At 42.3% G+C, this 72,089-nt stretch overlaps 2 protein-coding genes, 1 non-coding gene and 1 pseudogene across 3 annotated transcripts; 2 read left to right on the top strand and 2 right to left on the bottom strand.

Annotated features, from left to right (window-relative positions):
- The first annotated feature begins 841 nt into the window (after positions 1–841).
- LOC148297600 (uncharacterized) lies at positions 842–1,777 on the top strand (annotated as a pseudogene).
- A 33,443-nt stretch (positions 1,778–35,220) lies between these two features.
- LOC148297599 (uncharacterized) lies at positions 35,221–40,047 on the bottom strand. Its single transcript, XM_088247709.1, has 3 exons — positions 39,384–40,047; positions 35,941–39,287; positions 35,221–35,769 (listed from the first exon to the last, which is right to left on the bottom strand). Exons 1-3 carry the CDS (start codon positions 40,045–40,047, stop codon positions 35,221–35,223), a joined length of 4,560 nt encoding a protein of 1,519 aa, XP_088103835.1.
- An 8,065-nt stretch (positions 40,048–48,112) lies between these two features.
- On the top strand, positions 48,113–48,219 carry LOC148297598 (small nucleolar RNA R71). Its single transcript, XR_015833272.1, has one exon. It is a non-coding gene; the product is annotated as a small nucleolar RNA R71 (small nucleolar RNA).
- A 2,370-nt stretch (positions 48,220–50,589) lies between these two features.
- On the bottom strand, positions 50,590–51,567 carry LOC148297597 (uncharacterized). Its single transcript, XM_088247708.1, has one exon. The coding sequence runs from the start codon at positions 51,565–51,567 to the stop codon at positions 50,590–50,592; it is 978 nt and encodes a 325-aa protein (XP_088103834.1).
- Between the last annotated feature and the right edge of the window lie 20,522 nt (positions 51,568–72,089).

Raw genomic sequence — 72,089 nt, 5'->3', positions numbered from 1 at the left:
ATGTTTGGTTGACTATGGGTTCTTGGAAAATGACTGAGAATTGGAGATTTATTTTCTGGTTTTTTGTAACCTACGACAACGGTCGTTGGACCAAACTGTCATCTGTATTGTCGTTGTACGTCAGTAGTCTTGTAACTTCTGTCGTATGAAATTTGTACTGCATTTTGAAGAACAATTTTCTGGGTTTTGGTAGCCTAAAGACGATGGTTATTGGAGATACCATCTTCTGCATTACTATAACACGACGATCATTTTTGTAAATACCGTCGTCTGAAACTTTTCTTGCTTTTCTTAAAATTATTCTCTGCTATGTGAATACCGTCATTTGTCATTACTTGTCTTTTCACTTTATTATATATATGATTGTGTAGTGTGGGAGATGGATAAGTCATGGATGCATGCAAATAGAAGATCGAAGGCATATGAGTTAGGGGTGGAAGGATTTTTGAATTTTGCTGTAGAAAATCTTGGAAATACAACTCATATTCATTGTCCATGTGTTAAATGTGGGAATATTTGATTGTTTGGGGTTGGAATTATAAGGGACCACCTATATTTTAATGGAATTGACCAAAGCTATAAGATTTGGACATGGCACGGAGAACCTTGGGAATGGACTACTAATGCTAGTAGAAATGTGGAAGAAGATGACCAAAGTAGGTACAGTTTTGTTTATGAAGAATTAGAGATGGATGATAATGATTTAGGTGATATTGGATATGATCCTTATGAGTTTTCCAATGTGATTGGGGATGAAGATCAACCCTTGTACCCTGGTTGCAGTAAATACCCGAAGTTGTAAGCTTTGGTGAAGTTATATAATTTGAAAGCAAAACATGGGATGAGTGATGTATGTTTTACAGAATTATTGATACTTCAAGGAGATTTGCTTCCAGAAGGAAATACAATACCTTCCTCTATGTACTAGGCAAAAAAGACTTTGTCTGCTTTGGGGATGAGTTATGAGAAAATCCGCGCATGCCCCAAAGATTGCATCTTGTGTAGGAAGGATTATGAAGATTCAACTAATTGTCCTACTTGTGGTATCTCAAGGTGGAAGGAAGGCAAAGATTCAATCTTGAAAGAGGGTGTGCCAGCAACGGTGGTGTGGTATTTTCCTTCAATTCCAAGGTTTAAAAGGATGTTTCAATAATATAAGACAACTAAGAGTTTGACCTAGCATGCTGATAGAAAATCAATTAACGGTCATATGTCTCATCCAGTAGATTTCCTATCTTGGAAACTTATTGATGATAAATGGCCCAAGTTTGGTAAAGAGCCGAGAAACTTGAGATTGGCTCTCTCATATGATGGATTCAATCCCCACAGTTCTTTAAGTAGCAGATACAGTTGTTGGCCAGTTATCTTAGTTACATATAATCTCCCACCATGGCTTTGCATGAAATGAAAATTCATGATGTTGACCTTATTAATTTCCGGTCCTAAACAACCCAGAAATAATAATTTAAAATCTTTGTGGGATGGGATTAAAGGAGTGTATGATGCACACATAGGAGAATGCTTTACACTTAGAGGTGTATTACTGTGGACAATTAATGATTTTCTTGCCTATGAAAACTTATCTGGTTGTGTCGTTAAAAGATATAAAGCTTGTCCAATATGCGGCAATGATACACCTAGTCACAGGTTGAAAAATGGCCACAAAATTTGCTACATCGGGCATAGAAAATGGTTACCAACATATCATCCATATATCGGAGGCAGCGTGCAGCTTTTAATGGGAAACCTGAATATGGCACGCCTCCCGATCCATTAACCGGAGAAGAAGTGTTGTAGATGGTTGAAGGTATTAATTACAAATGGGGCTCAAAAAAAGGGGAAAGTATGGGTGAAAATGATGGTGACAAAGTTTGTTGGAAGAAGTCAAAATTCTTTGATCTCGAGTATTGGAAATACCTTCCTGTGAGACATGCCTTAGATGTTGTGTACATTAAGAAGAATGTTTGCGATAGTATCATTGGTACATTGTTGGAGATCTCTGGAAAAAATAAAGATGGGATTACTGCTCGGTTAGATTTATTGAACATGGGGGTCAAAACTGATTTGCAACCAGAGTATGGAGAAAGACATACTGGCTTGCCTCCAGAGCCTTGGAATTTTTCAAGAGCAGAGGAGAGCGGTTTGCAATTCTTTCTGTGGTATGAAGGTCCCTGAAGGTTATTCTTCAAATATAAAAAATCATGTATCTTTACAAGATTCAAGACTTCTTCTTCCAATAATTGCTTAAATCACATGATTGTTACATGATTGTCACAAGATTGTCACAAGATTCTTTCTATGCCTTAAATCACATGATTGTCATACCTTGATGCAATAATTGCTCCCTATGGCAATTCGTTTTGTTTTGGAGAAGCCTACAAGGGATGCAATAACTCGATTGTGCTTCTTTTTCAATGTTATATGTGCAAAGACGGTAGATGTTTCCAAGCTAGTTACTTTGTGTTTGCTTGAGAAATACTTTCCCCCTTCATTCTTTGATATCATGGTTCATCTAGTAATACATTTTGTTAGAGAAGTTCGTCTATGTGGGCCAGTTTATTTTAAATGGATGTATCCGTTCGAAAGATATATGAAAGTGCTAAAAGGGTATGTTCAGATTGTACTCATCTCGAAGGTTGCATTGTTGAGCGGTATATAGCTGAAAAAGCTGTAGAAGCTGTAGAGTTTTGCACCGAGTATTTATCTGATGTTACTACAGTTGGAGTGCCATCAAGACAGAACATGGGACTTTCAAAGCCATTATCATGTTACACAATGAGCTTAGTTGATCGGGACCTGTTGAACTAGGCACATCTATATGTCTTGGAGAATACGGAGGAAGTCCTACCTTATATTGAGTGTGAGTTTTATTCTTTAAGTAGCCGTTTTAAATTATTCCTTATGTTTATCTTATATACAAGGGACCGTAATGCTTGAATTTTTCGTGTCATGTAGGGAACATATGATCCACATCATGACCACTTATCCAAAATTTAGAAAGAGAACAAAGTGGCTACAAGATAAGTACAGTAGCACTTTCATTCAATGGCTACGCTTTCAGGTATATGTTATTGAATAACATATTGGACTTTAATTTTCTTCTTTCTATGTTAGATTGAATTAAGATATGATTAATTTGCAGAGTGAACTTAATGGGGAAGACAATAATGGCGTATCAGAAAATTTGAGGAGACTAGCAGCTGGTCCAAGCATGACAGTGCCATCATATATGAGCTATCTTATTAATGGTGTTAAATTTAACACCAAGGCACAAGAGATGATGTGCAAACTGTCCAAAATAATAGAGTTTATTTACTAGAGGGATACCCAATGTTGACACATTTGATGACCTAGTGGGTGAGTTTAGGAGTGAAAATAGTAGAGATGGGTACGAAGATAAATGGATTGATTGATTGTTGTAATGTATGACATTTGTTATGCAATTAATTGTATGACATTAATTAATGGCTCTGTAAGACATTAATTTTGTAATAAATTGTAATGTTTGACATTATTTTTATCACTTTTTCATTATGTAGGCTTTGGGCACCACAATTCTAGATTAAAAATACTAGGGTCAAGATGTAAAATACGACGATCCAGTTAACAAATTGCAAAAACAAAAGTCTAAATCATACCCAATGTCGTATTTTAACAAATGACGTGCAATGGACGATGCAAAAGACTGTACATAAATAAAAACCACCATTTGAAATCAAAAACACGTTTGTTAATTAAAATTGATATCTCAAAGGCAAGAAAAGAAAGGAATGCTACTATTTATGATTATTGTCGGCTGCGCAGATCTCACGGCCTCGGGTTCCGGGCCGAGGGGATGTGCGTTAACACGTGGCTTCCTGCTTTTGGATGCGGTGCGGTTGTGCGCGGGCGTGCCAGCGCGGTCTACCGTGCGTCGAGATGTTGAGGTGGATAAAATGGTCAAGTGGTGCGCCTGTTTGAACTCGTCTTCTAATCAAACGATTGTAGCCGAGAGAGGAACTGATCTTGGCTGCAAGGTTCACGGCCTGAGCTACAAGGCCGTTTAGGGGTGGTGCTGATGGTGGGTTTTGGGCGGTGCTCCGGCGCGCTGCTCAGTGAGCGGCGGTTGTATGATATATGGGGTGAATGAATGAGTAACAGAGATGGTGCTTCGGTGCCTTGAAAATCAAGGGTCGTATGATATATTGATGAATGGATTTTCCTTACAAACTAACACTACTCCTAGGAAAGCAAGTAAAGATATTGAAAGTGCATTACAGGAAAATATAATTTGCTCCGTGGGAGGCTTTTGTTTGATGTTTGAACCCTGTGAATGTAGCTTGAGCCTTGTAAATATAGGAAGAGTTCTTGGAGGAGTAATCGAGGCTAAAATTATGCATGGTGGAGCCTGATTAGAGCAAGTGGGTAGTCCAATCGACATTTGGGATCGTGAAGTATGGTGGTGTGACCCCATAAATCCCGGTGAATCTCGGCCGCCGCCCTGATCGTGGGTTCTGCGCTTCTGGCCGTGGAGACGCATTTATTGTTTCTGATAGTTGGTGACCCAATCTCTCAAACTGCAAGAATTCTTGTGAGAATGTCTGCATCTAATCACTCTGATTCCTGTCACCAAATCCTGACTTCAATCACTTCCCACCTTCCCTCGTGCATTAAATGCTTATTCGTGGTCAGTGGGTTTGCTACCATAAACAGAAGCATTGCTTCATTAAATGAAGCGTGGGACCCTGCTGCCACTTGATGATCTGACCTTAGTGCATTTGGCCGTGATTTTGTTCGGCTTCGGCCTTGGCCTATAATCAAGGCCGAGATGATCATGCCTTCACAACTTTTCCTTTGCTTTTTTAGGAAGGCCAGACATCTTGGCGAAACGCCGCGTTTTAGCCTCATGAGCAAGTGTTAGGGCCGAGAAAAGGGGCTCCTTCGGTCAGTTCTTGGCCGTGATTTATTAGGCACAAACATTGCCCCCACATCCCCGGATTCTTCGGTGTCGGTATGGGTAGGGGCCGAATGGATTCCAGGGGATGGACCCTTTGCATTCCTTCAGAAGTGATTGACAACTGTTGCATTAAATGCGCAGGCTAGTCGGCGTATTTAATGCCCAAGCGCATTCAATGCCCAAGCACATCGTGCAGGCCATCATTGCCCAGACTTACGTGAGGTGTCGCTTCGCCTCGTCAAATGAAACGACGGCCTCTGGGCTTCTGACACGTCATCGCGCTTTCAATTTGTGCGAGCCATCATTTTACCTCGCCAGCCGAAATGTCGGCCCCCAGGTCTCAGACGCACCCTCGCGTGCCCCGAGTGCGTTGTCAGGCCATTTCGTCTTTCGAGAATCACACCGCCTGTTCTGAATTCCAGTGCTAGTATAAAATCCCTGCCTTCGTTCATTTTTCTTTAAACGCCTCCTGCTCTGAAGCTCTCCACTTGCTTAGTGATTTCTGGGCCTCTTTCCTCCTCTACACCTTTTCCCCTTCATTTTAACCTGCTCCAGTGGCCCCCATTGTAGCCCTTCCAAAAACCGGGGAGCCATATCTGCTGAACCTCGCGACTTGGCTGTTTGGCCATAGTCAGATGGCTCTTCCTCCCCTGCTGCCCCCCATTTGCCCTTCGCCTCGGAAAGTCGACGTGAGCCAGAACCAAAGTGTGGCCGAGATTCTCTCCTAGCCCTGGAGGAAGATGACCTTCCTCCCTATGAGGCCGAGGAGAAATTGCAATGCGATTGATGAAGATGGGAGGGTCTGGTATGATGATTCCAACGTGGCCGTGGCCGTGTTTATTCGGCTGGGCACTCGGGTTGCACCCATGTCCAGAGTGACGCCCCTTCCCTCAGCCAGAATGACGGCCCTGGGTTCTCCTGGTCGTACTCGTGTCCTGAGTGCCGCCCCCAGTCTCAGGAAGAAACATCTACCTGTCCAGCGAGGGGACCATGAAGCTGATGTTCGTAGATTTAGGATGCAATCTTTCCTTATGCATATCTATATGTTGTAATCGGCCATGAGTTGGTCGTTCCTTTGTAAACGTGGACCCTTTTTAAAATAAATGAAGTATGATTCCTCTTTCCTTCTGTCTGAAAGCATGCCTTGTCTTTTATCTTCGTTTGTGTTGTTTACTTCCAGTTTTAAGAACCTCCCATAATGACGGGGTATACTTCTTTAAATACTGGCCGTTTATTGGTAGGTTGTGCCATTCTCCATTCCCTATCCTTTAATTGGAATGCGCCTCGGCCCAGGATTCGTTCGATAACAAACGGCCCCTCCCAGTTAGGTGAGAATTTGCCGAACCGAGGGTCCTTAGTTCCGATAGGAAGCACGGCTCGCCATACCAAGTCGCCTTCGGCGAAAGTCTTTTGCTTGACCTTTCGGTTATAGGCCCATGCTGCGATTTGCTTCTGTGCCTGCATTAGGTTATAAGCATCGAGTTTGGACTGCTCCAAGTCTTCTGACTCCTGAGCCATAGCTTGCGCATTGTCCTTCCTTTCTTTACCAGGCTGCTCGGTCACACGGAGAGACTGAACCTTTAACTCCATTGGAACGATGGCGTCATGACTGTAGGTTAAGGCATAAGGAGATGTGCCCGTGGCCGATCGCTTTGTGACCCGGTAAGCCCAAAGGGCTTCAGGGAGTAAGTCGTGCCATGCCCTTGGTTTTTCCTCAATCATCTTCTCAAGGATGCCCTTGATTACCTTATTGCTCGCCTCGGCCTGTCCGTTAGACTGGGGGTAGTAAGGTGTTGCGTGAACCAATTTGATCCCCATTTTTTCGGTGTACTCCCCGGTTTCGGCCGATGCGAAAACTGGGCCGTTGTCGGCCGTGATAGTTTCAGGTATACCAAACCCGTGGACGATGTGTTTCTCGAAGAATTTGACCACCTGCTCGTTCTGGTAAATTAAATAACACCGGGCTCGGAAACGTGTAGTCCTCTCATGGCTGCCGGAGGGGTCACGCAAATACCTTACTATAGGGTAGCGCCAATCGGCCTCGGCCGTGTTGATTTCGTCGGTGATCTCGGCTGATGACATTTGCGTTGTCATTCCCCGTTCAGCCAAAGCTGGCAAGGTGCGCCTCTCGATTCTTATCACACGATCGTGGTCACTATCCGGAATATTCACACCAGACGCCACTTGGGCCATCTCATTGGCCTCATGGTTTTCAGCGTGCGGTACGTGGACAAAGGAAATCCTGGAGAAATCGTCGGCCGTATTGAGGGCCACTACGTAATACATAGTTAAATTCTCGCTCGTGCACTGGTATTCCCCGGACAGTTGGTTAATTACCAGCTGAGAATCACCGTAGACCAAGACACGGGTCACCTTCATTTCTTTCAGAATTTCGAGGCCGATGATGAGTGCTTCGTATTCGGCCTGATTGTTGGTGCATTTGAAATCAAGCTGGAACGCAAATTGCCACCTTTGTCCTTGAGGGGATTCCATCACGACTCTGGCTCCGGACCTGGCCTTGGTACTGGAGCCGTCGAAGTACATGGTCCAGTAGTTCTTCTCCATGCGGGCCATGCCGATCTCGACCTCCAACTCCTCTTCTTGCCCCTGAGCCGGGTGGTGAGCCAAGAAGTCGGCCAATGCCTGACCCTTGACCGATTTTTGAGCCACATATTGGAAGGTGAATTCGGACAATGCCATCGTCCATTTCCCGATTCGGCCGTGTATGATCGGCCGAGTGAGCATATATTTGATGAGATCGGTCTTGGAGATGATCTGAACGACCGAAGGGAGCATATAATGGTGCAACTTGGTAGCCGCAAAATAGAGCGCTAAGCATAGTTTTTCGATTGGCGAATAGTTTAGTTCGGCCATGTTATGGGTACGGCTCAGGTAGTGCACTGCTTGCTCTTGTTCTGACTCGTTGTTTTGAGCCAGCAGACAGCCGATAGAGCTCTCCGAAGCCGAAATGTAAAGTCTCAAGGGTTTCCCTCTTTTCGGCGGCATAAGGACCGGTGGTTGAGATAAATATTTCTTGATATCGTCGAGGGCTGCTTGATGTTCTGCTCCCCATACGAACCGTTCCGTGTCTTTCAGTTTGAGCAGAGGGGTCAATGGCCGGATTTTCCCTGCCAAATTGGATATGAACCGCCTTAAAAAGTTGACCTTACCGAGGAAGGACTGGAGCTCCTTCTTGGTCCTTGGCGGAGGGGCCGCCATGATGGCCGTAGCTTTATTTTTATCTACCTCGATTCCTCGTTGGTGAACTAAGAAACCGAGGAAATTCCCAGCAGTGACGCCGAAAGCACACTTCTTCGGGTTCATCTTTAGGCCGTGCGCTCGCATTCGGTTGAAAGCCTGTCGGAGATGTTTTACGTGGTTGGCTTTGGATGGGGACTTTACAACCACGTCGTCGATGTAGACTTCAACGGTCCGGCCTATAAGGTCGTGGAAAATAAGGTTCATAGCTCGCTGGTATGTCGCGCCGGCATTCTTTAGGCCGAACGACATGACAACCCACTCATAGGTTCCGATTGCGCTCGGGCATCGGAACGCCGTTTTGTGGACATCTTCCTCGGCTATGAAAATTTGGTTGTAACCAGCATGGCTGTCCATGAAAGACAAGAGTTCGTGCTTTGCGGCTCCGTCTACCAGGAGATCTGACATAGGCATGGGGTACTCGTCCTTTGGGGTTGCAAGATTCAGATTTCTGTAATCGGTGCAAACCATCAAGGCCCCAGTCTTCTTCAAAACTAGTACGATGTTGGCCAACCACTCAACGTATCGGGCCGTTCAGATGAAGCCGGCTTTAAGGAGCCGTTCAATTTCTTCCTTGACTTCAAGTTGCACTTCGGTCGAGAACCGCCTCGGCGATTGTTGGAAAGGCCTAAACCCCTCCTTGATTTTTAATTCGTGCTCAACCAAACTTCTTGGCAACCTGGGCATCTCATGGTAATCCCAAGCAAAACAATCCTTATATTCATGGAGCAGGCCGATAATCTCGGCTGCTAACTCAGGGTCCAAAAGCTGGCTTACAAAAAGAGGTCGTGGCTCGGCCTCCGACCCTACATTGATTTCTAATAAAGGGTCCTGGACCTCAGGGTAGTCATCCTCCATCTCGGCGGGCGCCGTTTCTAGGTCGTCAAACGTCAAAGCGTCCGTCTCGTCTGATTCGTGGAGGAATTCGATCAGGTTGATTGGTGAGTTTGGCCGCAAGGATTCCTCCGCCCAATGTTCCAGCAGTCTTTCCAGCAGGTCGGTCACGGCCGCCGTTCCTTTTTCTTTAGTGGCTTTGTCTGTCATCTAAAGGCTGGTGAGGTCGATCAATAATTCACGCGCCGAATCTTGTCGGACATTCTCGGCGCCTAACTCCAGTACTTTCTGGGTTGTTGTCCTGGTCGGTCGGCCGCTTGCATCGTGGCCGGTGAGGACAACCCATCCAACGTCGTCGTCATAAATCCGCGCATGCACGGCGTTGATTTCGAAGGGTTTTTCGTCGGCCGGGTGTATGGACACCCTCTGGCCGTCCCAAAAGAAAAGTAGTTGGAAGAGGGAGGACGGTATGCATCCGGATTGGTGGATCCAGTCACGATCGAGCAATATATTGTAGTCCACACTGGATTCGACTACGTAGAAGGCTGCGACCCTTGTCTGGTCGGCCATGGTGATTTTTAACGGCAATACCCCGATGGTTTTAGATTTATCGCCGACAAAACTGCTCATGACCACGTCGCTGGGGATGAGGTCCTCCTTTGATTTGTCCAGCTTCCTCATCAGGGAATAGGGAAGGATATTGACCGTGGCCCCACAGTCGACGAATACCTTGGACACGGGTAGAGCCGAAATATACAACGGCTTGAGATGTCGATATTTGTTCGGCTCGTCTCTGGGTATTACCTCGTTAAAAGCTACGGCCAACAATTCTTCCTTTGTCTTTGGCCTCAAATCTAGCTGCTCCTCGGCCATGTCATTATCCAAGCCGTTAGTTTGCCCCCTTGGGGCTGAGAACTCAGACGGTAGTACCAGGACCATGTTCACGCTGGCCTCCCTCGGCTCCTGCTGGTCTTCCTTACCAGCTTCCTCCTCGGCCTCATAGCCGTTCCCGGAGAGGGTTTTCTCCTCAACCATCTCGAGGATCCCGTCGTATTCTTCATCGGATATTCCCAAGGTGGGGTCGTCTTCGGCCTCATGCCCGAAGAAAGGGTCGCCGGGGCCCTCGATCACAGGCCTCGCAGTCCCGGGGATGTCCTCTGTGGATGCTTCGATCTTGGGGGGGTCCGAGCTCTCGACCTTCTCCTCGAGGGCTCGTTTAGCCTTGGCCAACGTATCCCTAGCTATTAAGTAGTCGTTCGACGGCCAACCCGGGCCCTTTCCTCGGTCGTCAGACCAAAGATAGTGTCAGCCGGAGTCACGGTTAAATACTGGCGGAGATACTCCAAGTCGCCCTTGCTGAAGGGGGCCTTAGCCTCCAATCCTGCTAGGTCGGGCTGGTATCCTGGCATCCCTCTCGCTCTGGCTTCCCTGTTCGCCTGGTATACGGCCTTCGCATTTTTGAGGGCCAACTCCACGATTTCATGGTTCTCAGGGGTCATGCCATACAGGTCAGTGGCCGAATAGTCTTTATGGAATTCCATGAGGAAGGACAAACCGTTGGCCGAGAAAGGGGGATCCCTTCCGTGGTAGACGTCGATGATGCCCTCGTCTGATTTCTCCAGGAGCATGGCCTTTGGCTGGACCGAAACGGCTGTTGTTCTACGGGGGTTCTCGCCCTGCTTAGGGCGCCACGTCCTTGGAGGCTTGATGCTGGCCGTCCTTGTCGTAGAGGGGACAATCGGCGGTGATGATGGCCCGTCTGTAGTCGCTATTTTTTTTTGGCTCTTGGAACTCTCAGCCTGGGTCGTCTATATCCTAGCCTGCTGGACCTGCCTCTGCATCCTTCTCAGCTGGGTTTTTGTCAATGGTTCGGCCCTGCCCCCAGGTCGCGCATGGTACCAACGGTCGTCCCGCATGACCGGCGGTTTGAAAGTCTTTACTGGCCTAGGGGGGGCCTTGTCTTCGTGGCCCACCGAGATACTGGGGGTCTGTGCCCCCAGTCGGTCGAAAACAGCCCTGCTGGCATGCCGACGATCGTTCTGACCACCGAATTTCTTCGCGATCGGTTGAGATGGCTCGGTGGCCTTCCTCTTGTTCTCCTGTAGCCTGGGCTGACCGACCTCACACCTGCATCGCTTACAAAGCACTGGCTCTGATTCGGCCGACGGTTCCTTTTCCTTCGCCGGCCGACGAATTTCCCTATATTCAGCTCGGAGTTGGGCGTCGACCATGTTGACGACAGGCGGAGGGAATGGCTTGGAGTCAACCTGCATGGCCGCCTTCTCTTGGAACTGGAGCTTCTTTTTGTCTATCAACTTCTGGATGACGTCTCGCAGGACAACGCAGTTGTTGGTGTTGTGGGACCAAGAACTGTGGTATTTGCAAAACGTCTTCCCTTTGAACTCGTCGGGCTTCGGAATTTTATGGCCGAATGACAACTTGACCTTTTTTTTTCCGGCCAATAGCAGGTCAAAGATAGCTTCGGCTCTCGTTAAGTCAAAGTAGGCCTTCGTTTCCCGAGTTGCAAACTTGGCGTCGGGAATTTTTGTACGGCTATTGTCGGCCTTGATAAGTCCTTTGCAGACGAATGGTTTGTCTATGCTGACTTCGGCTGAACTCATCTCTACCTCGTCGCTCTCGGCCTTCGCGGAGCCGTCTGGTTCAGCGTAGCTGACAATGGGATTCCTGTAGTAAGTCCCTTTTGAAGCCGTCTTCTTCTACATCTCTTCCTTCAACAAGGATGCGTACCTGTCCCCCTTGTTGATCAAGTCATGCATATCTCGGAATTCGATCCCCTGGAATTTTTTCCGGTACTCGTACTCCAACCCCTCTTTCGGCCATCTTGACAAATTCCCTCTCTGGTAGGTTCGTGCGGCACCAGTTCCTGCATGTTTTGAACCGCTGCAAGTAGTCGCGAGGTGATTCGTCTGACGCCTAGCTCATCCTTGCTAGCTTGGCGACTGTTATTTCTCGATCGGTCTAATAGAAATGTTCGTGGAATATTCTTTCCATATTAGACCAATCCTTTACCGAATTCGGCGGAAGGTTTATGAACCATGAGAACGCCGCGCCGGTCAGGGTGTGAACAAATAAACGGAGCTTCTGTGCGTCTGAATTGGCCTCTCCACACTGGGCCGTGAAGCGGCCTATGTGTTCAATGGAGGAGGTCTGCCCATCCCCGGAGAACAGCATGAATTCTGGCAATCGATAGTTCCGGGGAAGAGGGGTTCGGTCAATTTCTGGCGGGTACGGCTTTGTATACGTTGGCGCCTCCGGTAGCCTCTGAGTGAGGCCGTCCTTGATCATTCGCCGGACATCTTCGAATCGGAGCCCTTGAGGGGGTGCTTCTTGCTGGGCCGCATACGGCCGCGAGACCTGCTGCACATCGTTCTGCGGCCTTATCTGCTGGGCCATTTGAACAAGGGGCTCGGCTAGTATGGCCGAGCTGGCTGGCGCCAGGTGAGCGCCATGGGTTTGGCCAGGGTGCGTGTATGCTACCGTCGGAATGGCCGAACCGTAATGAAGGTGGGAGCCCAACGGGAATAACGACGCCTGCAAAGGGGGTGAAATAGTCGGATTGCTCTGACCGTACTGTTGTGATGGAGCAGCGGTCGCGCTGCTTGGGCCAGGGTGGGTCTGGACGGCCGCAGTGTGAACTGGGCCGAGCTGCTGAACCGCGGAATGCGTGGGACTGGTTTGTCCCAAGGATACTGCCAAAGCGTGGAGTGGTCCGTACGCTGTTTCTGCCGGGTAGGTTGGTCCGGGGCTCGCCCATGTGGGCTGGGACTGCCCCCAGCTATTCGTCGGCGGCAGCGAATGCTGACCATAACCTGACGCTTGGGTTCGGCCAGAGATGCCAAGGCTGCTGCTTTTGCCGTAAGGCTCGATCCTTTCGCGCTCTTGGCTTCTTTGTCCGGCCCTAGGAGGTTTTGCGGGCGAGGTCGCCGGCATCCTCTCCTGGAAAAGCGTCCGTAGCTCCGAGGAAAATCTGTCCATTGCGGCCATAAAGGATGTCTCTATCCTGTGGGCCTGCCTAGACATGAGATCTTCCACCACGGCTTGCTCCTGTATGGACTCGGCTGTGCGATCCGTCGTCACTGGGACGCTGGCCGAGGTTCTGATCGCATGTTCGGTCTCGGTGACAGTGATTGGTGAGGTGGACTCAGGAGTCTCAGAAGTCATTTCGACTACTTTATTTTTGAGCTTTGCCTGTGCCCTAGTTTCCACCATGAGTTTTTGACAAGTGTCCCACCGGGCGTGCCAAAAGTGTCTGCTGCGCAGATCTCACGGCCTGGGGTTCCTGGCCAAGGGGATGTGCCTTAACACGTGGCTTCCTGCTTTTGGATGCGGTGCGATTGTGCGTGGGCGTGCCAGCACGGTCTACCGAGCGTCGAGATGTTGATGTGGATAAAATGGTCAAGTGGTGCGCCTGTTTGAACTCGTCTTCTAATCAAACGATTGTAGCCGAGAGAGGAACTGATCTCGGCTGCAAGGTTCACGGCCTGAGCTACAAGGCCGTTTAGGGGTGGTGCTGATGGTGGGTTTTGGGCGGTGCTTTGGCGTGCTGCTCAGTGAGAGGCGATCGTATGATATATGGGGTGAATGAATAAGTAACAGAGATGGTGCTCTGGCGCCTTGAAAATCAAGGGTCGTATGATATATTGATAAATGGATTTTCCTTACAAACTAACACTACTCCTAGGAAAGCAAGTAAAGATATTGAAAGTGCATTACAGGAAAATATAATTTGCTCCGTGGGAGGCTTTTGTTTGGTGTTTGAACCCTGTGAATGTAGCTTGAGCCTTGTATTTATAAGAAGAGTTCTTGGAGGAGTAATCGAGGCTAAAAATCTGCATGGTGGAGCCCGATTAGAGCAAGTGGGTAGTCCAATCGACATTTGGGATCGTGAAGTATGGTGGTGTGACCCCATAAATCCCGGTAAATCTCGGCCGCCGCCCTGATCGTGGGTTCTGCACTTCTAGCCGTGGAGACGCATTTATTGTTTCTGATAGTTGGTGACCCAATCTCTCATACTGCAAGAATTCTTGTGAGAATGTTTGCGTCTAATCACTCTGATTCCTGTCACCAAATCCTGATTTCAATCACTTCCCACCTTCCCTCGTGCATTAAATGCTTATTCGTGGTCAGTGGGTTTTGCTACCATAAACAGAGGCATTGCTTCATTAAATGAAGCGTGGGACCCTGCTGCCACTTGATGATCTGACCTTAGTGCCTTTGGCCGTGATTTTGTTCGGCTTCGGCCTCGGCCTATAATCAAGGCCGAGATGATCATGCCTTCACAACTTTTCCTTTGCTTTTTTAGGAAGGTCAGACATCTTGGCGAAATGCCGCGTTTTAGCCTCACGAGCAAGTGTTAGGGCCGAGAAAAGGGGCTCCTTCGGTCAGTTCTTGGCCGTGATTTATTAGGCGCAAACAATTTTGAGGGATAGCTTTGTTAGCTAGGCCACCAGCCTGAGCAGGGTTTCCATCCGAACTAGTGCCTTAAGCCTTTTTCTCGAAATGAGAAAGAAGATGGTACACTCGAATTGTATTATTTAAGTGCGTATTGCTTGCCCCTACTACACGTCTGTTAATTGATATTATCAACCATGACGGTCACGTTAAGCTATTACTTTTAAAAATTCACGTTGGAGATGTTCAAAGAAACAACGGTAAAGTGCACCAACCGATGAATTTTAGGAGAACATTACGACTTCCCACAAATATTTACCATCGTCTAAAAGAACCACAAAAAGGCCACTTCATTTTATTATCTGTCGTGAGAGCTCTTATGAACGTTGGTAAAATGACAACTATCGCCGTCTCAGATAATACACACGTCGATAATGGTGTTAAAAGCGTCGTGTACCAAAGCAACCATGTCTATATTTATATTCTTTACGATGTGGTAAGAGCAATAACAATGACGGGCAGTTGAACACTACGACCATAGTGGACTGATTAACCACGATGGTTTATTTTCAATAACCATTGTTCAATCTATTAACCACGGCGGTTTACTTCCACTAACCACTGTGACAAAGTTTTTGAACGACCGTTGCTTAATATTTGGGTCATGGTTACTGAATGTTACGACGGTAAAGAAAATAATTGTGACATGTTAACGACTTCAGACGTCACAGATTTCGAAAAAAATGTCGTCTAAGCTTATCCAAGTTTGGCATTTTTTCTGTTTTTTTATATTAATATGTGTTCTAACAAAACGTCGTCGTCGTATAGCGGTAATAACTATGTTCTTTTAACGTATACGGACGTTAATTCTTCTTTTGAACGTCGGTTGTAAACATGTGTGTCGTGGACTATATTGATAACAAGGTGGTTTACTTTTACGGACCGTCGTGGAACACATTATAAGTGACAGTAAGTTAACACTTTGGGTTGCGGTTAATCTATGTTACGGAGGTTACTTTGCAATTCTTGACATGTAATCAGCTTTACACGTCTCTTCTTTTCTGGCAGTGTCGTCTAAGGTTGTCGAAATTTTCCTTTTTTGTGTTTTGATAGTAATTAGACGTCAGTTTTTATTTTTAGTTGACGTAGTATGTCTTAACAACGCTGGTAATGACGTTATAAACAATGGTAAGTTTTCACTTGGAGTCGTGGTTAATCTGTGTTATGTCGGTACTTATGGAGTTTTTGACATGTAATTTGCTTTAGATGTCTCTATGTTTCTAAAAGCGTCGTCTAAGGTTGTCAAAGTTTTCCTTTTTTGCTATTTTTATAGTAATTAGATGTCGGTTTGTTTTTAGAGTTGATGTTGTATGTCTTAACGACGTCAACGATTTACTGTTGTGGTTTTATGCATTAAATGATGGCAGATGATTTCACAATGGTTTAAAAACCGTCTAGACGACAGTGGATTCCCATCGTTTATTTCATTTTTTGTAGTAGTGGCAGTGAAAGAAAATTATATATCTTTTCTTGGGAACGAATTTATCCACAACATATAATATATATACATTCATAATGACAAATTGATTATGCTTATTCTAGTTGAGCTAAGCCTTTTTCATTTTAACCTAAGTATATAATAGAAAATAGAGAAAGGATAAGATTTTACCCTTGAAGACTATTTCTTGTACAAGCCAAGAATGAACACCTTTGTAGGAAAAAGGTCTTCTGTTCTTCCTCTTCTTACAAGCTCCTCAACCTAAGACTCCAAAAATGAAGCCCTCTATCTCACCACACCAAAATGGACTAGAGATGAAGAGAAATCAATCTATAAGACTTAGATGCTAGACTTCCTCTAGGTAGGACAGATTTTTAGCTAAGGAAGATTAGAGGGAGGATATCTCACATACATATCAAAATCACAAGAATGGAATGCCAAAAACCCTAACTAGGTTTTGAGTCACCTTTTGGCTTTTATAAGCACACACAGAGAGAGAGAGAGAGAGAGAGAGAGAGAGAGAGAGAGAGAGAGAGAGAGAGAGAGAGAGAGAGAGAGAGAGAGAGAGAGAGAGAGAGAAATCCCTCCCTCATGGCCGGCCAAGGTGGAGCATGGGCTCACTAGGGTCTTGTGGATTTTGTGTTGTCATACAACACTTGTCCATGGGCCCAATAAGCTTTTGGCTATTTTACATTTTCCTTTAAATCATATTTAAAGCCCAATCCAATTTATTATGTCAAAGTTAATTCCACAATTAACTCTTAATTATGACTTATGATTTAACTTTTAAATCACTATTATAGTCTTACTAATTTGACTTGGTTAATTGCTCTGGTCAAACATGTTGACTTTGACCTTTGACTTTTGACTCCTAGTTTCTTTTCTCTTCATTTGTTCATCTAATCTCACTTCTTGGTGTGTGATCTGTAGGTTCCTTTTAGTAAGGTAGTGGGCAGGCTGAACTCCTCTGAATTGACTTGTGAATTAAATCTCATCATTTAATTCTTCCTATTGGTGAAGGTCAATTAAGTTTGAACCTTTCAGGACTTCCACAATCCATGCGCCTAATAGCATGTCATGGTTATCTGAGCTAAATAGGGTGTGGGGAAGAACGTATTCAAATTGGAATGATCATGCAATTGAATCTTTCTCTTATACAATACTCCTTATTCACATTATTAGATAAAGGAATCTAATGTCAAATATCCTAATGTGAATTATTCCTTTATATGATTATCCTAATAAGATTTGAAGGCCACTTCTTTCAAATCTTATATACTACTTTGCGCAAAGATTTGATCAATCATATCTTTGGAGTATTCTCTATCTTCTACTGAGAGTAGAGATCCCTTGTTGTACATTCATTTGCCTCCATGACTTCACTGAGAGTCTTGATAAAACACCTTTAAGTCTTGTCTTCTTCAACATAACTATATGGTGATCTCAAAGACAAACAACATAGCCAGAAGACATCTATGATGTCTCAGGTCCGAGGATTAGTTTGCACCATTGCAATCTATGAGTTCTAATTTGACATGTGACTAAAAACTTCCATTTTAGAACTCATGTATTTGATCGCGTTTAGTGTACTCATTCTCTTGCAAGCACCTACATACATATCTTGGTGTCGTCACACTCAATAACTTGAGACCTCGTCATTCTCTACATATAGAGAAGATACTGCATGTACTGGTCTTGGCGGAATATCGACACCCAATTGATACTCCTATGACCAGGAACACGTTTAGGATTAGGGATCATGATAAGTCTCGGTGTATGTAATCTCATTACATAGTTCTCATGTCCACTTATATATTCGTAGGACTATAGTTGTTTCGTATTTAATAAGATAACATGATCATGAATTAAAACAATTGGTCTTGCCCATAGAATCAATGATACAAATAGTATGGAATTGTCAGGGGTTGGGGAATCCCAGGACATTTCTGTACTTGAAAGAGTTGATTCACTCTAAAAACCCCTCTCTTCTATTCCTCATGGAAACTAAGATGAATAGTCACAGACTGAATCGAGTCAAGAGGCAATGTGGTTTTTGCAAAAAATTTGTTGTTGATCCAGTAGGGACTGCTGGTGGCCTTTGTTTGTGGTGGAAACCTTGGGTGGAAATAGAAGTTCTCGATTGGAATAATAATTGGATTGATACCCGTGTAAAGTAGGACACAGATCAAGTGTTTGGTAGATTCACGTGGTTATATGGCACTTCGTATAGTGCTAAGAAGGTTGCTTTCTAGGAGAGTATTCACGAGGGGAATAAGATGGACCAGATTCCATGGATTGTATGTGGTTACATGAATGAAGTGATCTGGAGTTATGAAAAAGAAGGTGGTGCTCCTTGGAATCCAAGAAGACGTTGATATCTTCTGGAGTTTATGGAATCAAATTCTTTGATTGATTTGGGTTTCAGTTGTCAATGTTACACATGGGAGAAAAATTGTACTGCTAATTGGTTAGTAAGGGAAAGAATGGACCGGTCCCTAGGTGATATTGATTGGGTGCTTCGTTCGTCTAATACTCAAATTTTACATGGTTTGAGAGTGGGTTCTGATCATTGTCCTTTGATTATCAATAACTCCCTGGCCCCAGTTGTTTGGATGTGGTCTCCAAATCCAAGCTAAGTCAAGTGGTCTCCAAGTCCATACTTCAGAAAAATAAAGGCAAGGGGAACTACAACGGTTGGATGATCTTCAATTTTGGATATGTTATAGCCAACACAATTTCGAGCAAGTTTCGTGAAGCAATCACAACCATCCGAGAATCACATATTAAAATCAAATGCAGAAACCGAGTCTGCAGAAACCCAGCAGCCATGGCTGAACACAAAAGATGGAAACCCGTTTTGAGGCATCAGGAAAATTGAGAACAATCTACAAATTTCACAGATTTTAGTCCTCAGGTAGACGAACAACTTTCATGAAGGAAGTTTTCTGATTGGAGCTTCCGAACTATGACTTCTGGATTTCTGAACAGTACCCTCGGTTTTGGGTCTCGAAGGAGAAGGAGGAAGAAGAAAATGAGGAAAAGAAATGTAGCCAGCATGTAAACCAAGAAGGGAGGTTTTGAACTTGGTTGAAGAGGTGGCTTGGACATGAGAGGACCCACGTGGGTTTACTTTGGCATTCCCAAACTTGGTCGGCTGGAGTATTTGGTCTCTTTGCAAATTGGGTTGCAAGTGTTTGGGTTGGAATCCAATTGTCTTGTTATTTATATATATGAATGCAAGTTGCAGTCAAAAGTGGTGTTTTGTTGACTAACATTTGGACAAAGGAAGCAGCAAGTCACGTGGGAAAGCTTGGGATGTTGGCTGCAAAATGTGCTGGATGCAAAATGTGGGTTGCAATGTGCTGGGTGCAAAATAGCGGCTGCAAAGTTGGCCAAAGAGGTTGGGCGAAGGCCAAAGAGGTTGGCGAAGGCCAAAGAAGTTGGGCGAAGGCCAAAGAGGTTGGGCGAAGGCCAAAGAAGTTGGCCAAAGTCTAGAGAAGGTTGGCCAAAGAGTTGGCCAAAGTATAAAAAGAGTTGGCCAAAGTGTTGGCTAGAGAGTTGGCCAAGGTGTTGGCTGAAAAGTTCTTTGTCTTGTTATATATATATAATTAATCAAAGCCTAATGCCATATGCTGCCAACATCAGACCAACATTCATGCAATATCAAATAAAAGGCTAAGAGGTCTGGTTGAGTGGGGAACCCACGCGGACGACATCCAAATATTTGGAGTTCACATGTCACTTAACGTTGGTGGGAGCCTTAACCAAGTCAGAAGCTCCAAGTGCACAACTTCTCACCAAATGTCAAATCAAGTCCAAAGCTCAGCCTACGAAACTAAGTTCAGATGTTTTCTAGCAGATGTTTTCAGTAGATGTTTCAGCAGATGTTTTCAGTAGATGTTCCAGCAGATGTTTTCTGTAGATGTTTTTAGTAAATGTTTTCCGTAGATGTTTTCCTACAAGTGGCGAAGTTCAAAGACAGGAAAGCATTAACATCGGGAGGATTTCCAAGACATCGGGTAGTTCGTGCCTAGAGCTCCGAAAAGCATTAATATTGGGAAGATTTCCAAGACATCGGGCAGTTCATGCCTAGAGCTCCGGAAGGCATTAACATCAGGAGGATTTTCGAGACAGATTAATTGTATGGCCAAACCCATGAGCTGAGGAGCTCTATAAATAGGACATCAGATGAAGAAAGAAGGACCTCCGACTCAACACACAAAATCTATCTTTTTATCCTGTACTTTTCAATTCATAGTCTAGGATTTTATCTTTCAAGTTCTTCAGATTATCCAAGTTCTTTGCTTTCCTAGTATAAGCTTACTTTCTTGCAATTTAATTTCAATTGTCTTTACATTCAAGTTTAATTCAAGTCTTTATCGCTTTAATCTATTTTATCGCATTTACATTTTTGTCATTTCGTTTATCGCACTTACATTTCTGTCATTTCGTTTACTGCATTTACATTCATTGCACTTATCACAAAAATCCTTAAAATAGTCATACAAAGCTCAATCATCCTTGACCTCAAGGAAGAAAAAGAACCTAGGCCAAGAGGAGGTTCCTTGCTTGGTCGATCAATCGTTTGATTAAGAAGTCAGAAGCGCAAACACACTCACACAATCTTTCCATCCAAGCCATCAAGTGGCTTGGTGGTGGCACGCCTACGCATCTCAAGAGAAGAAGGACCAAAAACTCCTTCCGTCGGCCTACCCGGCCGAAAAGAGGGAAACACCAGTAAAAGGAAAAAAGTCTTGTGCTTTGAGGCTAGTTGGGTGGGTGATCCAAATTGTAAGGAGATTATTAATAGGTGCTGGAATGAACCTTTTGAAGGATTGGGAGTTACGAAATGGCACCATAAGCTTACGATTTGTAAAAAGAAGTTGATTCAATGGAGTCGCGACAAGGGAGAAAATTATAAATTTAAGATCCAAGCCCGACTGAAGGAGCTAGAGATGAATCAAATGTTTGAGGCCTCCGACAACACAATGCGACAACAAGAGTTGTTAAAAGCCGATCTTGATACTTTATGGAAGGAAGAGGAGATATACTAGTGTCAAAGATCACATGTTAATTGGCTCGGTATAGGGGACAAAAACACTCACTTCTTTCACCTCTCTACTATTCAACGAAGACAGCAAAACAGAGTTGTGAGTCTAAAAAACGAGAGAGGTATTTGGCTTTCTAGTGAAAGTTTAATTGGAGCTGAATTTAGAAATTATTATTCTCGATTGTTCATGTCTGTTGGTAATCGGAGTTGGGGGAATATTTTGGATTGTATCCCTAAGACAATCAATACTGATATGAATGCTCTTCTGGGGGCTCCTTTCTCTGAGGAGGAAATATCTATTATTGCCCATCAATTAGGCTCCCTCAAATCTCCTGGTCTAGATGGGTTCCCAGTCTATTTTATCACAAATATTGGCAAGAATTGAAGGATATTGTGAATTTGGCAACTGCGGATTGGTTTAATGGTTGAACTCAACTCAAGGAGTTTAATAAAACTTTGGGTTTTCTTCGGTTTTGCCCCCTGAACTATTTACATATTGTCAATTTAGCCCCTTAACAATTTTTTCGGCAAATTAGCCCATGAGTTTCTTTAATCTTTTTTTTTAATGTAAAAAAAATTAAAAATTAAAATGTTAAATATTTATTTTCCTTAAATTTTAAAGGTTTTTTAATTTTAGGTAGGTAAGGTTTTTATTTTCTCTTTTTTTTTAAAATTACGAATTTACCCTTAATTTGGATGGAAATTGAAAAAATTGACGGTGGGCCTTCAATTGATGATTTTTAAACAATTGGAGTCCTGAATTTACCGAATTTTTTTTAAGGGGCTAAATTGACAATATGCAAATAGTTCTGGAGGCAAAACTACACAAAACCCTAAAACTTTTGTTGCTCTTATACCCAAAGTGGCAGGTCTTGAGTATTCCAACCAGTTCATACTTATAAGCATCTGCTTTAATTCCTATAAGATATTATCTAAGATTCTGGCCAATCGTCTGAAACAGGCCTTCAGTCATTTCTAGTACCCAAAATGCTTTTGTTCAAGGAAAACATATTCAAGATAATATTGTGGTTGCGCATGAAGCCCTTCATTACCTGAGACTGAAACAGAAGTGAAGGAAATACGAAGTGTGCTTAAAGGTGGACATGAATAAGGCTTATGACAGAGTCGAATGGGACTTTTTGAGAGTTGTAATGGCAAACATAGGATTCAATAATTTCTGGATTCGGCTGGTGATGGCATGTATATCATCTGTCTCTTTCTCTATCCTATTGAATGGCAAGCTAGGTACTTCTTTCTCTCCTTCTTGTGGTCTTAGACAAGGATACACCTTATCTTCGTATCTGTTTTTAATCATTTGTGAAGCCTTGACCGAGAACCTAAGAAAACTCGTTAATGATGGGGTTATTAAAGAGATCAAGTTGTGTCGAAGTGGGCCAATTTTGTCTCACTTGTTTTTTGTAGATGACGCCCTATCTTTTCTTCAGGGTGGAGCAATCAAATTGTCTACAACTAAAGAAGCTCCTTCAAGATTATTGTCATGCTGCGGGGCAAGAGATTAATTTCGACAAATCCTACATTTATTTCAGTTGTGGCAAACTTGTATATGTTCTGTTTTTTATATTGAAGGTGTTGACGACCCAAGGTCTATCTAGGCCTTCCTACTATATGGAGAAGATCAAAAAAATTGGCTCTTGGATATATCAAGGAAAGAATGAAAAACAAAGTGCAAGGATGGAAATCTAGCTCTCTATCCTTGGCATGGAAAGAAGTCCTTATCAAAGCTGTGGCCATGGCAATTCCTACTTACTCGATGATGTGTTTCAAATTTCCTGCATGTTTGTGCAAAGAAATTAATGGTGACATTGCGAGATTTTGGTGGGCTAATCAAGATAAGGATTCTGGTATGCATTGGAAGTCCTGGCATGTTTTGAGTAAAAGTAAGATGGAAGGAGGTTTGGGTTTTCGTGACTTATCGGATTTCAACCTAGCCTTGCTAGGCAAGCAATGATGGTGCTTAATTCAGAATCCGTACTCCCTTTGGGCACAAGTTCTTTAAGGTTGCTATATTTCTCGGAGGTGGACTTTTGGAAAGAAAAGGTGGGGCATTGATCCTCGTTGATTTGTTCGAGTCTCATTGCTGGTGGAGATGAGGTGTTAAGTCATACTAGGGTTCAGATCCTAAGTGGTGAAAATACAAATATTTGGATGGATAAATGGCTTCCATTTCCTCATAGAGGGGTCATAAATCCTACTCTATCTGTCCCTCCCAACTTTCCATTATTGGTGTCTGACATTATGGACAAAAAACTTCATCAATGGAATCTCCAAAATGTAAGTTTGATCCTTGATCGAGAAACAATGAAAGCAATTAGGAGTATCCCAATTGGAAATATTTATAACCCTAATCGTATTGTGTGGCCTTGGAGTGTTACATAACTCATGCTTTAAATCCTGCTTTGTCTAGAGTGGGGTGCCCACTCTTCTCATATCATTAGCCCTGTGGTGTGGAAATAATTGTGGAGGCTGGTTACGCAACCAAAAATTAAACTGTTCTGTTGGAGACTGCTCTCGCGTTTGCTTGCTATATGCATGAATCTTTATCGGAGACAGTTTGGTTTGGCTCTTAGTTAAATTAAAGAGTCAATGAAATTACTTGTAGGATGACTAAAAATGGGTAAAGGGGGTGAATAGGCCAATTAAAAAATATAATTAATAAATAAAAATAAACTTCGGTAGTATGATTGATATGGCTTATCAATCTTGAAACATGCTAAGTATAAAATAAAGGAACACACAGAGAATTATTTTACGTGGTTAAACCCCATTTCTGGGTAAAATTCACAGGACTCCTCAGTCCAATACAAATCCAATATAGAACGATGATTACAAGACATATTCTAGATAATGTTTATTGACTTCTTCGTCACTCAACTTATGTCACGGGATGATCTTTCGACACTCCTTATGTAAAAGACAATTATACCCCTAGAATATTTTATTCGGTTTAAAGTTGACTTTTAGACTGGGAAGGAATTTGGAAATTTCGCTTGTACCGTTGTGTAGAGCACGACGAAATGAGTTCGTAGACACGTAATGGGCTCAATTCCAAGTCATATTGAAGAAAATACGATCAAGAATACGTCAGGGGCAAATGGTAATTTTTAGAATCATATTTAAGTAAGTATCGAAGCAAGGATAAAAGTGACAGGACCCAATTCCACTTTGGAATCCGAGCCAAACCCTGTGCGTGTCCGACTCCTAGCAAGTGCTGGGCACAAATGACCTAATTGCCCTTCTAGTCAAAATTCACTTTAAACTAGGGTTTGACTTCTGTCGAAAATTCAGCAGAGACTTCCCTAAAATTAGACCAAACCCCAAAATTACACATGTCAAACATGCATATGAAAATATACACCAACTTCCAGCATACAAATAAATACATGCTAACAATTCGACAAGTGTTCTAGGGCAATATCAGAGCATCTATACAGAGTAGGTTACAAATAAAACACAACTTCCAAGACCCTACATTGGTAAACAACATGGCGGAAGGTGGTCTCGGCCCGGTGGTGGCGCACTGACGCACGACTACTGCCTGGGGGCGCAAAACATTAAAAGGGTGAGTGGACCAAAAAATAAAGTTTAGAAAATAGCATAAGAACATACTAACCCCACTGTAAAAACTGTTATAAAACTATAACATTTCCTTATTTATAATCGTACTGAAATCAATGCAATCATATTTATATATATATATATATCAATCTTATACTTCATCAAACATTAAGTCTTCGAAAACATTGAAATCAACTTTAAATCTACCACCTAGGTGTACCCATTTATTATTCCGTCAATTCCTTATAATCTGTCAATTCCTTTAATTTCCGTCAATTCCTTTAGTTTCCGTCAATTCCATCCTCGTGCCACCGGAGAGACACGTCCTAGCAGACCTCGGGACACTCGGTCGGCTTGATCCGCATACCTCCCTCCCACGGTCCCTGGTACCTCTTAGGACTCGCAGAGCGTAAGTCAAGCATGTTGACATATCTGAAGACAACTGGATGTCTGTAGACATCATTATAACCAAAGGCAATCTTTAAAATCCGAAGGTAACATATTTAATCTTGGGTACCTATGGTGGTTTCTAAAAATATATAAAATTCTGAAAAGATTAGTGAATAAACAAATTCATGTTTACTTAAAACTTTGCTGCCATTAAACCTGATATTTAATTAGATTTTCCTTTTTCCTATATCCCTTAAGGATATCCCCCCCAGCAGCATATAAATGGAAATACTTAAAAGTATATAATAATTATGCAACTCTAATATTTGAATAAAACTTATTCAAGATCAATTAATGAAATTAATTAGCATAATCATTCATAAAACAAAAAGTCCACTCACAGATACTTTGAGCTAGCTGGACCTTTTGAAGGTCCCTCCTGCGGGTCACCTGGTGCCCGGGTGCCTGTATAACCATTATAATATTTTATTAAAAACTCTGCTCAGTAATATAATATTAAATTAAAAACCATGGGCCCAACTTAAAGATCATTCCTATGCCCACATTAGCTTTTCTCTCATTGGGCACGATTTAAAAGTACCTAGGGACTCAAAAGCGATAAAGTCCCAAAAAGTCAACTCGGGACCCTGTGAGGTCCACGACCTCAGAATTCCGATCCGATCATTCCTTGAGGTTCCAATAAGCCTAGGACACATGTCCTGAAAGTTTGGTCTCAATCGGACGATCGGATTGCTCACGATCGCACGATCGGACTCACGAACGATTTCCCGTAAACCTAGCCCGGGTTGGCTTTTTTGGAGCATCCAGGACTCCGATTTACGATCCATCGAATCTTACACGATCCTTAAAATACCTAGATCAACATACTCCAATTTGGCTATGATCCAACGGTCCGAACGTATTGAACCCGGAAATCGCACACTATGCGAGATCCGTTCGGGGTTCAAACATTATCCGAATTGAGATCCGCAAAATCCTACGCCCTCATGAGGACACGAGGATTATTCTAGGACCAAAAGTGGCTCCTGTTACCTGGCCCATGCGTCGGCAGCGTGTGGGTGTGCCTAACAATTTCCGGTGACCGGATTTTCTCCATAACGTCGCCCCAAACTCCTATCCTAGGTAATGTCTGCCGCGCAAATCTCACGGCCTGAAGTTCCGGGCCGAGGGGATGTGCGTTAACACGGGGTTTCCTGCTTTTGGGTGCGGTGCGGTTGTGCGCGGGCGTGCCAGCACGGTCTACCGTGCGTTGATGTTTCGATGAGTGTTGGATGGATGAATGGTGCGCCTGTTTGATCTGTCTTCCTAGTCAAACGATTGTAGCCGAGAGAGGAACTGGTCTCGGCTGTTAGGTTCACGGCCTGAACTACAAGGCCGTTGAGTGATGGTGTTGGTGGCGGGTTTTGGGCGGTGCTCCGGCGCGCTGCTCAGGGAGCGACGGTCGTGTGATATATGGGGTAAGTGAACGAACAACAAGGATGGTGCTCCGGCGCCTTGAAAATCAAGGGTCGTATGATATATTGATGAATGGATTTTCCTTACAATCTAACGCTACTCCTAGAAAAGCAAGTAAAGATATTGAAAGTGCATTACAGGAAAAAATAAGTTGCTCCGTGGGAGGCTTTGTTTTGGTGTTGAACCCTTTGAATGTAGCTCGAGTCTTGTATTTATAGGAGGAGTCCCTGAATGAGCAATCGAGGCTGAATTTACGCATAGTGGAGTCTAATTAGCTCAAGTGGGCAGTCCAATCGACATTTGGGATCGTGAAGTATGGTGGTGTGACCCCAGAAATCCCGGTGAATCTCGGCCGCCGCTCTCGATCGTGGGTTCTAAACCTCTGGCTGTGGAGACGCATTTATGGCCTGGATAGCTGGTGAACCAACATCTCAGGCTGTCAGAATCCTTGTGAGAATGTCCACGTCTAATCACTCTGATCTCAATCACCAAATCCTGACTTCAGTCACTTCCCACCTTCCCTCATGCATTAAATGCCCCTTTGTGGCCAATGGGTTTGCTGCATTAAACAGGCACTACTTCATTAAATGAAGCCTGGGACTCTGCTGTCACGTGATGATTTTGCCTTTAATGCCTTGGCCGCAATTTTGTTCGGCCTCGGCCTCGGCCTGCGCTTGAGGCCGAGATGATAATGCCTTAGCATTTCTTCTTTTATCTTTGGGAAGGCGAAGTACCCTGGCGAAACGCTGCGTTTCAGCTTCTGCGAACAAATGCCAGGGCCGAGAGAAAGGGCTCCTTCGGCCAGCTCATGGCCGTGATTTATCAGGCACAAACAGGTAATATACCCTATTTGGAACCACTTTTGTTCTTGGACTATGGCCAAAAAGTGGCCGGAAGTGACTGAAACCGAGCTCTCAAACCGGCAGAATTTCAAATCAAGAATTAACCCTTCAAACCTCAAAACCTCTGAAAAGCTACCCATCCACCAGCTAGATCGTGAAAATCAGTCGAAAAACCATACCTAATTCGTCCGATTTGGTGGCCGGATGACGACGAACGTAGCCGACGAAATTCTGCCTAAACTGACTTGATTTTCTGGTTTTTCCGGCAGATTCATGGCGGCTGGAAGGCGAAGCAGGCGGGGCTGGTTTGCGGAGGTGGCGGCGGTGCTTTCTTGGCCGGTCCGGTGCGGTGTGGTGGCGGCTGGAGGTGGTTGGGTGATCGACTGGAGCAAGAAGAAAACAGGGGAGAGGGTTTGGTGTCGCGCAAGGAAGAAGAGAGAGTGAGGAGAGAGAAAGGGAGAATCAGATTTTTTTTAAAATCTGATTTCGAAAATTACCTTTTTGCCCGTTTTACGTATTTTGCTCGTAACTTCTTCATTACAAGTTCGATTTGAGTCCACTACGTGTCTACGGACTCGTTTTGTTGCGCTCTGCGCAACGGTACAATCGAATTTCCCAAATTCTTTCCCAGTCAAAAAAAGTCAACTTAAACCCAAATAAAATAATCCAAGGGTAAATGAGTCTTTTCCTCCATTAAATTATTAATTAAATATTAATTAAGGTTTGGGTTGTTACAAAAAGGGTCTTTGGAGCTTGTTGATTTTATTTTTATTTTTTTCTTTATTTTTATCTTAATTTATCTTTATCTTCATCTTTATTTATTACGTATATATAATTTAAGCCAAGAACATATAAATTATATATATATATATATTGGTGTATGAACTAGAGGAAAGTCAATAAGTGACTTTCATATGTTTGAATATGAACTACTTCGAGGAATGCGGATCAGGTCGACTAAACATTCCCTGAATCCTGCGAGGGTTGCGGCTCAGCGACCTTGTGTTACCAAGACCTGCGAGGGCGTGTCACGAACCGAGACAGGAGGAAATGATAGATGATGATAGACACGCCTAGGTGGAGAGAATCTCGGTTTTGAGATGTTCTTAAACTAAAATAGAGGGAGATCAGTATATGGCTTATTTATAATCAGTATATGACTGTTACGTGCATTGGGAAGTTGCAAAGTATTGTTTTAGAATTGTGAATATGATTGAGTACATTAGGCACATGAGAATTCAGTTTGATTTGCAAAACACATGGCAATATGATGAATGAATAAGATATTCAATTACATTATTAAATGGAAGAACTACGTGTGGCTTGATCCCTTGTTAAGGGTACGTAGGCAGCCTAGAGTTAATAGGTGCAGCCACGAGGTCAAGTGTTGAAAGGTAGTACAGCTAAGTTATTCTGAAATCTAATATTGTTCTGAGGATGTTCTAAGAATTTGAATTAGATTTGGTTGGCAAAATATTTTATTTGAACTATTGAGGCCTGATGCCAGAGTGATTTGATGCTTGATTTTCTTGGATATAATCTATTACATGCTGGTAGTTGAGTTAGATATATATATATATATATACAGGGTTCGACTCGGATAAAAAAGTGGAATTTGGGTCGGGTCTTGTCACCTTATGTTGAACACAACACTGGTCACGATTGCTTCAAGCTCGCTGGAGATAAATCGCCATTACGGTGTTGGTACTTGTGGGAACCGAATTAATTCATTACCCAATTAAATAGAATGTTACCTAATTAGGTTGAGGATTGATTTGATTCCTACGAATATTCTCAATTAATGGAGGAGTTACCTAATTAAATTAGGTATTGATTTGATTGCTACCCTGATTAGGGATTTGATTTAAATCAAATAAATCAAATCCCTAATTAGTCAAATCTCGCCAAATTGGGGAGGAATAATTCCCTTCCATCTACGGAATTATTCCTCTGAAACCCTAGCCTCCGAGGCCCCTATAAATACCTAGCTACATACAAGGGTTCAGGTACGTCTAAATTCCTACTGAAACTCTGCAAAAATTATCCTTCACAAACCCTAGCCATCATATTCTTTCTCTCCCTCACACAAGGCTCTGGCCTCCACACACGGCTCCGGCCACCCGGTTTTCCTTGAAATACCCAACCTAACTTAGGCATCGGAGGGCCTTTGGCCAACACCCCCCGGGTGTGGTCCTTTTACTCCGATCTGTTTTGTAGGGAGAGAGAGGTGGGAAGAAGACGAAGGAATCTTTAGGCGAATATTCTCGCGGGAGGAAATTTGCTCCCACAAATTGGTGCTTTCATTGAGAGCGCGAAATAATACTCAAAGCGTGCTCCAAATCCATTTTCCACACTTTTTTCCAATCAACCATGGTCGATACAAGACGTTCGAAGAGTAACACCACCACGACGGGCCCGTCTCATGGTTTCGTGGTGGAAGCCTCTCTGCAACCTCACGGAATCATGGCTGCCAACACATTGCGGCCGCCTCCTAGTGCTTTGCAGCCACCGCCAACTGCCGGAATTGCAGAACAGCCGCCACATGGTCCTGTGACTTGTACAGCCTTGCAGCCTCAAGCGCTAACTGCCGGAGCTGCTTTGCCGCGCCATCCTGCCGTCGTAGCACAACAGCAGCCACACCACTCAGCTGCCGGACTTGCTGCACAGCCCCATGGCTACTTTGACGCCTCCCCTGTCTTGGAGCAGATCCATCCTCTCCCTCCTCTGCCACCACGCTTGACGTATGCACCTATGTATGCGTCTAATGGAGCCCTAGCCCATATGCCATTGGGCTCAATGCACATCTCTGGTTAGGTGGACCTTAACTCACGGGTTGATCAGCTCACACAAAGAGTCGACGATCAAAACAACCTAATTGGCCAGCTACTCAGGCAGATCAACTTGAACCAAGGCCCTAACCTTGGACCCCGTGACGAGGAGAGGAGAACGCACGAGCATGCCAACGAGCAGTTTGAGAGATCCCAAGTTGGTCAGACAGGGGCGAACGGGCAGGGGAGAGAACGAGATCGTGCTGACGAGACGCAGACATCTGCAAGTCGCACTCTGAGCCGGTCAACGATCCGTTCGAGGTTAGGTCCAAGGACCAATGTACATGAGAGGCTGGGCCCACAGTCCAATGTCCACGCCCGCTTGGGCCCACAAGGAAGTAACCAATCCAGGGTGGGCTCACAAGGAGCTCGGGTGCGTGAGCAATCGTGTGACGAGGGCAACGATCGATGCTCACCAGCCCGCTTGAGGACCAACACACGGCAGCAAGCCGTAGAGGACTCCTCACAAGCTCAATCTCCTAATCTGCCCCACGGGCAGAACAACCAAAGGGATCGACCCTTGGGAACCGAGGAGGAAGTTAACCAGCGGCGCTCGAGACACCGAAGACATCGACCCGAACCATTCCCCCTGCGGGCAGAAGATGTCGAGAAGTTAGTGAATGACCGACTCCAAAGTCTCCAACTTAAAGGAAGCACGGATGAGGCCCTGCACAAGGAAATTGCTCGAGTCGACTGCTCACCCTTTACAGACGAGGTGGAACGAGCTGCACCGCCGAAGCGGTTCACAACGCCATCCATCACTCCGTTCAAGGGAGAGTCCGACCCTGAGAGCCATTTGAGGCACTTTAAGAGTGCCATGATCCTGTACAAGGCAGACGACACCCTGATGTGCAAAGTGTTCGCAATGACTCTGCGAGGAGCAACTCAAGACTGGTTCCACACTCTACCATCCGCGTCAATAGGCAACTTCAAGGAGTTCGCCCTCATCTTCACAAAGGAGTACACCTCCTACAGGACGGTCAGAAAGCATGCAGACCACTTGTTCAACCTGCACAAGAAACCAGATGAGTCCCTTCGAGACTACCTCAGACGGTTCAAGGCTGAGAAGGTGAACATCATAGGATGCAATGACCAAGTGGCATCCTCAGCTTTTAAGAAAGGCTTGCCAACCGAACATGAGCTATACCGTGAGCTAGCCATAACTTCAAGCCAAACCTTGGCAGAGGTCTTCGCGATAGTAGACCGCTACGCACTTTGGGACGACGATCGTATTGCTTCGAAGAAAGCCGGCCTGATCACCCGACAAGGCAGGCAAGCCAAAAAAGCAACAAGTTCGAGCCCAAAGCCAGAGACAAGCGCAGATCGCAACCCCAAGAGGGAGGCTCGGAAACAGGGACCTTTACTGAGTTCACTATCCCGATCCACCAGATCCTGGCACAAGTGAAGGACAAGCCGTGGGTGAGAAGACCACCACCCATGAAGGGAGACCCCTTTAGGAAGGACACCAATAAATACCACGCATTCTATGGGGAGCATGGTCATTACACAAACAACTGCAACGCCTGGAAAAGGCACCTTGAGGAGCTGGTCAGAGACGGCCATTGCATAGAATTCGTCGCAAAGAAGGCCATCTAGCAGATCGAGGATCGTGATGCGGCTGCCAAGGAACCTCCCCAAAAGGTCATAAGGATCAACACCATTCTAGCTGACTCCCAGGAGTCCGGGCTGACCACCAAGGAGCGCAAGAGAAAGATCGTGCAGACGACTTATATCTCCCAAGTCACAACGGGAGTACCGGTCATTGCAGATACACCCATCATTGGCTTTCAGAAGAAGGACTTGATCGGGCTTGATCTGCCGCACAACGACGCCCTAGTTATCAGCATCCAAATTGAACAAGCTGTGATCGAGCGAGTTCACGTGGACGAGGGCAGCGCAACCAATATCCTGCAACTATTTGTTATCCAACAGATGGGATTGGAACCTAAGATCAGCAAACTAGCCAGATCACTCACCAGCTTCAATGGGGCCACGTCAATCACTGTTGGAACAAATGACCTAGACGTCCACTCACCCCCAGTGGTCTGCTCGCAAATCTTCATGGTCATCGACGAGGTCTCTCCCTAGAACGGGATTTTGGGCCGACCATGGATCAGCAAAATCGAAGCCATCACATATGCTCTACACCAGAAGATCTGCTACCTCATTCCTGGTGGCGTGATCGGACAGATCAACAGTGACCAAGCCATGGCAAGGAGATGCACAGCCCAAGGGCTCTAGAAGAGCAAGCAGTTGCAGTTCACACCAGTAATGCAGGCTACCGACGTGGCAAGAAACACTCTTAGCAGACAAGCAAGCCCGAACGGGAAGGGAGTTGCTACCTCAAAATAGCAATTAAGGAGCTAGGATCAAGGCGAGGGAATCCGCCCGGAAGACTCCCCTGAAAAGGGTTGGAAGCCTGAGGATGACGTTGAGTTAGTACTCCCTGATCCTGGCCCGCCAGACAAAGAAGCGCAGATCGACTCGCACCAGAATCCAGACAAGAAGGATCGAGACGATGGAATCCGCCCAGAAGGCTCCTTTGAACAAGGTTGGAAGCCTGAGGAAGACGTTGAGTTAGTACCCCTCGATCCTGACCAGCCAGACAAAAAAGCGCGGATCTGCTCGCACCTAAGCCTAGACGAGAAGGTGGAGCTGACCACCTTCCTCCAGAAGAACAAAGACATGTTCGCATGGTCGCCATCTGACATGCCTGTGTTTGTGCCTGATAAATCACGGCCATAAGCTGGCCGAAGGAGCCCCTTCTCGAAAGATGAAACGGCCTGACAGCGCACTCAGCGCACGCGAAATTATGACAGAGACATGGTGGCCGACGTTTCGATTGGCAGGGCAAAATGATGACTCGTGCGAATTAAGAGCGCGATGACAAGTCGAAAATCTAGAGACCATCGTTTCATTTGACGAGGCGAAGCGACGCCCTGGGCAATGATGGCCTACACGACGTGCTTGAGGCATTAAATGCCCTGACTGGCCTGCGCATTTAATGCCCCAGTTGTCAATCACTTCAGAAAGGAATGCAAAGGGTCCATCCCTTGGAATCCATTCGGCCCCTACCCATGTCGAGGCCGAAGAATCCAGGGATGTGGGGGCAATGTTTGTGCCTGATAAATCACGGCCATAAGCTGGCCGAAGGAGCCCATTCTCTCGGCCCTGGCACTTGTTCGTAAAAACTGAAACGCAGCGTTTCGCCAGGGTACTTCGCATTCCTAAAGACAAAAGAAGAAATGCTAAGGCATGATCATCTCGGCCTCAAGCGCAGGCCGAGGCCGAGGCCGAACAAAATCACGGCCAAGGCATTAAAGGCAAATCATCACGTGGCAGCAGGGTCCCAGGCTTCATTTAATGAAGTAGTGCCTGTTTAATGCAGCAAACCCACTGGCCACAAAGAAGCATTTAATGCATGAGGGAAGGTGGGAAGTGACTGAAGTCAGGATTTGGTGATGAGGATCAGAGTGATTAGACGTGGACATTCTCACAAGAATTCTGACAGCCTGAGATATTGGTTCACCAGCTATCCAGGCCATAAATGCGTCTCCACGGCCAGAAGCTCAGAACCCACGATCAAGAGCGGCGGCCGAGATTCACCGGGATTTTTGGGGTCACACCACCATACTTCACGATCCCAAATGTTGATTGGACTGCCCACTTGCTCCAATCCAGTTCCACCATGCGGATTATTCAATTTAATTGGGGATTACCCAATTAAATAGAATGTTACCTAATTAGGTTGATGATTGATTTGATTCCTATGAATATTCTTAATTAATGGAGGAGTTACCTAATTGAATTAGGTATTGATTTGATTGCTACCCTGATTAGGGATTTGATTTAAATCAAATAAATCAAATCCCTAATTAGTCAAATCTCGCCAAATTGGGGAGGAATAATTCCCTTCCATCTACGGAATTATTCCTCTGAAATCCTAGCCTCCGAGGCCCCTATAAATACCTAGCTACATACAAGGGTTCAGGTACGTCTAAATTCCTACTGAAACTCGGCAGAAATTATCCTTCACAAACCCTAGCCACCATATTCTTTCTCTCCCTCACACAAGGCTCTGGCCTCCACACACGGCTCCGGCTACCCAGTTTTCCTTGAAATACCCAACCTAACTTAGGCATTGGAGGGCCTTTGGCCAACACCCCCCGGGTGTGGTCCTTTTACTCCAATTTGTTTTGCAGGGAGAGAGAGGTGGGAAGAAGACGAAGGAATCTTTAGGCGAATATTCTCGCGGGAGGAAATTTGCTCCCACAGTACCCTCAATCGTATGAGTCACCGAACATGCCAATGAATACAATACGAATGATGAAAGTATTTGCTAAATCACTAGGTCAACATGGAACACTTGATGACTTATCTCAACTATTCGCACATTAGCTTTTCTTGAGAAAATTAAATGGTCAACCAAAATATATGAAAGTTGTATATCAACCAAGGTAGCACGTCATATCTTTTTTCAGACCTGTTCTCCTTTTTCCAAGGGAATTGCATAAAGCCAAGAGATCAAATCTTGCCTAATCAGGTTTGATTCTTTATACAATTTAGTTAGCTTATGCATGCTTTAAAATAACTTCCAATCCCATCAATTTATACAAGGAAACAACATATATACCAAGATGAAAATAACGAAACCAAAGAAGACGTGCTCTCCAAGTCAAAGATGAAAAAGGATATTTTAACTTAAACCAAAATAAGATCCAACTAGAAAAATAATCTCAAGAGATAGAATCTAATCCTATTAAAAATAGGACTAATATAAAAGCATTTGAGCGAAAATAACTCCAACTAGGAATCCTATAATGAATGCATGATTATGTAATGATTTACCTGAAATCAAGTTCCTCATATCGATCTAGTCATACTTTGAAAATATGGAATTGAATGTGTTGCGCCAAAACTTCCAGTAAAAGATATTCACACACTAATTCCCAACCTATGCTAGAGTCTAGGAAATGCTAATACAATTTTCATACTAACAATCTCCCTCTTTGGCATGTCCTAAACAAAATACCTATTACAACTCAAAAGAAATTACATGGGATTTTTTTTTTTTGATGAGAAAAGGGGGTTAAAGAACCCCAAAGGAAAAAACACACAGATTACACAACATTTATCAAACGGGTCTTAGCAACCCCCAGCGAATCATCAATCAACAGGTTGCCAATCCAAACAGGGCTATCATCAAGGTACCAATACCCCATGTCAAGGTTGTGACTCCAAGTAGCTAAACCATCTGCAACAGAATTCCTCTCTCTATAAATATGTTGAATGTCAACCCTTCTAAACTGGTTCATGATCCTCTTGCAATTACTAACCAGGCCAGCAGTAGGATGAAAATTATCCACCTCAGCATTCTGTATGAGTTTCACAGCAATAGCTGAGTCCATTTCAATAACAACATCATCAACATGTTTTTCCATAGCAAGCTTTAGGCCAAAAAACAAGCCCCATAACTCAGCTTCAAGAATTTTTCCTTTCCCCAAATTGACAGCAAACCCACCAAGCCATTGTCCTAGGTGGTCTCTGAGAACTCCTCCAGCACCAATAGCTCCAGTACTTTCTTTGCGGGATCCGTCCACATTTAGTTTAACCACCCCCAAAACAGGGGGAATCCAAGCCAGCATGACATGCACCCTATCAATATTATTCTAGATGGCAGCAGTAGCTTTAATCCATTCCTTAGCATCAGACAAAATTATTTTTCGCATATTATAAGGTAGCGGTGCTTCATTTTTAAAGATAAACTCATTCCTCCATTTCCATATGTGCCAGCAGATGAACACAAATAAAATTTTCCAGGGGATCTGAGAGGAATGTACCTTAGAGCACAGGTTGTTTAAAAGCCAAGGGTGTAACTCAGCTTGGTAGAAGGAGGAGTCAAGAATATTAACAATAAATAAATTCCACACTCTTCTTGCTCTAGGGCAGTCCCGCAGGATATGCATGGTTGATTCAATAGGCCACTCACAGATGTTACAATCCGGATTTGCAGTTAAATGCCTGTGAGTACGCTGTTCATTCGACAAAATTTTTTCCTGGAAAACCAACCAGAAGAAAATTTGAATCTTGGGAGGGATTCTGAGTTTCCATAGCACTTTCCACCAAGGATGTAACCACGCTGTCCCTTTGAAAAGTAAGTTGTACGCCGACTTGACAGAGAACAACCCATTAGGAGTAGGTTTCCAGATTTGGCAGTCCTTTAACCGCCCCCCAAAGTCAGCAGGACAATTTATAATTTTCTGGACCCAATCCTCAGGAAGCACACTTTGTAGCTTTTCTACATCCCACCAGCCATTAGTAAAGAAATCTGAGACAGCAACATTCAAATCTCTATCAGGAGTAGCATCCACATGGTAGATAAGAGCTTCATCGCATAACCATTTGTCTTTCCAAAAGTTGACACGATCTCCTTTTCCAAGCCTCCAGGTCAATCCTTTATCAAGAATTTGAGCACCAAATAAAATCCCCTTCCACGTGGGAGAGCAGTTATTCGTAGGAGTCAAAGGAGGTTCACAAAAGGGATGACCCTTTAAGTATTTTTTCTCAAAAATCTGAGACCACAAGCCCTCCTCCTTCTTCAATAATCTCCAGGCACTTTTAGCTAGAAGGGCTTGGTTCATATGATGAGTTTTCTTGAAGCCAAGACCACCATGGCTCTTAGGTCTACTTGCAATGTCCCACTGACATAGATGAATTTTCTGTTTCTTGTCACTGCCTCCCCAAAAAAAATTCCGATTTAATCTATCAAGATCCCCACAAATACTCATAGGCAGTTTGACAGTTTGCATAGCATAAATAGGAATAGCAGAGGTGACAGCTTGGATTAGAGTTGCTCTACCTGCAATAGAAAGTACTTTACTTTTCCAGGATGCAAGTTTAGCGTGCATTTTCTCCACAAGCTTGCAGTAGGTGGCCTTATTCACCCTAGTGTGCAACAGAGGCATCCCCAAGTACTTGCCTAAATTATTTGTGAGAGGTGAGCCAGAAATAAAACTGATTTCAGCCGCTAACTCCTTATTAGTATTCGGGGAACAGTAGATAGCTGATTTCTCAAAATTGACAATTTGGCCCGAGGCTTTGCAGAAAATCTCAAGGCATTGTTTCATGACTCTAGCCTGCTGCGTGCTCGCTTCAGCAAAAAGAATCAAGTCGTCGGCGAAGAACAAATGGGATACAGCAGGCCCAGTTCGAGCAGAATTTACTGGTTTCCAAGTACGCTTCTCTACAGCATCTACAATGAGATGTGATAGTTTTTCAATACAAAGGACAAAGAGATAAGGTGAGAGGGGGTCACCTTGTCGAATACCATTTTTAGGAGTGAAGGTCTCAGTGAGTTCCCCATTTACACACACTTGATAAGTGACCGAAGAGACACACTGAAGGATCAAAAGAATCAGATTAGGTGGAAGCCCAATTTCATTAAGAACCATTTCGATGAAACTCCAACTAAGTCTGTCATAGGCTTTAGACAGGTCGATCTTCCATGCTATTAAGCCTTTTTTGCCCTTAGTATGCCTGAATTTATGCATGAGTTCTTGAGCAATCAGAATGTTGTCAGTAATATGTCTTCCAGGAACAAAGCTAACTTGATGAGGGCTTATGAGCTTTGGCAGAATAGGCCTCAATCTAGCAACAATCACTTTAGAAATAACCTTATAGAGAGTGCAGCAAAGGCTAATGGGTCTAAAATGCATCATAAGCACAGGATTTTCTAGTTTAGGAATAAGGGTTATCAAGGTAGCATTCAAACCTGTGGGAATTCTGCAGTCACTGAAGGCTTGGGCGACCATCTTATAGATATCCTCACCACACAACTTCCACTGATTTTGATAGAAACAAGCAGGGAACCCATCTACACCCGGGGTTTTCAGGCCACCAATGTTGAAAAGGCTATCCTTGACGTCGCTGATATCAATATTAGCCCCCAAAGAAGCTAGATCATTCTCCATAATGCTGGGAAATAAATTAGGCATAGTGGGTAAGTTGTAATCCCGGTGGTTCTCAGAGAAAAGGTCAAGGAAATAATTCACAGCAAGGTCTTTTATACCATTAGCATCCTCCACCCAAATACCATTATCCATCTTTAATTTTTCAATTCTGTTTTTTCTTCTTCTGATGATGGTAGTTAAGTGGAAAAACTTGGTGTTTCGGTCCCCTTCTTGCAGCCATTTCACTCTTGATTTCTGCTGCCAGAATAAAGCCTCTTGTTCCAAGACTGCATTATAGTCCCCAATTAGAGAATTTTCCAAAAGGCTGAGGTAAGGATTAGGCATGTGACACAAAGCTTTTTGGATACCATTGAGTCTAGCAAGGAGCTCGGCTTTCCTTTGCTTCAAATGGCCAAACACAGTATGGTTCCAAAGTTTGAGGGGCTCCACCAGACTACAAGATTTCTCCAAAGCAGACCCAGCATATTCTTTCCACAGTCGAGAAATAAAATCACGAAAATGATCATGCTTTAGCCACATAGCTTCAAATCTGAAAGGCCTAGAGCTGGGGCAGGACGCAATTCGCGATTTGAGGCAGATTTTAATAGGACAGTGGTCAGACTTGGTCTTCGGGAGGTGGTGCACAAAAGCTTCAGCAAAATACCGCCTCCATTGAATGTTGCAAATACCTCTATCAATTCTTTCAAAGACCCTTTTGTTGCTCCAAGTAAATTTGGGTCCAGAAAAACCTAAGTCGATCATATCATTTTCATCAAACCACTTTCTAAAACCCTTGAGTCTGCATAAAGGAGATCCCCCTGCTTTATCATCTAGGTGAAGCATATCATTAAAATCACCAGCAACAAGCCAAGGCATTTGGTGGCAGCTGGCAATAAAATTGAGATAATCCCACAACTTATCCCTTTTGGTAATGCAAGGACTAGCATAAATAGCAGTGAAGAGCCAGGTATGTTGGCCCGGCCAAGACACAGCAGCAGAAATAGACTGGTTGGACGTGCCAAGAATCTCAACTTTCACGTTGTTTTTGTTCCACAAAAGCCAAAGACCACCAGAGAAACCCACGGGGTCTACCACCTCATAATCAGTAAAACCCAAGGAGTGAATCACTTTGAGAGCCTTGTTTCCACCAATCCTTGGCTCACAGACAAAAAGAATATCTATATGGTGCAACTTAATTAGCTCCAGCATAGTAATTCTAAATTTGGTGCATGCTGCACCTCTGACATTCCAGCATAAAATATTCATTAAAAACGAGAGGAGACAAGCAAAGTCACCTAAGGTGTTAACCCAGAATTAGAGGTCTGACGTCTTACCTCCAGCCAAAATGGAGGTAATAACTGTCCCAGCCGCATCAAAAAAGTGATCTTGGCCTTCAGAAAGGTCCATACCTTCCACTTGATAGAAATCATTAGGATCAGAGGATGTCAAGGAAACTTCATTGTTAATATTAGGCTTGATTGCCCCTGCCAGCGCATCATCCTCAAGGTCAATATTTGGCGGTTGGTGTCCAAAAATGAATCCATCATTTTCCTGTGGGACATTCTGGTCACTCCCACCTATGGTCACCGGATCACTAGCTGGTCTCAGTTTGGACAAACTTTTACCACTTGACACAATCTTCCCTTTATTCAAAACTCCAGCCTGTGTAACATCCATAACACTTACATTTTGTTGATTGAAGTGTGCCCCTTTGGAGCTAGAAGCCATGTGATTATTTGAGATTTCTTTCAAGGCCGTTCTTGCACCAGCTTTAGGAGTCTTAGATTTAGTCCATACCTTTTCATTGTATTCAAAAACAGACCGTGCAGCACCCTGCGTTCTTGTAATAGGACCATCATCCTTTGCAGTATCAGTCCCAGAGTTTTCGCCCATATTTCCCAGCACATCAAAACGGGATCCTTGATTCTTAGGGGCGAAAGTTTGTCCATCCGAGTTCTTTAGGCCATTCTTAGGTTTCCTTCGAGGTGGAACGTTCATCCACGGGCCTCTCAAATTCTCCACATCTTTCTCAGAATGTTCCGCCCTGTTGAGCCTATTCCTAACAACTAAAATGAGTTATTAAAAATAGAAACTTCAATTCTCGCAAGTGCACGAACCATTTATAGTATAGCTTATGAAATACGAGGTCGATCCCACGGAGAATGGTAACTTGGTTGCAAGTTAAACTACTTAGAATGATGGAAAAACTGAAAACAAAGAAACAAACTAACTAACAATTGGCAAGGTCTAGGACAGAATCCTAGCACCACACACGCACTCGAATGGGGGGTTTTTGTTGTTTAAATGAAAACAAGAGAATGAAATGGAAGTGCTGGAAGTAAACAATGGCAGCAATGAACAAGTTGTGAAACAATGATTGAGAAGTGTTAGAGCCTTGGAATCTACCACTAGTCTTCCTATCCAAGTTATGAATGCATAGAAATTGACTCAAGCTTCATTAACAATAGATTATCGCATACAAGCCTATGGTATCTAGGTGCAGGATGCATGATTCTCCTAAGGCATGTAATTGTGCATGGTATCTACACAACACGTGATCTCTAATATGCAACCTAAGCATGGTATCTACTTAGAATAAAGCATATAAGAGTCATTAAGTTCCTTGAGAATATGATAATCACACAAGTCCTAGAACATGGTATCTGTCCTAGTCAACCTATGGTTATTAACCCCTTGAATGATTCTTAGGCCATTCATGTGTTGCTTGTGAAAGGAGAGTAGAATTGGTGAATCTAAACCCCTTCCCAACCTGTGCTAGATGCATAAAATCCTAGTTAGCTACTCCAAGAAAACATACATCAAGCACATAATAAGCTGGAGATTAACAACTTGATAATGAAAGCAAGGAAATCAATTAACTATGAAATCATCCATAACATTGAATATTCATGACTAGGGCTTCATCCTAAGCCCTAACAAAATGGATTAGTTAAACATAATTATGAATACAGAAGATAAGAAATACATAGGTAGAATAAAGAGAATAGAAGAACTAGCTGGTGGCAGCAAGGTAGTTTCCAGGACAGCTCCCAGCTCTCCCTCCTTTGCAGCTAGCTCTCTCTCTCTCTCTTTTTGGTGAATCTGAATGTGTGTATGGAAGTAATGGATGAAGTGAATTGTGTCTGGGATGTGGAATGGAAGTGGTATTTATAGGGAGAAGGAAAGGGGAATTCTGAATTGAATATGACTAATGCATACAACACTTGTATTTAGATAATCAGAATTGGTTGCTGCACTAATAAATCCCACCAGCAGCCATAGGTCATCTTCATGTCAGCATGATCAAGCATCCATCCAGAAACCAATAGCTCATGCCTAGCTCACCATGACCAAGCATCCATCAGCTCATCCTCATGTCAGCATGATGTGTATTTTGATGGGCTCACGGATTGGGTTTGGCTGAATCCAAATATGACTTTAAGATATCCATTTTGAAGTTCAGAATGTCTCTGATCCAACCACACAAGTATTGGCCCAATCCAAGCTCGGATGAAGAAGATAAGTCCGAAATGAACTTCTAACTCAATATCCAGTTTTTGCACGTTTTGCACCATTTTGCTTCAAAAGCAATCTCTTGCTGCCTTCAACCTATAGAACACACAAACATAGGTAAGTGACTTGAAATAAAGAGAAACTAAACAAAATTACTAAGTAACGAAGGCATGCAAATGTGTGAAATTATGAACTTATCAAATACCCCCAAACTTAGACTTTGCTAGTCCTCGAGCAAACAAAATAAAACTACAACTTAGAAAACAGAAAATAAGCAGCTAGCCTTCCAAACAATATCCTCAAAGAATCATCAAAGTATATGGTTCCAAAGAAACACAACAATCACAATCTAAGTTCCACACATGATTCAAGAGTGTGCAAAGCTTACAATGACATCCTTAAGTGTATTGTGTGAATGCCAAATCATAACAACACCTGCAACTCAAATAAGTACATGCGCACACACTTAAAGCACAATCAAGAATTTCGAGCCCCATAAGCTCATTATGAAATCAGCTCTCCACAGTAATACCACACATTACCAAGGATCAAAAGGACTTTACAAGGGTTGTAATGAGGCTTAGGGTAGTGGTTGAATGAAAGAGGAGACATGGAGATATAACAACATTTTGAGCACAACTAAAGCATAGGTAAAAGCATGAGAGATTACTGAACTTTGTAACAAGCAAGGAACACATACATGAGCAGATTTTCAACATAATTTCAGCACCTTCAAATGTGTTATTTGGCCTAATTTTGTGGCTCTTTACCCTAGATCACCATGATCTTTCCTTATAACACCCTAGGGCCGTGACTACATTGGTCACACTTCATTACCTCTTTTGATTAGTTAACAATACCCCAAAACTTATTTCTTTTCAACACTTGGGTTACAGCACTAATGACTCACTTTTGCTCCAAAAACCTTGCAATCTTTATGACTCTCCTTTAAAGATAGCTTTAATTGCTCAAAGAATAGGTAAAGATAAGAAACAGAGATTTATTATGGTAGAAATGGTTTACACAAAGAAAGGCTTAACGTTGGCTCAAATGGATTGACTAGGGATGAATACATGTAGAGGGATGGTTAGAAAGGCTCAAACGATTTAAACATGGCCTAAATCACTTCCTAAGCATTGTATGGCAACAGAATGTCTCAAGAGATATTCAAATAAGTTCTAGAGCATGAAACCAAGATCATGAAATAAGCAGAATTGCATAACATCTCCAAGTAGCAAGAAATTGGACTAACTTGGCAAAGTGCTCAATAAGTGCAAGGATGGCATGCAAGACAAAGTTCACTCAGAATCACACATAGGCCTTAAACAATGACTATCAATTTCTGAAAAAACCATATTAGTATTAAATCCAAGTCTTATCATAGGTGTTTGGAAGGATAACGAAACAACACACAAAATCCTGCGTTATTAGACACTAGACACACTTAAAAATTTTAAAATTTGACAATAAAACAACATAACTGAATCCTTCCCCCCAAACTTAAATGAAACATTGTCCTCAATGTTTAGAGTATAAGAACAAGCAATGCCTCATAAATGAAAGGAAAGAAGATAAGGAAAAGACATAACCAAATGTTAGAGTTCAGAAAACAACTCCCCTTTGAAGCAATTAGGACGCAAGCAAGCTCCTTGCACGTTCTATCTTCTCCTCATCACCTTGGGTTGCCTCCCAAGAAGCGCTAAGTTTTATGTCTTCAGCCGGACGTCCAAACTTTGGTGAGCTTCAAGAGAGTGGTGGAGGCTCCTTGAGTGCTTGAGACTCAATATTGGCATCAAAGTTGGCATCAAAGTAAGGTTTCAACCGATGTCCGTTCACCTTGAAGGTGCTGCCATCCTTAATATTTTGAATCTCCACTGCGCCATGATCAAACACATTAGTAATAACAAAAGGGCCAATCCACCGAGAACGAAGCTTACCTGGGAAGAGCTTAAGGCGTGAATTGAATAAGAGAACCTTCTGCCCTTCCTCAAACGTCTTCCTAAGAATCTTCTTGTCATGATACTGCTTTGTTTTCTCCTTATAAAGCTTAGCGTTCTCATACGCCTCATGTCGCAACTCCTCCAACTCATTGAGTTGAAGCCTCCTCTTTTCACCAGCAGCTTTCATGTCAAAATTGAATGCCTTGATCGCCCAATAAGCCCTGTGCTCAAGCTCCACTGGTAAGTGACAAGGTTTACCAAAAACAAGTCTATATGGAGACATACCTATGGGGGTCTTATAAGCTGTCCTATAAGCCCACAATGCATCCTCCAAACGCATGTACCAATCCTTCCTTGTGGTGTTCACTGTCTTCTCAAGTATGTGCTTAATCTCCCTATTGCTTATCTCAACCTGCCCACTAGTTTGAGGATGGTAGGGTGTTGCCACCTTATGCTTGATTCCATACTTCTTCAAGAGTGCTGCAAAAGCTTGGTTAACAAAATGGGAGCCACCATCACTAATGATTGCTCTTGGTGTGCCAAACCTTGTAAAAATATTTCCTCTGAGAAAACTGATCACAATCTTAGCATCATTAGTTCTAGTGGCAATGGCTTCCACCCATTTGGAAACATAATCGACAGCAACTAATATATATTCAAATCCATAAGAAGTAGGAAAAGGGCCCATGAAATCAATTCCCCAAACATCAAATATATCAATGACTAAGATATTAGTGAGAGGCATCTGATTTCTAGCATGCAAATTACCCATCCGTTGGCATCTATCACATGAAGCACAAAATGTATAAGCATCCTTAAAAAGGGTAGGCCAAAAGAAACCTGATTGTAGCACTTTGTTGGCAGTCTTCTTTGCTCCAAAATGGCCTCCGCATGCATGGGAGTGACAAAACTCTAGAATGCTCTTAAAATCACCTTCAGGCACACACCTTCGAATTACTTGGTCCGGACAATGCTTGAATAGGTATGGATCATCCCAAAAGTAGTATCTTGCTTGCTTCCTAAGCTTGTCACGTTGGAATGTAGATAACCCTGTAGGGAGTTCGTTAGTGCATAAGTAGTTAACAATATCAGCAAACCAAGGCAATGGATTAAGAGAATTCAAAGCACAAATAGAGAAGAGTTGCTCATCAGGGAAGCTTTCACGCAATGGCAGTGAATCCTCCTCTTCATTAGATACATGCACCAATCTACTCAAGTGATCAGCCACCACATTCTCACTTCCTTTCTTATCTTTTATCTCCAAGTCAAACTCTTGCAACAAGAGGATCCATCTAATGAGGCGTGGCTTGGCATCCTTTTTAGCTAACAAGTATTTCAATGCTGCATGATCAGTGTAAACAATGACCTTGTTAGTAATCAAATAAGATCTGAACTTCTCTAAAGCAAATATGACAGCTAATAACTCCTTCTCTGTAGTGGAATAGTTGAGTTGGGCATCGTTGAGGGTTCTACTAGCATAGTAGATGGCATGTGGCTTCTTATCAACTCGCTGCCCCAAAACAGCTCCAACAGCATAATCTGAGGCGTCACACATCAGTTCAAAAGGCAAGCTCCAATCCGGTGGCATAATGATTGGGGCAGTTGTGAGCATCATTTTCAAAGCATTGAAAGCATTCTCACAGTTTTGATCAAACACAAAATCCATGTCCTTGGCAAGGAGATTGCACAAAGGCCTTGCAATCTTAGAAAAATCTTTAATGAAACGCCTATAGAAACCTGCATGGCCAAGGAAAGAACGTACTTCTTTGACAGAAGTAGGTGAGGGCATAGAAGCAATCAAATCAATCTTAGCTTTATCTACCTCAATTCCATTACTAGAGATGACATGACCAAGAACTATGCCTTGGTTAACCATAAAATGACATTTTTCCCAATTAAGCACAAGGTTATTTTGTTCACATCTAGCCAACACCTTAGATAAGTTATGCAAACATTGATCAAAAGAATCACCAAAGACAGAGAAGTCATCCATGAATACCTCAATAAACCTTTCTACCATGTCGGAGAAAATGCTCATCATGCACCTTTGGAAAGTGGCTGGGGCGTTGCAAAGACCAAAGGGCATCCTCCTATAAGCAAAAGTACCAAAGGGACATGTGAAGGTTGTCTTCTCTTGATCTTCTGGGGCTATGGCGATTTGGTTGTAACCTGAATATCCATCAAGGAAGCAATAGTGGCTATGGCCAGCCAATCTCTCAAGCATTTGATCAATAAATGGAAGAGGGAAGTGATCCTTGCTTGTTGCTGTGTTGAGCTTCCTATAATCAATGCAAACTCTCCAGCCCGTGGTCATCCGTGTTGGTACAAGCTCGTTTGCTTCATTCTTCACCACTGTGATACCTGATTTCTTGGGGACAACTTGTATTGGGCTCACCCATTTACTGTCAGAAATAGGGTAAATAATACCAACATCTAAAAGCTTCATTACCTCTTTCCTTACCACCTCCTTCATGTTTGGATTGAGACGTCTTTGGGCATCCCTCTTAGGCACTGCATTGTCCTCCAATAGTATCCTATGCATGCACGATGTTGGGCTTATGCCTTTGATATCTGCAATGCTCCATCCAATCGCAGTTTTGTGCTCTTTTAGAACCCTCAAAAGCTTCTTCTCATCATTTGGTTCGAGGTGTGAGGCAATGATAACAGGTAGAGTCTCACTCTCACCTAAATAAGCATATTTAAGGTGTGTTGGCAATTGCTTTAATTCCAACTCCGGTGCCTGCACAATAGAAGGTAAAACCTTATTAGTAGGTGCGGGTAAAGATTCAAATTGGTTTGCATACCTCTTTCCCACTTCTATGTAGCTATCCATGCTGCAAACAAGCTCAAGAAGTAAAGGAGAGATCACAGCCTCTAATCTGTCCACTTCTTCTTTCCTTATGCTTTGTGTAATGCATGCTTCAATAGGCTCCAAATAACTCATTGGCAGTGCTTCTTTCACCATATTATCAATTGCATCAAGCTGGAAAACTTCATGCTCATCACTTGGAAACTTGGAGGCTTCAAACACTTTGAATGCTATTGTCTCATCAAACACGTTCATAGTCAATGTACCCTTCTTCACATCAATAATTGCACCGGCAGTTGCCATGAATGGACGACCAAGAATGAGTGGTAACTGATTGTCATGAATTGGTGCTTCTTCCATTTCCAACACCAAGAAATCAGCTGGCAAAATCAGCTCTTCTACTTTCACCAAAACATCTTCTAGAATGCCCCTAGGGTACCTGATAGTTCTATCTGCCAATTGAATGCTCACAGATGTGGCTTGCAACTCACCAAGGTTAAGTTTCTCATAAACATGATATGGCATAAGGTTAATGGATGCACCAAGATCAAGCAAAGCTTTTTGAAACTTAAAATCACCAACTATACAAGGTATAGAAAATGAACCTGGATCCTTTAGCTTTGGAGGTAGCTTTCTTTGTAAGACTGCACTAACCTCTTCACTTAATGCAACCTGTTCATGCTCTTTGAATCTCCTCTTGTTAGTGCATAGATCCTTCAAAAAATTTGCATATTTTGGAATCTGAGCAATGGCATTGAGCAATGGGATGTTGATTTGCACTTTCTTGAATATTTCCATTATCTCATCCAAGCCTTGATCTTTCTTTGACTTTGATAACCTGCTGGGAAAGGGTGCAATAGGCCTAAAAGCATTAGATGAAATTGGAACTTGATTAGCATTAGATGATACCTTAGGGCCTGTGCTCTTTCCAAGAGAATTGAGGGGCTGTTTGGTGGAACCTGTGGGCTGCCCTTGTGGTGGCTGAATGATCTCCACGTTTTCTCCATCTTCTTGCTCTTCATTGGCATCTCCAACCTTATTATCAACTTGTTTCCCACTTCTCAAGATGTGCACTGCTTTAACTTGCTCATGATGCCTTGGATTCACCTCCGTTTGGCTTGGAAAAGTTCCGGATGCTCTATTGCTCATGGAGGATGCAATCTGCCCAACTTGCACTTCTAGTTTGTTCACTGCATTTTGAAGATTCTGATTGGTTTGCATCTGTTGCCCCATGAACTTCTTGAACATGTCTTGCAATTCTCCCATTTGATCACCCCTTTGCTCTTGTACTTGTTGGGGAGCTTGCTGGAATTGCCTTTGTTGTATTTGAAATCCTGGGGGAGGTCCTTGAGATTGTTGCACATTTGAATTATTGCTCCACCTGAAATTAGGATGATTTCTCCACCCCGGATTGTATGTGTTTGAGTAAGGATCATTCTGAGGATTCCTTCCTTGAAGGGCATTTGCTTGCTCTAGCATGTGCTTTGCAAAAGATTGGTCTTGAACTTCCTCTTTGCTTCCTAGAGGGCCAGTCACTGCCTGTTGAAGCAAAGAACACATAACATCAAGTTTTGCATTAATCTCATTATTAGTACTTACCTCAGAGACCACAGCTTTCATAGGAGCTCCTCTTCCTTTATTGTAGCTCCATTGTTGAGAGTTGGTACTCAAAGATTCAAAGAGAGTAAAAGCCTCATCTGCTGTTTTGTTCATCAGTCCTTCTCCACTTGTTGCATCTACCATCATCCTTTCGAAATCAAGCAAACCTTCATAGAAAGATTGCATTTGCATCCAACTCTCTATATTGTGGTGTGGGCAAGAACTCATCATCTCCTTGTACCTCTCCCAGCATTCATGAAAAGCTTCTCCTTCTCTTTGTGTGAAACCAAGAATTTCCTTTCTAATCTTGTTAGTCTTTTGAGCTGGAAAGAATTTCTGCAAAAACTTATTAGAAAGCTCATCCCAAGTACGAATTGAAGCATTAGGCAAAGAGTATAACCATGACTTAGCCTTATCTTTTAAACTGAATGGGAATAGCCTCATCTTAATCTGCTCATCATCAAGTCCTTGAATTTTGATTGTAGCACATATTTCAAAGAATTGCTTAACATGCATGTAAGGATCCTCAGTGGTATTACCATAATAAGTTGGAAGAAGATGAATCATACCACTTCTAAGCTCAAACCTGTCAATTGTGAGTTGAGGATAGACGATGCACTGATCAGTGACTTTGGGGATGGAAAATTCACGCAGGGGTTTCCTAGGTTGGACAACAAGCGCACCACCTCCTTCATCATTATTGTTGTTGTTTGGAATCTCTGCCATCTTGCTTGAACCTTCAGATTCGTAGCTCTCAGATTCAGCACTTAAAGAACTATAATTCCTCCTCAAACCAACACGTACAGCAAAAGTTCCTGGTGAAATTGGCTCAGAATCAGATTCGGACATATATGCACACACAAGAAACCAATTAGTGCCTTCAAATGGAGATAACAACTAAAAAGAAAAACAGAATACAGAAATAAAAACCAACGAAAACAAAAACAAAAACACTCAAAGTAATCTAACTATAGCACCATCGTTACCGGTTCCCCGGCAACGGCGCCAAAAACTTGTTGAGCCTATTCCTAACAACTAAAATGAGTTATTAAAAATAGAAACTTCAATTCTCGCAAGTGCACGAACCATTTATAGTATAGCTTATGAAATACGAGGTCGATCCCACGGAGAATGGTAACTTGGTTGCAAGTTAAACTACTTAGAATGATGGAAAAACTGAAAACAAAGAAACAAACTAACTAACAATTGGCAAGGTCTAGGACAGAATCCTAGCACCACACACGCACTCGAATGGGGGGTTTTTGTTGTTTAAATGAAAACAAGAGAATGAAATGGAAGTGCTGGAAGTAAACAATGGCAGCAATGAACAAGTTGTGAAACAATGATTGAGAAGTGTTAGAGCCTTGGAATCTACCACTAGTCTTCCTATCCAAGTTATGAATGCATAGAAATTGACTCAAGCTTCATTAACAATAGATTATCGCATACAAGCCTATGGTATCTAGGTGCAGGATGCATGATTCTCCTAAGGCATGTAATTGTGCATGGTATCTACACAACACGTGATCTCTAATATGCAACCTAAGCATGGTATCTACTTAGAATAAAGCATATAAGAGTCATTAAGTTCCTTGAGAATATGATAATCACACAAGTCCTAGAACATGGTATCTGTCCTAGTCAACCTATGGTTATTAACCCCTTGAATGATTCTTAGGCCATTCATGTGTTGCTTGTGAAAGGAGAGTAGAATTGGTGAATCTAAACCCCTTCCCAACCTGTGCTAGATGCATAAAATCCTAGTTAGCTACTCCAAGAAAACATACATCAAGCACATAATAAGCTGGAGATTAACAACTTGATAATGAAAGCAAGGAAATCAATTAACTATGAAATCATCCATAACATTGAATATTCATGACTAGGGCTTCATCCTAAGCCCTAACAAAATGGATTAGTTAAACATAATTATGAATACAGAAGATAAGAAATACATAGGTAGAATAAAGAGAATAGAAGAACTAGCTGGTGGCAGCAAGGTAGTTTCCAGGACAGCTCCCAGCTCTCCCTCCTTTGCAGCTAGCTCTCTCTCTCTCTCTTTTTGGTGAATCTGAATGTGTGTATGGAAGTAATGGATGAAGTGAATTGTGTCTGGGATGTGGAATGGAAGTGGTATTTATAGGGAGAAGGAAAGGGGAATTCTGAATTGAATATGACTAATGCATACAACACTTGTATTTAGATAATCAGAATTGGTTGCTGCACTAATAAATCCCACCAGCAGCCATAGGTCATCTTCATGTCAGCATGATCAAGCATCCATCCAGAAACCAATAGCTCATGCCTAGCTCACCATGACCAAGCATCCATCAGCTCATCCTCATGTCAGCATGATGTGTATTTTGATGGGCTCACGGATTGGGTTTGGCTGAATCCAAATATGACTTTAAGATATCCATTTTGAAGTTCAGAATGTCTCTGATCCAACCACACAAGTATTGGCCCAATCCAAGCTCGGATGAAGAAGATAAGTCCGAAATGAACTTCTAACTCAATATCCAGTTTTTGCACGTTTTGCACCATTTTGCTTCAAAAGCAATCTCTTGCTGCCTTCAACCTATAGAACACACAAACATAGGTAAGTGACTTGAAATAAAGAGAAACTAAACAAAATTACTAAGTAACGAAGGCATGCAAATGTGTGAAATTATGAACTTATCACGCCCCCATAGCAGTATCTGAATTTACTTTCCCTTGTCCAGAGCCATGTTCTCCAGTCACATCTGCAATTGGCTTCTCCTTAAGCCTACAATTTTCACGCTTGTGCCCATAGTGCCCGCATAGATAGCAAATATCTGGTAGGCCTTCATATTCAATATTATACCAAGTTTGGTTTATCTGGATAAAAGCATCCAAAGGTTTGGATAAATCAAGTTCAACACAGAGGCGAGCAAATTTACCTCTGTTCTGGCTAGTAGTGAGAGCATCAATCTTTAGAAGCTTACCCAGGGTGGAGCCAATTCTCTTTAGTGCCCAGACATCAAAACATTCCAGTTGGATAGCAGAGACTCTAATCCATGCCGCCATTCGGGTTATATGGGCTGTTGTAGGACAGAAACCTTGTTTCCATTTTTGAAGCGTTAAATATTGCCCAGCGATAATCCAAGGCCCCTCAGTAAGTACGTAGTTCAGGTCCTCTTCTAGATCAAATCTGACAACATAAAAGTCGTTCACAAGGTCGACCAATTTCCAGTTACCCTTGAGACTCCATTTCTGTTGCAAACGGTCGTGGATATAATTGTAGGTGTGCGAGCGGCCTAATAATTTGATGATTAACGAATTCTTCCACGGTTGACAAAGCCTGTTCATCGCTCGATCTGAGAATTGAATGCTTGGTCCTCTATCACCCCGTGAGATCACCACATCCTCAACATCATTGAGATCTTCATAATCCAATATTAGGGACTCCACAGCAATACCTGCGTTTTTAACCATCTTCACTTTATTCATAAGCTTATCACGAAAGCTTCCAGATTTCAGATTCGGCGATGTATTCAAACCCGCCTCAACCCCAGGCACCGGTGCCGACAACGGGTCTGGTTCAACAGCATTCTCTACGTTCAGATCTTCAGAAGGGCGAGATCGCTTGGTAAATCGAAAATTTTCCATCGGGAATCCAGGAGAACCTTCAGCCATGGTTCGATTCACTAAATACCTTATGGGATCAGAGAGAAGGGTGCAGCTTGGCTGAGGAACCACCGAGTGCGGCAGCTCTCAGCCAGGAGAGTTCACGAAAAGAGGACTTCTGAAAAAAACTTTTCAGCATGCGCGTGAGGCGCGTGTCAGCTTCAGCTTGCAATCGTGTGCTTTTGCTGGTCCATGTTTGCTTGCAATGCATTTTAAATTACATGGGATTTAACAAATGAAATCCTACTCTAAACCCGAAGCTCTGCAGTTTCCTATGCTTAACTAACTAGCAGTTATGGATGGCACCTTCCAGCGATCTCTGGTGCCAAGAGTCCTTTGGGTCTGGGCGTGATGCAGGGTTGAAGGAGAGAAAGCGAAGGGTTCTGGTCTGGCGCACGCGAGGAAGAGAGATCAGAAATAGAAAGAAAGAAAAAGGAAAAGAAAAGAAAGAAAAAAAAAATTATTAAAATAAGGCATATTTGATGGAAGCGTACCTGGGGAATATGAAAGGCTGCTGGAAGATAATCATGACGGCACACACGCGGGAAACGAGAAGGTCACGTCGACAGTAGGGTTTGATTATTTGGCCCATCTCAATATTTTTCTCATGGCCCCAATAATCAAGGGGGCTAATGTTGAGGCCCAAAAAATCCATGGTTGGGCCCGAATAAATTCCCGGCCCAAGACGACATATTATTGGAAAAAGACTCAATTTGAAGTGCACAGAAGTCTGCCATGCACGAGCCATATCCTACATGCCGCGTCAAAATAGAAATCTATCATGACAGAAGCTGAGATTAAAATTATAAGGGTGCATTTAGCACTACAAATTCGTGCCAATCATCCTATCAAGCGTCATACTTAAAAAAGCATGCCAAGCGACATGCCATGCCAAGTGAAAAATTATTATCCCACAACAAGCTTAAGTGGGCCCAAGCCACTCAAATGCCCAGGGCTTGCTTGAGTGGGTTGTGGTATGGATGGCAACAAGTTGTCATGGGGCCCATTGATGGGTCGAGAAATGGAAGTCTCAGGTCTCTTGGGGGCCTCGGGACTCAAGCCCATTTTCTTAGGCCCAAACATGGGTAAGCACAAGAGAGGAGGTGGACCATTGCTTCAACCAAAATAGCCCATTGATCCAATTAGAATAAGCTAACCAAAATAGCCCATTGACCCAATTAGAATAAACTAGCCAAAATAGCCCATTGATCCAATTAGAACAAACTAACCAAAAGGCCCAACATTTGACAAAGCCATCTCATCCATTGGATAGATCATGTGGTTGTCTTAAAAGCCAACATAATTAGGATAAAAACCAGCATAAGCCTTGGCACTCAGCTTGGAGATAAAACCACGAAGGAACTTTGGAAATCTACACGTGAGTGGCTGCTGGGAGGCTAAGGAACAAGTTCCAAGTGCAAGAACTCAAGAAACCAAGGGATTTTGGCACGCAAGGGAGGATGCCATCCCTTAAACCAATAGGCGCACCCACTTTCTTTCCTCCATCAGATTTGGCCATGGAAAGAGGAAAAAAGAGGAGAAAGAAGATGGGTGAAAAAGGGAAGTTCCCCTCTGAGGCAGCCGCTGGAAGAAGCCTGGAGCACCTAAAATCTCTGATTTTGTGGGATTGGCCAGAGCTGACTTTGCCACCATGAGGTAAGTCAAGAAGGAAGAGAAGAAAGGAAGAAGAGAGCTTAGCTAGGTTGGGAAGAAACCATTAGGATTTCTTGGAGAAGAACAAATCCCAGCAACTATAAATAGGGCCTCTTCTACCCAACACAACACAACCCACAACCTTCAGAGAGCAAGCTTCCTCTCTTGCATGCAAAACCCAGCAATTTTCGTGCTATCCTTGCCCATTTTTCCCTTATTTCCCCTGTTTTGGCAGATTGACAGAAGCTTTGACAGAGTCACTGTCAAGCTGCCGGAAGCTACGAAAATCACCCAAAACTCTCCACCAATCCTCCTTAGAACCTCTCTTCCCTTCCATTAGAACCTCTAACCTTCATAGGAACCCACAACTCTCTCTCTCTCTTTCTCCTAAAGTGCTAAACCCCTGATAATTTTGCTCCCATGCCACATGCCTCTCATGCCAAGCCCAAAAGTTTATCTGCAAACATGAAGAAATTATCTGTAAGTTGCTGCTGTTTTTGTTGGTGAAGGTAACCAAAATACTTCCTAAGGCCTTGCTGCCCTTTCGAAGCATTTTGGTGCTTAATTTTCGAACTCAGACAAAGGGGACAATTTCATCAGCCCAGCCCATTTGCTGCCGGAAGAAAAAGGCCCCTACACCCCCAAAGCTTTACTTTGGACCAGTGGTTTCTTAATTTGACCCAATTAGAATTCTCCTCTAAAGTTGATAAGAATTTGTGCTTGACCAACATTAGCTTTATATGGTGGTCTATTTGGAAAAGCATATGTCATTTTGTTTTTGAAGATGTTAAGCTGGAGCCTACTCTTGTCCTGAGGGCTACCTCATCTTCGGTTAGTGAATACTTGGAGGTGCAAAGATCAATTGCCCCTACTTCAACTGCTAATCCGAGTGGTGATACTCTCTTTGTCCGTTGTACTCCTCTAGGGAGAGGTTGGGTAAAAGTCAATTCTGATGTTGCATGGAGAAAGGAAACTAATTGTGCAGGCCTGGGGTAGTAATTAGAAGCTCGGACGGTCATCTTTGTGGTGGTTCTGCGGAGAGTAAGTTGTGTCAATCAGCTTTAGTGGTTGAGGCAAAAGCGACGTTAGGCCTTCTCCAACCCATGAGGGGCTAAACCCAAATTTCCCCCCTCCAAAAAGTAACTATTTGGGTTTTGCTCAAACTCAAATCGTTTTTTCCCCCAACCCTCCAGACTCAAATTTTAAGTCTGCAATTTTATTAAATTGTTTAAGAATGGTTTAAGCCTAATTTTTTTTTTATTGGAGAACTTTTCTTCATTTAATCTTTTTAAATAACGTCATAATTTAATTTTTTGAACAATTTGACCTAAAAAAATTGAAATTCCATCAATGTAATTTTATTCCAAAAGAAAACACACAACAATAAAAAAAAAAAAACACAAGATAATTAAAACACAAAAGGAGGATTGATTTAAAATATTATTTTGACTGTTGCATTTAAATTTCAGCTGTTGGATCTTTTTTTTTACCGTTAAAATAGCTTAGATTTAATCTAGATCGTTGATTTAAAGTTACTATTAGATTTTTTTTATTTTTTATTTTTCAAACAAAACTTGAATTGCAACGGCAACTTAAGCTTGAGCCGACACACGGCAGCGTAGCAAATAAAGCCACCAACGTGGGCCCCAATCTCTTTTTTAAAGTTACTTTTAGAATCTAAAAAAAAAAAAGAAATTTGAATTACAATGGACAAAGCCACCAGTGCGGGCCCCAGTGTCTTTTCTGATGCACATGGGATGTGCCATCTGTTGGTGGGGTCTACTGAATAGTTTTGGGTTCAGGCAATACTTGGACTGGTATTTGGGTCCAAGTTTGGGTTTTCCCAAATTTTGGCCCCCTCGTTTTCTTGGGTTGGGAGAGGTTTTGGGCAATAATTTGGGATTTAGCCCCTTGGATTGGAGATGGCCTTATATGGTCTCAACTTCGCGCTACATTTGAATCAGCGAAAGGTTATTATGGAGACTGATTCCTTGTCCTTAAGGTTGGTATTAATGGTAATCATGGTAACCATGCCTGGACTATTCTCCCCATCCTTGTTGAAATTTGGAGTATGGAAACTATGTTTGATTCAGTTGAGTGGCTTTGGATCTCTCGCAAAAAGTAAACTGCGGCTTCGATTGTTTTAGGAGCGGTGCATAGAGTAACCTAGCTAGATCAGCCACCACTGTCGCTCCAGTGTGTTTTAACCTCTGATAGGCTCCCTTGCCCTCCTGTTTTGTAATCCTTTTACTTGGCTAGGTTTGTATTCATGCACTAAGCTGTTGTCTTGCTAGTGTTTCATTCCCAGTTTGTTTGTGTCTCTGTTTTTCCTTTTGGCATCCCTGCATGGGTTTAATGAAGTATCTTTTCTCATCAAAAAGAGAGGGTGAGACTCATAAGAAATAGCTTGTACTCAATTCAATACGGTCCTAGCCTAGACACTAAACGTTGCCAGGCACGATCTAAAATGATGTGAGCTGCACTTTTAAGCTAATTTTCTTTGGTCTTTAGTGACAAAATTCTACCCAAAATTGGTCACTCTATTATTTTATGGCATTTCTCATACTTCAAAATTGCTAAAACACTTTTGTTATTACGCTTGGGAGCTGGATGAAATTTATTTAAACAATTTCCGATAACATGGGTAATGTTTCCCTCTTTTCGGCCGGGTAGGCCGATGGAAGGAGTTTTTTGGTCCTTCTTCTCTTGAGATGCGTAGGCGTGCCACCACCAAGCCACTTGATGGCTTGGATGGAAAGATCGTGTGAGTGTGTTTGCTCTTCTGACTTTTAATCAAACGATTGATCGGCCAAGCAAGGAACCTCCTCTTGGCCTAAGTTCTTTTTCTTCCTTGAGGTCAAGGATGATTGAGCTTTGTATGACTATTTTTAGGATTTTTGTGATAAGTCCAATGAATGTAAATGCAGTAAACAAAATGACAAAAATCTAAGTGCGAGAAATGTAAATGCAGTAAACGAGATGACAGAAATGTAAATGCGATAAAATAGATTAAAGCGATAAAGACTTAATTAAACTCAAATGTAAAGACAATTGAAATTAAATTGCAAGAAAGTAAGCTTACACTAGGAAAACGAAGAACTTGGATAATCTAAAGAACTTGAGGATAAAATCCTAGACTATGAATTGAAGAGTACAGGATAAAAAGATAGATTTTGTGTGTTCAGTCGGAGGTCCTCTTCTCTTCTTCTGACGACCAATTTATAGAGCTTCCTTCAACTCACAGGATTTGGCCATTAAATGTCCACAACTAATTCTGCATTGAAAATCCTTCCAATATTAATGCCTTCCGGAGCTCTAGGCATGAACTGCCCAAAATGTCATTGGGATTGTGAAAACTCTCCCCTTGATATAAGGTGCAATAAGTCTTGGTATTGGCTACAAGTCTTCCCATCTTTGAATTCCACCGCTTGCAAGGAGGCTTTTGCTGGAACTTCTGAACTTAGCTTCGTAGGCTGACCTTTGGACTTGATTTGACATTTGGTGAGATGTTGTGCGCTTGGAGCTTCTGACTTGGTTAAGACTCCCACCAATGTTAAGTGGTATGTGAAATCCACATATTTGGACATTGGCCGCATGATTGATAGCTGCATATTCCAATAATTGTTGGCTAATCCTCATCTGAGCCATATGCTGGCCGCTAGTCCACAAAGGCCTTAGCTTTGCCTTTGAATTTTATATGTATATATTTGTTTATTTCCAATTGTGTCCACCGTATGGGTTCCCCACTCATCCAAACCTCTTAGCCTTTTGTTTGATATTGCATGAAGCCATCTTGGTATGTTGGTCTGGCGTTGGCAGCATATGGCATTAGACTTTGATTAATTAATTATATATCTACATAATAAAACAAGACAAAGAACTTTCCAACCCATATTTTGCATATCACCAAAACCTCGGCCGCACACTCGCATTCACTTCTTTTTGCAGACCCCAATGCCTCCTGCTGCGTATTTGCAAACCCTTCAGTCGCATATATATATAATAAGACAAGTGGACTCAAAAAACCTTCAGCCCAATTTTCTTCAGCCACAACTTTTCAACCGAATAGGCAGATAATCAAGTTCCAGCCATACTTTGTTCATTCACCCACCTATTATATATATACATACAAAGCAAATAACTTTTCAGCCATACTTTGCATACCAACCAAAGGCTTATGATGGAGCGTATATATATAAAGATAAAGAACTTTCCAGCCCATTTGGCAGACCATCCAAATGCTCCAGCCATACTTTTCTCATTCATCCACCTATTATATATATATATATAATAGGACAAAAAACTCTCGGCCCAATCAATTCCAAAAACTCCAAGCTTTAGCCGTAACTTGCATGCATCCATTCATTCATATATAGATATATATATTATATTATATTATATTATATTATCATGAAACATGATATGGAGGGCTTAAACTTGGGAGCCTCCAGCTGCACATTTGCAACAATCCAAAGCTCCACTTGCATTTATTTATTTATATATAATCAGTTTTTTCTTTGCAAATCCTTCAGCCCCAATTTTGGAGACCGACCAAAGCTCCATTCGCATTCACCCAGCCGCAAAGAACTTAAATATTGATCACCAAGGTTCAATAACTCATCCACCTTTAAACCTCCAACCGCACCTTCTTCACATAGCCCGGCCGAAATCTCTTGGCGTAGCTTCAAATCCGGCCGTGATTTTCAACAGCCCCAAACATTGCCCCTCGATTTGGTTAGCTCGAAATTGGTGTAGAGGTAAGCAAATCGAAACCCAAGACCTTTCAATTTCTGAAGTTTGAGACTTTCTAATTGGCTTGCATGTTATTAAGCTTTGAAATTAAATTGGAGGGACTTTTGTTAAAAATCCTAGGTATTACAAATACCCAAATGTTCTTTTTCATTTCCTCACAAAACATTCCCACCATAGCCATAGGTTTTTAGAAAGTTTCCTCTCAAAACCCATCTCCTCTTTATCTTTGCATTCATCATTTCACACACCAAATCCACCCGAATCAACGTCAAATTTGAAATTTGTAAGTTTCTAGGTATGTTGCACTAATTCTTTGTTGATTTTGGTATGATTTGATGAATTTGTAGCTTTGAAAAGTGTAGACTTGAAACTTTGAATGTATGAATAGTGCCATGATGTTCTTCGCGTTCTTGATTTGAATCTCACTTTCTTCATTATATTTTCCTTTGATTCGATTTTACTTCATGTTTGTAGGATGGAATCCATTCCAAATGATAGTGCCCAATTTTTCGAAGATATGAAAGTGGCCATGGACAAAGACTTGGGCAAGCAAGTATTTGCCTACTTCCTCAATGCCTTTCCCAACTCCACCCAATATATTATCGGCCCATTTTTCTTCGCCTATCCAGAAGAGGTGGCGAAGGTGTGGGTGACACAACCAAGAAATGGCCCGATTTACTTCTCAGACTTTACATGGGCAACTTTTTGGGAGAGCTCCAAGCCATTCAAAGGTTGGCCAACGGGGACCCCCATCAAAATGGATTCCATAGGAACTAAAGAAGCCCCATCAAAGAAAGCACCATCCGCCGCCAAGAAATCCGACCACTCGAGCTCGGCGGAAGGTAAATTTGATTGTTATCGTTGGTTCAAAATTTTAGAACCAAAATTGAAGGGCCATTGGAAGAAAATTGGAATATATGATACATTGCTCCTATGTGCGGGAAGAACCTTTCCTTGCGACCGATCTCTTATTATTGTAGCGCTATGCTTTTGTCTTCATCCACAAATTGCATGAGGCTCCATTTCGGGATGATGACACCCAACTTGCTAGACTTGGCCGCCATTGCCGGCTTTCGCCCTCATGGAGATGATTTCTCGGCCGCCAACCTTCCGGAAGCCAAGGTGGGCTTAGATTTTCACAAGTCAATCAAAACCTCCGAGAGTTGGGTGAGAAAGTATCGTGGCCATAGCGGAGATCCCACCGACCCTCCCTCCATCAATGGCGTATCCTACACTGAGCATGTGGCTTTTCTTGTGATGTGGTTGTGCAAGTTCTTGGCATGCCCAAAATCCGGCGGGATTACTAAGGAATTCCAAGCCTTGGCGGAAGTACTTGTGGATGGCCATCAAGTGGCCATGGGCCCAATCTTTCTTGCCTATCTTTATAGAGGGCTCCGTGAGGTAATTACTAAACCCATGGATTATCATGCTTCTGGCCCTATATGGATTTTTCAATTGTGGCTCCAGCTCTATTTTCTGGAACTAAGTCCCGCCACCGTTTTCCCCAACGATAAAGCTATTCTAGGTCCGCCCTTGCTCAACGCCCCACGCCGGAAGCATTATGTTGAGGATTGCTTCCGATTTTTCTATGAGTGCCAGGAGAGGACTAGGGAGCATCTCTCCATTTGCTTAGATCACCGTTTCCCGGATTATCTAGCCATGGATCTTTCCTCATATCCTACGGCAGAGACACAGAAGGAAAGGCATAATATGTGGGCGAGCATCCTCATCAGTCGAGATCTTCCATACGGCCTAATGGTAAACAAAGGTGGCAATTATCATTGTGATGGTGAACTCTATTATCCCGCTGCCGCCGACTACCAACTTGGTTTCATTCAGAGTATCCCGATTCCGCCCATGGACTCCGTCAACCTGCTTTCTTCTTGGCGGGCAGAATTCAAGGATGCAAAAGAAGTCACTACCTTGACGAAACCAAGACTTGGTGAACTCCTTCAGCATTCCGATTAGAGATCCCTGATTTGATGACTCTAATATTTTCACCCATTGGTGGAAAGAGATGTCAGCCGGTTGGTTTTCTCAACCATGCTCGGAGATTGAAGATAGAATCTTCATGCATTGCCCATGCTCATTAGCCTACCAGCAAGAGAAAGAGAAGAAGAAGGCCCAACAAAAGGTAAAATATTTACACTTTTCCTTATTTTAATTTTGGCTATCTTCCTTCTTTCTAACCCTCCAAATCTCACAACTGACACCGCTGGGAAGGAAAATCCTCCTGCCGACATTATTGAGGGAGAGGGTTCCATCAATCCTGCCAATGCTAATCCTGGGCGGGGCGAGAAAAGGCCCAACGCCCTCGTCCGAGGTAAATTACTCTCCATGATTATTTTTGCCTTTTTTGAAGATTTGCATTTCCATCTTTCTGAATTTTTTAATGGGCATCTCTAAAAAAAATTAAACCTCCTAATTTTTAGCAGATACCCCCGCCGGAAATATTGTGCCCCCACAATCATTCCTTCGGCACAGAAAAGCTCCGCGAACCCTCTCGCCGAAAGGTTTGGCCTTTTTTTTTTCTTTTTTTTTTTTTGGGTAGATGAAATGCTAACGAAACTTGTTGTAGGTTCCCCAAGGCCGGCGGAGCATCCTTCTCCTTCTCATTCGATCGGGGCCGTGCAATCGACCACTATTTCGTCCGTCGCTCTGGTAAGCTTATATCTCTACATAGTTTTATTTATTTATTTTAACGGGCTTAACCTCACTTTTACACCCAAAAAATGTAGGAGGAGGTTTCCGCAGGGTCACATGAGACTATTCCCATGCTCGATGATCACGCCCTTGAGCACGTGGCCGAGCTGACTGAGGAAGACTTCCCACACGTTCCGAATTCTCAGGTTCATTGAAATTTCATATCCTCAAAATTTCTTCTATACTTGCCCCCAATTCCTTATTTTCAATGTTTTAACATGTTAGTGGGCCATTTCTAGCCCTAAACTTTCTTCGGCCGACAGCACGGCCACTGAGGCCGAATTTCAGCCCATTTCTCCCACCGACGGAAGTGCACCACCTGAGCCCATCCTTATGCTGACCTCGGTAGCTCCTGCCTTGGTGGTCGACACTAATCCGTCCGAACTCCAACTTGAGGTAAACCTCGACACTTTCATGCTTATTTCAAATATATGAGCCATCATTTTAACCCTCATACCCTTTTGCTAGGTTGGAGAGTCTTCATCCTTTACTCCTGCCGAGATTACCATGAATGCATTGGCAGTGGATAGTGGAAGCTTGGCCATGGTCCCTCACGAAGAAGCACCTCAACCATCCCCTGATCAGGTATGAAAACAAGAAATATATACATATATACATATGCAATTTATTTTCCCTACCTGAAGATATAATGCCCATTTTTCTCGCAGCCCTCTGGTGACATTTTTGACTTCCTCGATCAGTGGGATGCATCTATATCTTCGGCGGAGGCTTCTACTCGCCTTGCCACTTCTTCCACCAAGACCAGGGCCTTACCAGATTTTGGGGCAGAGGCCCTTCTTCGGTCATACAGAGATGGAGACCTCATGTCCTTAGAGGACAAGGGTGAGAGGGACAAGTGTTGCGTAGATACAGTTGCACCAAAATGGATTCAGCTGCATCCTCAACTTGTGATACTCGCAAGTGTACGAACCGTTGGTAGTTTAGCGTATGTAAGTGCGAGGTCGATTCCACAGGGATTGGTGATTGAATGATCCAATTCAGTTTTCCTACACAAAACAGAAACAAAAACAAAGAACATGAAAGAAGGAAGAAAATAAGAAAGTAACTCAAGCAAATAAGTTCCCAAGTTCAATTTAGATTAATGGATTGATTCTAGCTAAAGTATGATTAAGCCATGGTGTGTGGTCATAACCTTGTGTTCCTAATTCCCTAATTTGATCATTTGTTGTCTAACCTAAAATTAAGCATTAGGAACCCATTAAGCATAGAAGAACAATTTAAACAACCAAGTATGTATCTAATCCCTGTTGTCGAATGTCCATACATACTCTTCCTATTCATAGTTCAATTCGAATTAAAGCATGGTGTATACTCTTAATTCAAACCAAGATAGCTAACATGCAAGCCTAAATGGTGATCAATCATTCAAACTAGCATATTAACTTATAAGCATAATGAATAAGAACAAAAACCATAATTGAAACTTGGAAACTAATTAAACTTGAATACTTAAGAAAGAATGTACATTACAAGAAAAATAAATTACAACTAAGAAAACATTAAAGAAAGCTAGAATTGAGAATTAGAAAGCAAAACTAAGAGAATTTGAGGGAGAGAAGGGAAGGGAGCTCTAGAGAAGTGTTTGAGAGCTCCCCCCCTTGGGGTGTGTTTACAAGCTTAGAGAACTTCCCTATTTATAGGCCTAGGGGAAGTGAAAATCTGAATTCAATATGGCTAATGCATACAACACTTGTTTTATAAAATCTGAAATGGTTGATGCACTTGTATTAGAAAATCTTGAATTGGTTGATGCACTTCACCAATAGATCCCACCAGCAGCCCTAGCTCATCTTCATGTCACCATGACCAAGCTTCCAACCAGAAATGATAGCTCATACCTAGCTCACCATGACCAAGCATCCAACCAGCACATGCTGAGGTCAGCATGATCAGCAACTTCAAGGGCTTACAACTTGGGCTTCTCTTAATCAAATTAGGACTTTAAGCACTCGAAATTGAAGTTCAGAATGTCTTCTTTCCAGCCATATGTTATTTGGGCCAATCCAAGGTCGGAGGAAGAAGTTAAGGCCGAAACAAATTGCTAACTCATTTTCCGCGCTGATAAGATCCATCCTGAGCATGGTTCTGTGTTTGCTAGGTAACAGACTCCATATTTATCCAATGGGGCTGAATTTTGGATATGTTATAGTATACACCCATTGGAACAACTTTCATGAAGAATGTTGCCTCATCCGAGCTATGTAGGTTGCTGAAACAAAGCTTGCAATATGACCTACGGAACTGGACTGGCAGGGGGCTGTAGTAAAAATGAGTTTGTCTTTAAGCTCTTCTTCCCTTCATCCAAATTAGGCCTTAACATGCTTGAATTGCATGAATTATGCTCTCTTGCTCTTTTGCCTACAAAACACACAAAGCGAGGCAAATAACTTAGAAATCTAGGAAACTAAGCAAAAGAAGTAAGTAAATAGGGCATGTATATGTATGAAATTATGAGCTTAACAACAAGCGCAAGGCTGCTATTGAGGCTTTGGCGAGCTCCGGCTTTTTTTTAGACCCATGCTCAGCCACTATGATCACATATCTTTTTGGTCAAGTGGAGAAGTTTGCCTCTCGTCGCCGTTCTCTTCTGGAGGAGCAAAGGATGGGCCAAGATCTGGAGCAGCAGATTACCTCACATAATGCAACCATGAGGAAGGAGATCGAGATTGCCCGCCAGATGCAATAGGAGGTCGCAGATATTGATGAGCAGGTGAGGCAGCTTCAAGAGAAGAGGGCCGCCATTGTTGCCAAAGTCTTCGAGATTGCCCGGAGCAATAGGCCTCTCGAGGCTCAACTTCATCAAGATGCAGCAGCCGTGGGAGCATACTGAGAGAAGAAGCTAACCCTCCAGTCTACCTTGTCGATCGGAGACGTTGCGGTGGAGAGCTTTAGGACTGCCCTTCGCACCCTTTTCCCTGATGCTTAGGTTCATACTCGGCCATTGGATGACCCATTTTGTACTTAGCTAGTTCCTTTTTATTTGGTCACCATATGTGGTAGAACTAACTTAGTTTCTAAACCTTTAGTGGATGCTTAGGCCATTACCTGGCCCCATTTCGTAGTAGACTTTTGCCTACCTATGTATATCTTTTGGAAGGAGTCCTTTAATGAGGCCCATTCTTCCAATAAAAATCATTGTTTTATTATACCCCTCTGTCATTTCCCAAGCCGTTGGGTAATATTTCTTCAAAAAGAGACTTCCATAACATCTTCAACCACCACGTGGTCAAGATTGACAGCCGCATTTCGGCCGAGGCCATTTTGGCTTTGTTGATTGTTTGGAACATCTTGTGGTTGAGAGTTCGTAGGAAGTGCACCAACCATGCTCGACTCTGATTCCGAATGAAGTCTAGTCTCTTCAAATTCTTGATCTCTTCTAGGATTCCTCCTAGTGTTTACAACCATACAATTCTTTTCTAGTCCCACTGGGCGTGCCAAATTATGTTTCCCTCTTTTCGGCCGGGTAGGTCGATGGAAGGAGTTTTTTGGTCCTTCTTCTCTTGAGATGCGTAGGCGTGCCACCACCAAGCCACTTGATGGCTTGGATGGAAAGATCGTGTGAGTGTGTTTGCGCTTCTGACTTTTAATCAAACGATTGATCGGCCAAGCAAGGAACCTCCTCTTGGCCTAGGTTCTTTTTCTTCCTTGAGGTCAAGGATGATTGAGCTTTGTATGACTATTTTTAGGATTTTTGTGATAAGTGCAATGAATGTAAATGCAGTAAACAAAATGACAAAAATCTAAGTGCGAGAAATGTAAATGCAGTAAACGAGATGACAGAAATGTAAATGCGATAAAATAGATTAAAGCGATAAAGACTTAATTAAACTCAAATGTAAAGACAATTGAAATTAAATTACAAGAAAGTAAGCTTACACTAGGAAAACGAAGAACTGGGATAATCTAAAGAACTTGAAAGATAAAATCCTAGACTATGAATTGAAGAGTACAGGATAAAAAGATAGATTTTGTGTTTTCAGTCGGAGGTCCTCTTCTCTTCTTCTGACGACAAATTTATAGAGCTTTTTTTTTTTAGGTGAGACCCAAGGGTATCCACCGCCGACAGCAGTGACTAATCCCTTTTGCCGCGGGAGCTCTCCCAATGAAGGTAAACGGCTGGCCACGAAATGCGCTCCATTCCCATGGGCGGGGATCGAACCCCCAACCTCATGGTTAAGGAATGAGGTGAGCTACCACCACACCACATCTCACAGGATTTGGCCATTAAATGTCCACAACTAATTCTGTCTTGAAAATCCTTCCAATATTAATGCCTTCCGGAGCTCTAGGCATGAACTGCACAAAATGTCATTGGGATTGTGAAAACTCTCCCCTTGATATAAGGTGCAATAAGTCTTGGTATTGGCTACAAGTCTTCCCATCTTTGAATTCCACCGCTTGCAAGGAGGCTTTTGCTGGAACTTCTGAACTTAGCTTCGTAGGCTAAGCTTTGGACTTGATTTGACATTTGGTGAGATGTTGTGCACTTGGAGCTTCTGACTTGGTTAAGACTCCCACCAATGTTAAGTGGTATGTGAACTCCACATATTTGGACATCGGCCGCATGATTGATAGTCGCATATTCCAATAATTGTTGGCTGATCCTCATCTAAGCCATATGCTGGCCGCTAGTCCACAAAGGCCTTGGCTTTGCCTTTGAATTTCATATGTATATATTTGTTTATTTCCAATTGTGTCCACCGTATGGGTTCCCCACTCATCCAAACCTCTTAGCCTTTTGTTTGATATTGCATGAAGCCATCTTGGTGTGTTGGTCTGGCATTGGCAGCATATGGCATTAGACTTTGATTAATTAATTATATATATACATTTATATAATAAAACAAGACAAAGAACTTTCCAGCCCATATTTTGCATATTACCAAAACTTCAGCCACACACTCGTATTCACTTCTTTTTGCTGACCCCAATGCCTCCTGCTGCATATTTGCAAACCCTTCAGTCGCATATATATATATATATAATAAGACAAGTGGACTCAAAAAACCTTCAGCCCAATTTTCTTCAGCCACAACTTTTCAACCGAATAGGCAGATAATCAAGTTCCAGCCATACTTTGTTCATTCACCCACCTATTATATATATACATACAAAGCAAATAACTTTTCAGCTATACTTTGCATACCAACCAAAGGCTTATGATGGAGCTTATATATATAAAGATAAAGAACTTTCCAGCCCATTTGGCAGACCATCCAAATGCTCCATCCATACTTTTCTCATTCATCCACCTATTATATATATATATATATATATATATATATATATATATATATATATATATATATATATATATATATATATACCAGGTACTGGCCCAGACTCTTAAGAGCAAAATTTTTCTCAATCAATTTTAAGCTTTCGAGCGGAAGGTAGTGTAGAGACGTAGAGAATAAACATAATTATTATGAGGAATTCAAACATACAAAGCCAAAACCAAGGATAATAATATAGAGAAATTAAATACGATATCAAACGTAGTATCATTAATATTCAACAAACTTACATAGAAGCAGGGAAAGCAGTAGTGCTTAACAGAAGCTTCGCAGAAGCAGCACTTGAAAACACTCAAAAACACTCCAAAACACTCAAAACACAAAGTTTATTTTCTGCTTGAGAGGCTTTCTTTTTCGGTGCTTCGCAAAGGAGGAGAAGCCCTTCATTTAAAGCCTCCTGGCTGTTGACGTGTCAATTAGAGGCAGAAGATCACAAAGCAGCCTACAGTAGAGCGGCATCTTCACTTTAATGATTCTGTCCGAACGTTCACGCAAACGGCCAAAAAAGGAAAAAGGCAGACTCTTACAAAAGGCAAATAAAAACAGAGTAAAAGCAGGAACGTCTCGCTTTTACCAGAAAAAACGTAAAAGTAAAAAGCTTTATCACAAATTACAGTAAACACAAATTGTCTTCTTATCAGACATAATATTACTTGGGCCCACCATAAAGATCCAAATGGAGATCTGGATGAAAGTGGTCAAGCATGTCTTCATTAGCAAAAGGGTCCACCTCATCTTCAGGTTGAGTGACGGAAGCTGATGCCATCGACTCGTCATCTAAATCCAGGATCTCGAGGACTTTCTTTTTCAAATCTTCTTTTGATGAAGAAGAGCCTGGCTGATCTATCAGCATCTGTAGCCTTTGCGAAACACTTAGACTGGCAGGAGAAGTGACCAAAGGCTGAGCAGCAACAGGATCAAAGGAGGGAATAATTGCTGGGGTAATCTTGACAGGAACTAAGTGGTCTCTTGTGAATTTGTCCCACCAACGAATTAAGATGCTTCGGACTAAGTTAGGAATATAGGTCCATTCTTCATCAATGTCTTCCGAGATGACATATTCCCATTTTAATATCCAAGGTAGCTCATACATTATCATGAACCACATGAACAAAGTCCTTTGATCAGGATGATTCTTATTCCATTTACAAAATTTCATTTGAAAAGACTCCTTAATTTCAGGAGGAAGGTATTCCATAGTAGGACCCCAGATAAGGAAAAAGCTCTTGAACCAATTTGGGAGTTCTTTCAGAGCCCGAAGCTTAAATTGGATGAACCAAGTATGAGAATAGTTTTGATTTTGAAAACATAAGACATATTCCCATGCTTTTTTATAATCCCAGAAATTATATGAATATGGCCTAATTTCAGGATGGATAAATCTTTTAGCCCTTTCAGGGCTAGGACCCCATTCTTCCAAGGAAATAACATTTAGAATTTGGATTTTGGAAAAGGCTATTGTGTTGGTATTTTCACCTCTATGACGATGAACTATATTAACAGATTTAGTTTCAATTAGGAGAGTTTCATAGAATAGACGGGGCTTATTTAAGGGAGGAAGGTTATCCCTTAAATATTTTTCAGCTAGAAAATTCGGATGTTTGTCTAGATCATTCATTTCAATAATTGCTACAGACATATTCATATATTCACGGAATGGATTTTCAGCAATCTGCTTCTCCTTACCCTTATTATATGGAGAAGAAGTCATCAGGGGCTTTGGATCAGTCGGGGAAGACCTAGCAAGAGCTCCTACTTGGAGTCATTTGTCCGGAACTCCTGGTTCGCACCCTGCAAAAATTCTCGAGTTAAGAAATCAGGGAGCGCATTAGTTTCACCTTTAATAAATTCAATATCAAAATCGAAAGCAGATAGTATTCCTTGCCATCTTGCGAAAATTTGTTTTGATGCTAAATTTTTTACATCTTTAAACAGAATGTCTTTTGCAGCCTTGCAATCCACTCTTATCAGGAATTTTTTATTTAAAAGATCACTCTCGAATTTAGAAACAGCATGGACTATGGCTAGCATTTCTTTCTTAACAGTAGAATAATTCTTTTGAGCCGGTTTCCAAACTCCAGAAGTGAATCTAACCAGTTGTTCTGAATTATTGACCTTCTGTTTTAGGATTCCTCCATACCCGATTTCTGAAGCATCTGTTTCTACTATTTTAAAGGCTTCGGGGTTGGCTAAGGCTAAGCAAGGAAGTTCTTTGACTTTAATTTTCAACCTTCTTACCGCTTTAGTGTGTTCTTCTGACCAGGGAGTTGGGTTCTTTTTCAACCTTTGGTATAACAATTTTGAATCTTGAGCCAAATCTTTATAAAAATCTTTTATATAATTAAGACTTCCTAAGAACCTTTGTAACTGTTGCTTGTCCCTTATCTCATCAGGGAATTTTTCAGCAAAGGATATTGCTCGATCAATAGGAACTATCAGTCCCTTATTAATATTGTGTCCCAAAAAACGAATCTTTGAAGAAAATAATTTCATTTTCTTTGCCGAAACCACTAATCCTGCATGCTTCACAACTCTCAAAAAGATATTCAGATGTTTAAAGTGTTGTTCTAAAGAATTAGAATAAACCAAAACATCATCAATATAAACAATGGTGAAAGCTGTGTAAGGATTAAATATATCATTCATAATATTTTGAAACTCAGAGGGAGCATTTTATAGACCAAACGGTAAAGCATTCCATTCGTAATGTCCGAAGGGGACATTAAAGGCTGTTTTGTACCTGTCTTTTTCCGCAATTTGAATTTGCCAGTATCCCGATTTCATATCAAATTTAGAAAAAATTACTGCCTTATTCAATCTATCCAAAAGGTCCTTTTTATTAGGAATTGGATATCTAACCCATTTTAAGGCTTTATTAAGAGGTTTGTAGTTTATCACCAATCTAGGTACCCCTCTTTCGAATTTTGCTGCGTTTTCTACATAGAAGGCAGAACAGCTCCAGGGAGATGAGCTTTTCCTAATTAACTTTTTTCCTAATAAATCTTGAATTTCAGATTTACAAATTTCCATTAGCCTAGCATTCATTTGAATTGGCCTAGCTTTGGTTGGGATTTTCTTTTCATCAAAATCAGGCTCATACGGCAATTCCACTATGTGTCTTTTCCTATTCCAAAAAGCATTGGGTATTTCGGCACAAACTTGATTTTCAAACATCTTTTGGACTTCTTCTACCTTTTCTTTTACCCTATTGTCTTGCAGTTGTTCCTCTATTCTTTTGTACTGCAATTCTTCTTTCAGGTGATATAGATAACTTTCTTTCTTCTTTATCTTTTCTTGAATTTCATTAATATACTTATGCTTGGGTGGTTGAGAGAACCTAAAGACTATAGGTTGACCCTCTACCTCAGTTCTTATTCCCTCTTCAGAAACAGAGAAAGGATAAAGCATATTAATGAAAGGGGTTCCTAATATCAGGGACTGGTTTAATCCTTTCACCAAGACAAAAGGGGTTTCAAAGCAAATTCCTTGATTAAGTACAGCAGCGTTAGATAATTTAAACTGAATCCCCATCCTTTGACTATTGACTGCTGTGTGTAGGACTTGGGTAGTTTTCTGAAAATACCTCGTTGATACAACACCTTCATTTATACAATTAAGATCGGCTCCAGTGTCGATCAGCCCTTCAACAGTAAACTTGTAGGTTTTATTAATAACAATAGTTATCATTGCATACCATTTTTGTGATATTACCTTATCTATGCTATTAATGAATCTCATAGTATTAACTTGTTCTTCCTGTAGGGTTTCTCTTGTTACAGGTTCTATTTTCTCTTGAAATTCTTCCATTAGGTTTTCGAATTCTAATTGCTCAGATTTTTCTTCTGTATCTTTTTCTGAAAAAGGACGATAGAGTTCTAAAACTCTAACCCTATTTTTTAACTCTCTAAGTTCTTCTTTCACATCATGGACCTCGCATTGAAGGTCGTTGAGCGTAGGTTCCTTTTTATGAATTTTATCATTCATTCTGTTTACTATAGTCTTAAAACTATAGTTTTCAACTGGTTGTCTTACATTAGCTATGGCCGGTTGGGGATTATTTGGTCCGGTTCTAGCTAGCGAGATATAACTTTCCAAAGCTTCTCTCTTCTTTTCTGGATCTTCTATTTTATCAATTAAGTCTACTATTAGACTTTCTTCTTTTGTTAAGACACATATTCTCAGATCTTTAAATTGACAGGCGCACTCTTCCTCGCTACCTGAGCTAGTCTCAGTATCTGATTCAAACAATTCTTCATTTTCTAGTTGGGCTAGTTCGTCATCACTATCTTGTTCAAAACTAGATGAATTAAGCATTATTTGGCAAAGCTGTTGTTTAAGGTCTTCACTAATGCTTAGGTTACTGATTTTATCCTTCATTTTGCACTCAGATTTATAATGTCCTACTTTTCCACACTTATAGCATGTAGGGACAACTCCTTTCTTTCCTTTACTAGCCTTTTTGCTAGTATCTCCTGTGTATTTCCTTTTTCTGAAAGTTCTATATGGCTTCTTGGGTTCAGACTTATATTTCTCGTATTTTTTAGTCTTACGCCCCCCAAATTTCTTTCCCTTCTTGTTGTTTTATGTGAATATGATTTTATTGGTTCAAAACCAAATTGTTCACAAAAGTCACCTAATTCCTTTTTTCCTAGGGCCTTTTGCTTATCAAGCTGTTTTCTTAATTTCATATCTGTGCAAAGAGCTAATCCTTCTGCGCAGATTTCATAGGACAATTCCCCATAGGTGTAAGACCCATAAGGAATGACACCACCATTTTTCTCTTTAATTCTATTCCTAACCTTTTCAGCGAATAGAAGTGGCAATCCTGAAAGAAATTTCTCTTTCCAAAAGTCAGCATTACAGTCTTGCCTAGTGAACACCTTGGAGTAAAACACGTCCTTATACCACCTAAAATGGGACAAGGTAGGACACTTAAGGTTCATTAAGAGTTCTCTAGACCTGTCGTGCTGTAATTCTGTAGTTCCTACAAAATGTAGAGTAATTGTGTAAATTAGTGAATTTACTGCATCTTCCTGGTAAATGTTTTCACTTTTGATTAATCCAGTTACTGGGTCTTGTACATTCTGCTGACCAATAGCCACCTGGGCGTTCAGGATTTGGGCTCTTGCTGAGTCGCTTAGGTGGAAATCCCACCATCCTTTTAATTGACCTACAAAGCCTGCGATGATAGCTTCAGCCACCCTCTTATCTCCATTTCCTTTTATCTTAGAGGCTGTAGCGTACATCATCATATGTTTCATTGCATTAATGATCTGATATTCCGTTAGACCATCAATATTCCATTCTACTATGGAGCTTCCATCATACTGAGCGGAATTCCACATTCCATCTTCCTCAAACTGTAAATCTACTGGAGTGGGTCTGGGGTAGTAATTTCTTGTTTTAGCAGTTTGAGTGAATTTCTTTTCATTTGTTAACTTATTAATTTCAGGTCGTTCTTCCTTAAACATCGTTTCAAGGTCTTCTATTTCTCCTTCAGTGAGAACCGACACTTGAGGTCCTTTTCCTTTATCTGACAATTTTACTTCTGATAATTTCTTTGCCAGGATATCAACAAAATTTTCATCTTCTGACAATGTTCTTCCCATCTTAAAGTTTTTATTATCTAAAGGGGGAGGTGGTTTGAAGAACACCTGACTACTCATTTCCTTGATCCTTTTAGTTTCTGAGGGACCGGGGTCGGATTTCTGCTCCTTTACAGAAACAGACGTTTCAATCCTAGTGACTTGCTTTCCTAGAGACTGCAGAAACAGGTTGGTGTAATTATTCTGCTGAATAACTGCGCCTATATCCTCTTTACTCGCTGTGCGAAAATTATTGGCGCTATCATCAAGGAAAGTGGTTTCTTTGTAGGGAGCCGCTATCATATCTTTCTGTTTAATTACCATCTCGGGTGGATGTGCGGCTTTTATTGATTTCCCATCTTTGGAAGTGTAAGTCGAGAATGGGCTTCCTATCATCTCTATATGGCTCCTATATTCAGGAATGTCATATTTCTGAGCACACCAATCTAACCACGTAAAAAAGAAACAATTGAATTTCTTTTCTTTCATAAAGGCGGTATGGGCTTTCCAGAGATGATTT

Source organism: Prunus avium, chromosome 1 (genome assembly GCF_965620075.1).
Source record: "Prunus avium chromosome 1, drPruAviu1.hap1.1, whole genome shotgun sequence".
Classification (NCBI taxonomy): domain Eukaryota; kingdom Viridiplantae; phylum Streptophyta; class Magnoliopsida; order Rosales; family Rosaceae; genus Prunus; species Prunus avium.
The sequence above is the reverse complement of the archived record's forward strand: the minus strand, read 5'-3'. Positions and strand labels throughout refer to the sequence as shown.

What these genes read in the sequence shown, in the direction of transcription:
- LOC148297599 (XM_088247709.1), bottom strand. Translation starts at nt 40,047, where the DNA reads ATGAACGTTCCACCTCGAAGGAAACCTAAGAATGGCCTAAAGAACTCG. An exon ending in TACCTCCATTTTGGCTGGAG is followed by an intron (nt 39,288 to 39,383) that starts GTAAGACGTCAG and finishes GGAATGTCAGAG; the next exon opens with GTGCAGCATGCACCAAATTT. An exon ending in TAAACAACCTGTGCTCTAAG is followed by an intron (nt 35,770 to 35,940) that starts GTACATTCCTCT and finishes GCTGCCATCTAG; the next exon opens with AATAATATTGATAGGGTGCA.
- LOC148297597 (XM_088247708.1), bottom strand. Translation starts at nt 51,567, where the DNA reads ATGGCTGAAGGTTCTCCTGGATTCCCGATGGAAAATTTTCGATTTACC.